The sequence below is a fragment of the Vulpes vulpes genome, chromosome 2 (genome assembly GCF_048418805.1).
Source record: "Vulpes vulpes isolate BD-2025 chromosome 2, VulVul3, whole genome shotgun sequence".
NCBI classification, from domain to species: Eukaryota; Metazoa; Chordata; class Mammalia; order Carnivora; family Canidae; genus Vulpes; species Vulpes vulpes.
In genome coordinates this window covers 19,459,051-19,529,769 of record NC_132781.1, presented here as the reverse complement: position 1 = coordinate 19,529,769, position 70,719 = coordinate 19,459,051, and the positions used below count along the sequence as shown (strand labels likewise).

Genomic DNA, 70,719 nt, shown 5'->3' with positions numbered 1-70,719 from the left:
GTCTGAGAAAGGCTGGGAGCAAGCGGTTTTACCCAGGCTGATTTCAGCTGGAAAACCAGCCTTCAGACAGGAGGGAGGAAAAATTATTAAAGGATTAAATCCCAAATAATCCTATAAGCCCCAGGAGGCTCAGAAAGCAATAAGCCACAGACTTAAAATCTGATCTGTGAAGTCACGGGGGCAGAATCAGCATCCGAATGCTGGGAGTGGGTTTCAAGTGTGCAAGGCGGTCAGACCTCTTCTAAAAAGTGGTCTCATTTTCGTTGCTCGGACAGCATTTTTCTTTTCTTGTTTTTTTTTTTTTCTCATCTTGTCATGGTTTTTAATAACAATGAGTGAGCTGTAGGAGTAGGGGAACTTTAGCTAAAATTGCATAAAAATAAAAATTTAATTAAAATACACAGGTCGTGAAATTCCATCCTTGTAAAGTGAGATGTCTTGGGACTCTGCCCCAGCAGATCTTGCTCCCGGGCCCCAGGTTCACCCTGGCTCCTCCTGGACCCCCGGACCCCTGAGGACAGCAGTGGGCCTCCCATTGCCGGATGAGCAGGGAGGTGCCTTCCGGCCCCTCCTCCACAACTCTCTCCTGGATGAAGGAGAACCCCAACTGGCCAAAGAGGCTGGGGGCTGGGGAGGGGTGGCCACGGGGCTGGAGTGGGGGCCAGGACTGGAGGTAGGCTTCCATGTGTGGGCTGTAGGGGGATTGAGCACCCTGAGCTTTAGGGGCAGAAAGTGTGGCTTTTACATTTTCCCAGGCAGAGACGAAAGAGCACAGGCCTGGCCACTGGAGCCTAGGAGTCATACATTCTAGTACCAGTGATGTCACAACTCACTGGACCACTTGAACAACTCATATCTTTGTGGGCCTCAGTTTCCCCATCTGTTAAATGAGTCCATTAGGCTAGATCAGGGATTTTCCAAAGTGTAGATTGAGAAGTCCTAAGGATTTCACAAAACGTCTCTGGGGTCTTCGAGGTGATGCCTTGATGCCTTCCCTGCCTACTTTTGTCTGTTTTGAAGATTGGGTTTCCTTTCTTTCTTTCTTTCTTTTTCTTTCTTTCTTTCTTTCTTTTTCTTTCTTTCTTTCTTTCTTTCTTTCTTTCTTTCTTTCTTTCTTTCTTTTCTTTCTTTCTTCTTTCTTCTTTTTTCTTCCTTTCTCTTTTTTAAAGAGTTATTTATTTTCTCATGAGAGACACAGAGAGAGAAGCAGAGACACAGGCAGAGGGAGAAGCAGGGTCCTCACAGGGAGCCCGATGCAGAACTCGATCCCAGATACTGGGATCATGACCCGAGCCAAAGGCAGGCCCCTGCCGCTGAGCCACCCAGGCATCCTTCTCTCTGTCTCATTTTCTTTCTTTCTTTCTTTCTTTCTTTCTTTCTTTCTTTCTTCTTTCTTTCTTTCTTTCTTCTTCCTTTTCTTTCTTTCTTTCTTTCTTTCTTTCTTTCTTTCTTCTTTCTTTCTTCTTTCTTTTCCTTTCTATATTTTATTTATTTATTTATTTGAGAGAGAGAGAGAGAGAAAGAGAAAGAGTACATGTGAGAGAAGTGGGGAGGCAGAGGGGGAGGGAGAGAGAATCTCAAGCAGACTCCCTGCTGAGTGCAGAGCCCCACACCAGGCTCAATCTCACGACCCAGAGATCATGACCTGAGCCTAAACCAAGAGTTGGAAGCTTAACTGACTCAGCCATCCAGCACTCCAGATTGGGTTTTCTTAAGATTAAGAAAGATTAAGAGTGCTCAGCCTGAAAATGTTTGAATACCTCTCAGGCCTCTTTTAGTTGGAACAGGATGTGATGTGCCCGTTAGGGCCCCGAGCCCGGCTTTCTTGGCCTGGCCGTGTGCTCCCTCCTCCTGCACCAGTGTGTGATGGACTCTCTCCCTCCTCAATCCCATCACCTTTTTTCTATCTTGGTTTCTGAGTCATGAGACTCTGAGAATTGAATGAAAGCTACCAATGCTCCCTCTGGAAAAATACACATAGAAAAAAATACATACATGCTATGAAAATATAATTATGTTAGCATCCAGATTCCCTTCGAGAAAGAAAATGCCTTCATCTGAGATTACCTGATGGGGCTGTGGGCCCCAGGTCAGGATATGAGAGGTGGGAGCAGAACAAAGGGACAACTGACTTGCTCTGCGTGAGAGAATGGCTCAGTCAGAATGGCTCAGTCCGTAAGCCTCTCACCATCCGGCAGGTGCCTCCCTCTTTCTGCTCTGGTTGGCCTAGACATGGAATCAGCCCTTCCCCATGACTTCAATACTGAAAAATGTGTTACAGACTTGGCTAAAGGTTTGAGGATCAGCAAAGTAGAGTAGATGGAAACCCTTTCTGTACTGTCTTTTGGTAGCAAGTGATGAAACATCAACTCAAATTTCTTAGGGGAAAAAAAAACTCAGGAAAAATGAAATATATTGGCTTACTTAACTGGGAAGTCGCCAGTGGAGCCAATGTCCCACTGAGTTACAAAACTCAGGGGAACACCATTAATGTGGCTGCTCTCACACTGGCTCAAGAGGATCCAGGACCCATCTCTTCTCATCTCCCTGTCTTTCTTGGTGTGGCTTCTCTTGGTATTGGCTTTATTCTTTTTCCTGTAGAGACACCCCTTCCATACAGTTGGGAAGATGGTCCTAATATCCCCAGGCGTACCAGGCCTACTAAGTCACCTCAGTATCTGGGGATGGGTTACTTTGATTGGATTGGGCCGGGCCTGGGTCAGGTGCTTACCCCTGGCTGGTGGGCTGGGATATTGTATTTAGCAACATTTTCAGAAATTTAAAATTGGGGAAAAGTAGTTCTCTGTTTTTGATTTTTTAAGATTTCTTTCTTTTTTTTTTATGATAGTCACACACAGAGAGAGAGAGAGAGAGAGAGAGAGAGAGGCAGAGACACAGGCAGAGGGAGAAGCAGGCTCCATGCATCGGGAGCCCGATGTGGGATTCGATCCCGGGTCTCCAGGATCACGCCCTGGGCCAAAGGCAGGCGCCAAACTGCTGTGCCAACCAGGGATCCCTTTCAGATTTCATTTTAAAAAGTAATCTCTATACCCAACGTGGGGCTCAAACCCCACAACCTTGAGATCAAGAGATCTACCAACTGAGGCAGCCAAGTGTCCCAGCAATTCTTTGTTTTTACTGGATGGCAGAGGGACACTGAGCAGATAAAACACACACATACACACATACACAAATATAGCAACATCAAAACAAGTATCTAATCTACCTTGCTGGTTTTTTTTTTTTTTTAAGATTTTATTTGCTTATTCATGAGAGACACAGACACAGAGGCAGAGACATAGGCAGGAGAAGCAGGATCCATGCAAGGAGCCTGATGCAGGCCTCTATCCCAGGTCTCCAGGATCATGCCCTGAGCCAAAGGCAGATGCTTAACCACTGAGCAACTCAGGTGTCCCTACCTTGCTGGTCCTTGAACCTTTACCCATAACACACTGTGTATGAATGATTATGTGTATTGAAGTCATGGAAGGAGGTTGATTTTTACCTCTGGGTCAGTCCAGAGTAGAACAAGGACAGTACCAGCAGGGTGATGAGATAACCCACAAACTGAACGAATTTGGAAGATGGTGAAGTCTTAACTGGGAAAGTCATAAGCAACATCCCAGTATCCCTGGAGGGGCTGGGAGGAGTCCATGTGGAACAGGGTAGGCATTGACTTTATTCAATCTCAAAGGATTGGGCATCTTTGATGGATACACCTGGATCATGCACACAAAATATTGCATACAATCCTGGGGATACAAGATGCCCTGAAACCCATCCAGTAGAGAGCCCCCTCTGGACCCTGCCACTTTCTGGCCTTTATTTTTTTCCTTTGTGCTCATTCACTTAAAAAAAATTATTTGAAAGAGAGAGAGAGAGAGAGAGCAGGCCTGTGAGCACCAGTTGTGTGTGGGGGTGTACAGAGTGTGGAGCCAGGCTGGGAGCTTGATCTTGGGACCCATTAGATCATGACCTGAACCGAAACCAAGAGTCAGATGCTCAATGACTGAGCCACCCAGGGTACCCGATTCATGCACTTTTTCTCATGAAGCAGATTCCAAGGCTGAGGCCCCAGCCTCACTTGGCTGCCTCTAACTCTGCTCTGTGATGTGATACCTATATTCCCATGAGAATTTTTTGGACTGTTCTCAAAGGACTACTGGTCAAGCCTGCCTTCTGCATTTCTACCAGTTTTCCTCCAGCTCAGGATGAGGTAGCAGTCCCAAGAGACTAAAAACGTCCTGCTACCCCACCCCTCCCGCCCCCACTGCCGAGAACCTGTCCTTCCTGATGACGTTATCCCTGGCTCTTGGGCGCCAGCGGGAAGGAGCAGCTGTGGGTGACCCGCTGCAGGCAGCTCCGAGCAGGAGAGCTGCCATGGCTTGGTCCTGGGCCTCGGGATTTACTGCTACCTGCTTTTTTTGGGATCTGACAACTGCAGAAAGGGTTGGAGACAGGATTTTGAATTTGTCCCAAGGAAATAATTCAAAAGACACAGGCAAGAAGGGGTCCATCGGTATGGTAGTGACACTAATGAACAAAATCCTGCAAGTCCAGTAATGCGAATAAGCAGCATTTTGCTCTGCATGTCACATTACTCCACCTGTCCCTCACAGTTACATCATGCGCTGGGTAGGCCCTTGGCCAGGTTTATACAAGTGAAGGGCAGAGCTAGACTTTAACCCTGAGCTCTTTCAACTACCTAAGATGTGGGAAACAAAGGCAAGAAATTAAATTTCCTTACTACTAGGGACATCTGGGTGGCTCAGCAGTTGAGTGTCTGCCTTTGACTCAGGGCATGATCCCGGAGTCCTAGGATCGAGTCCCACATTGGGCTTTCTGCATGGAGCCTGCTTCTCCCTCTGCCTGTGTCTCTGCCTCTCTCTCTCTCTGTCTCTCATGAATAAATAAACAAAATCTTAAAAAAAAATTTCCCTACTACTCACAGCCCACTGACAAGTCCTTGAAACAGGCAGAGTGACATTACTCTAGGGACTCAGCTGCCCCTATGTTAATAATTTGCTAAGGGCAGAAGGGAATCTTAGCCCGACCCCAGGATCCTGTAAGTCTACTTTAACATATAAAAATTCCTTTGGAGACTTCCTTTATTCCTCAAGATACATGTTAGTGATCCTCCCCCAAACATATGACCTACTGATATACATCTGAAGGGGTCTTGTGACTCAGGTTTTATTAGACAGTAATAAATGACCTTTTCCTAACAATAGTTACCTCCCTCAAGGTCCTAGAAACATTGCTTTTAAAATTCCTTAGAGACTCACGCTATCCCCACCTCCTTCCCAACTTTTATTTTTTTTTAAGATTTTATTTATTTATTCATGAGAGAGAGAGAGAGAGAGGCAGAGACACAGGCAGAGGAAGAAGCAGGCTCCATGCAGGGAGCCCGACGTGGGACTCGATCCCAGGACTGCAGGATCACAAACTGAGCCGAAGGCAGATGCTCAACCACTGAGCCACCCAGGGATCCCTCCTTTCCAACTTTAAAGTATGTGATGGGCCACTCCTCATGACCCTGGTACAGCTCTTTCTGCCCATGGATCCTGTCCCTGTGCTTTAATAAAACCACCTTTTTGCACCAAAGACATCTCAAGAATTCTTTCTTGGCTATTGAGTCTGGACCCCAACATCTTTCCTATATCACCTACTCCAATAGATTCCTTCCGTCTGGCTTTACCACTTGCTTCACACAATTTAGGTGAGCTAAGAGTGCCTTCGATTGATTGCCGTCTTATGTGGTGCCAGGCACTGTACCAGACATGCTGCACATGTGCTCACATCAAATCTTCTCTCAACCCTGTGAGACGGATGTTATTTTAAAGATGACAAAACAGGCTCAGAGTGGGTAAGCCATTTACCTGGAGTCACAGCTCTCTCTCTAGCACTTTCTGGAATCTCTGGCCTCAAGTTTCTGGATCGCTAGGAGGGCTGTGGGTAAAGGCTGAGAACAAAACGAAACAAGTAGAGCTAATCTGGTTCTCCTGGTCCGCTTAGCCTGGTGCTGAGCTTCCCCTCACGCTGCAGCTTGCATAGACCGACTGCTAGAGTGCTTACCATTACAATAGATTTCTACACCTCTAAACAACTCAGTTCTCCAGGGACACTGCAGGTGTCCCACAGATCTACCTCAGGTCTGACGCTGCTTATCTGGAGATAGCATCAGATCCCAAAGGTTAAGGGCTCAGCCTGCTGCTCCCACCCTCCACCCCCACTTCAGAACCCAATCCAGGTTGTCACCTGTGCTTCTGACTTATCGGCTATAGACCAGAAGTTCCCATGATCCCTTCCTTGGGTTCAATCGTTCTGCTAGAGTGACTCACAGAACTCAGGGGAAACATTTCATTTACTTGATTACCGGTTTGTTATAAAAGGATATATAACTTAGGAACAGCCAGATGGGAGAGGTGCATAGGGCATAATATGGGAGAAGAAGTATGGAGCTTCCCTGCCCTCTGAGTGAGCCACTTACCCTGAATCTTCTCATGTTCACCTAGCAGAAGCTCTTCAAACCCCATCCTCTTGGGTTTTTAGGGAGGCTTCATTACATGGGCATGATTGATTAAATCACTGGCTTTTGGTGACCAAACTCAATTTCCCACCTGCTCTCCTCCCTAGAGGTCAGGAGAGACCCCTCTCTGAAACTTCCAACCCTCTAATCACAGAGTCCATTCCTCTGGTGACCCAGGTGCTTCTCCAAAGCACCTCATTAACATAACAAAAGACATGATAACTCTTTAAGCTTAGGAAATTCTTTTTTTTAAATTTAAAGATTTTATTTATTGATTTATGAGAGACACAGAGAGAGTCAGAGACACAAGCAGAGGGAGAAGCAGGCTCCACGCAGGGAGCCAATGTGTGACTGGATCCCAGGTCTCCGGGATCACGCCCCGGGCCAAAGGGAGACACACTCAACCCCTGAGCCACCCAGGCGTCCTTAAGCTTAGGAAATTCTAAAGATTTTAGAAGCTCTGTGTCAGGAAGGGGACAAAGACCAAATATATATTTCTTATTAGAAATCACAGTATCAGGACGTCTGGGTGGCTCAGCTGGTTAAGCGTCTGCCTTTGGCTCAGGTCATGATCTCGGGATCCTGAGATCCAGCCCTGCATTGGGCTCCCTGCTCCGTGGGGAGCCTGCTTCTGTCTCCGTTTGCTACTCCTCCTGCTTTTGCTCTCTCTGTCAAAAAATAAACAGTATTAAAAAAAAAAAAAAGAAATCACAGTATCATCCCATGTTACAGTGTCATCATTTATTTATATATCTGTCCCTCTCCTTAGACTGGAAGTGCCTCAAAGTTGAGCCCAGCACTTGGACCAGTGCCTGGTACATGACAGGTGGCTTGTAAATGACTGTTGATTAAATGAATTAATCAGAGGAAGTGTGGGTAAGAGGAAGGATGGGGACAGGATCAGGGATTAGAGGGGGTCATGGCCCCTGTGCTGGTCAGTTTTGCTGCAATAATGTCCCATAATAAGCCATCCCCAAATAACCAGCATTCACATACTTCCTGGCTCACAGCTGGCTTTGCTGGGTCTCATCCATACTTGGCTCCAGGCTGAGGTTCAGGTGTGCTCCATGTGTTTCTTCGTTTTCTTGGGCAAGCTGCTATTTGGGACATGCCCTTTTTGTGGTGAACAGCAGGAGCAGGAGCAGAGTGTGCCCCTTTAGGTTGTGGCCCCTTTAGGAACTGGCACACTGTCACTTCTGCTCATATTCTATTGGCCAAAACTGGTGATATGTCCAAGCTCAATGCCCACTCTCCTGCCTAAAGATCATAGGGTGGATGAGCGCAAAGGGCTGAAGAACAATCTACTACAACCTTCCTTAAAACAAAGCCCAGAACCTTCTTTACGCCTACCCTGAGAATCTAGAAGTGTGCCTGCTGGTCCCAGAGTTATACTTGTGGCCTGCATACCACTTTCCCCTTGGGGTTTATGGCAGAAAGTAACAATTATTCCCATTATCCATTGCTCTTTTCCTCTTTTTAGTGAGAGAATACCCCAGATTTTATGTAGTTGAGCACATGGTGCCCACTGAAGGCCACACTTCCCAGCCTTCTTTGCAGCTAGATGTGGCCGTGTGACTAAGCTGTGGCCAATGGGATGAAGAGGAAAAGCTGCAGGCACCTTCTGATGTCAGCTGTATGAGGAGGCTGGTAGTTCTCCCCTCCCCGCTCCTCCATGCCTTGGTGAATCATAAATGGAAAATCAGTGTTGGCTGGAGAGTGTTCCAGGCCTTTGCCTGAAGCGGCCAAAATGCCAACTGGAGCCCAGGCCTACCATAGGTGACTCACTCCATGGGCCCTGTACCTTTTCACCCTCACCTTTCAGAATTTCCAACTGATACAACTTAGTGGCCACTTTATGGGGTTTCTTGCTCCCGAGCCATCAGCCTGTTTCTATCCAAGCAGCACCATCTTGTGCTGCCCTCTCTGGCCTGGACTCCTTAGCCACACTCCTGTTTCTTTCTTGGCCAAAACCAGCGAGGTTCTCTCTAGCCCCCTGAACCCCTCTTCTTAATTCTGGCTTCAGTTCACAGTGACTTGTGTCAGCCTTGAACCATGTCAAGACTCTGGTGATGAAAACAGCAGGTAACCTGTGACCCATATTTCCCAGAGTCCTGTGGGAATTTGACATTGGTAAATCCCAAAGTTTCACAATTCCTACGTGATCCAATAGCCTTTGCTTCCACAAGAAGGAAGGGAGGAAGGAAATACTGAATGAGCATGAACTATGTCCTAAGCATTTTCCCATTTGCTTTCTCATCTAGCTGCCAGGTAATATGGAGATGGTAGAGGTTCAGAGAGTTGAAGGTGCTTGGCCAACACCACACAGCCAGTAACTGGTGAGGTTGGGGTTTGAACTCAGGTCTCTCAGACTCTGAAGCTTGGGCTCTTCCCTTTGTGCAATCTCCAAACAAGAATGTGCCCAGACACTCAGGGGTGTTGAGGGGGAGTGTTTTGGTCAGAGATGTAAGAAGATAGAGGGATCAAATGGGAGTGGTGGGGGTGGGGGTGCAAATAATGGAGGAGTGAGATGATGGAGAAGGAAGGTGACAGACAGATGGGGAAGGGAGGTAATGGGAGGGTCAAAGGGTTCTGCTTTGACAAGGGACTTAGGATTCAAAGCATGGAGTCTTTTTCCACGCTCGCTTTGCTGGAAACTCCTCATATCCCCACATGCGATGAGCTCACCCTTTTGCTGGCACTGACTCGCCTCTCATCTTGGCCCTGCCTGGGACACACCAACATTTCTGCAGGAGGAATAAAGCAATAACAGGAATCTCATTTTTCTCCCTAAAATAATACTTCTTTATTTTGCCAGCAAGTGGGGAGCTGCTTCTGCCAGCAGTCCTGTGGGAAGCCTGTTCCCAATCCTGCAGGATTAATTTGATGCTGGCTTCCCAAGAGCCCCCAGCAAGCAAGGCAGCCCTAGGGTGACCCCAGCTCCTGGTGACACATCCCTGAAGTCTTCCTTGGCCCTGGAGGGTCACTCACCTCCATGACCTCATGCCAGGCTCTCCAGGGCAAAGGGACACCACTCTCAGCAGCGTGGGCCTCAGGCTTCAGTAGTTGGTGGTTTCTTCGGATTTCTGTAGGACCTAAGCAATTTCCTACAAGGAAAGGGTCATTGGAAAAACCATTTTGAACAGGAAGAATTTAATTTTTCTGCAAAAGGGTTTTTTTCCTCTTAAAAAAAAAAAAAAAAGAGTCCTCATTTACCTAAAGGTCTGAGTGCCTGGAAATTTCTTCCCTATGTGCGCATTATCTACTTCCTGGCTGTAGGGATGGAAGGACTCGCAGAATTTGGAGGATATTAAACAGATTCATAATGGACCCAGAAGTATAAACATGTCTCAAGTGCAGACAGAAATGCCACAAGCTCCTATTCGGTTTAATGTAAAACATACACCAGTTGTGTCTGTGTTCCCTTTTGACAAATAAACAAGGTGAGGAGATGGACTCGAAATCGTCCCCAGGGAGCCAGGTGCCTCCGTTCCTTGCAATTTCCAGGCTTCTTTTGCCCACAAACAACTCAGAAAAGAACGCTTAATGTAGCCTTGTGCACCACTGCCAAAAGGCAGAGCAAATGGGAGAGGCCCAGCCAAATGGTCTATAGTCCTTCCTACCCTTTGCTGGGATGCCCTGAGCGGCTGGGGGGCTCCAAACCCCTTGGGGCGTGTTACCAGCGGGATGGTCCAGGCAGCCGGTAAGGTGCAGGTGCGTCAGGAGACCTGAGTTCAAATGTTACCAGGTGTTGGGCAGGAGGGAGGGTAGAGGAAAGGATAGTCTACTCCTCCCCCAACAGCCAACAGGAGCTGGAAACCTGGGAGGCTTCCTAGGGCCCCCCTTCTGCTTCCCTCTGCCCCAGCTCACACACCAGGCAACCAACTGCACCCCTCTGCCCCCAGCTGGGTTTCCTCAGCTACAAAATGAGGAAACAGTCCCAGACCTGTGTATCTCACCTCAAGATGGTAAGTGCCTCATGAGTCAAGGTGGGTCAATGTCCTTGGTTAAGAGGTAAATGATCAGAGGGATGGCCATTTTCCCGTTTTATTTCAAAATCAGTATTTCCTACCACTGATTCTTTCGAACTCAGAGGTGGAGGGAGGGGTCATTGTCAGAAAGTCTAAACACGTCGAGGCAGGATCGTTGACTCAGGGGCCGAAATGACTAATTTGGCTCCATTACTAGTTCAGTGTGGGGAATAGCAGCCAAATCAATGAGCTGGCTGGACTGAGCAGAGGATTCAGTGAGAATGCGCTGCCTGGTGGCTCTGGCAGGGGCACGGCCCACATCTGGATGGGAAGGACGGTAGATTAGACATCAGGAGGAAGGACTGTGGAGCCAGGCTGCCTGGGTCTTGCCTTGTGTCATGGGGCAAAGTCCCTAACCCTCTGATGTCCCAGGTTCCTCATCTGCCAAATAGGAAATAACAGAAGGCCCCTCAAAGGCCCCCAAAGGGGAGGATGAAATGATATCATGTGTGTGAAGGAGGTCTCCAGAAGGTGCTCTACAAGTATTTGTTCTGACCTATGTCAGGGGAACTCTGGGCATTAATAGTGAAATGTTTCTAGAGAATAAAATAAATTCAGATGAGGAAACTGAGGCCCATAAATGGGACATGACCTGCTGAAGGTCATCCAAGTTCAATCACATTGGACAGGACATTTCCCAGGCCTTGTGATCATTGTAATAATCATGGGGTTAACCTTTATCCATCCTTTTCTCTGTTCTAGGCACAGTGATTAGCACATCTTGTGCTTTACCTGATTAAATCCACACCACCATTCTGTGAGGAATACATCAGTAGCCCCATTTCACAGGTGAAGAAATTGAGGCTCAGAGAGGGATAGGACTTTGCCTGAGCTCAAACAGCTGGTAGCTGGGATTAGTAGAGGTGGTTGTAGGTCTGGGGTCTCAGAGTCCATGTTCTTCTTCTTTTTTTAAGATTTATTTATTTATTTTAGAGAGAGAGAGAGCATATGAGCTGGGGGAGGGGTGAAGGGAGGGTGAAAGAATCCTTGAGCACACTCCTCTCTGAGCACAGAACCCAAGGTGTGGCTCGATCCCACGACCCTGAGATCATGACCTGAGCCCAAATCAGGAGCTGGCTGCCTAACTGACTGAGCCACCCAGGCACCCTGAGTCCATGTTCTTCTTCTCCAGAATGCTTGCCACCCCTTCAGCCAGACCCAGGCACATGGTTCTTGATTCTTGGTCCAGACTCTTGTCCTTTCTGTGTTGCTTCCCTGTGGCTTCTTCCTCTCCACTGCAGGCTCACCAGGGCTTGGGTCTCACCTGATGGGAGGTGGGGGGTGGGGTGTGGGGTGGGTGCATGGGACAGGTAGGCTTCCAGCCCAGCCTTGAGCCTGGATCTCCTCTCTGGGTGGACGTCACCACATCTCCAAGTGTCCTTGTCCAGCACTACATTTTTCACTGTGCTCAGTGAGTGCTGGGAGCATATCCCGCCCTCCAGGTTTTGGCCGGGCTCTTATCTAAGGCTCTAAGGATTATCTGTTTTCAGGCAATAAATTAGAAGCCTCGAGGCCTTTGGGGGATGTGCGAAGGAAGATGTTAGCAGCTCTGAGGCCTGAAGAGGCCTTGGACTTCACTCAAGAGTTCCTGGCATCCTGGCTCGTATGTCCCCGAGGGCATCTGATCTCCCACTTCTCTAACTAGCTGATGTGTAAATTATCCCCAAATATGTCCCAAGGAAAATAGAAGAGAGAGGAGCAGAGAATCAGAGGGTGAAAGTGAGGAAAGAAATACCAAAATTGGGACGCTTGGGTGGGTGAGTGGTTGCAAATCTGCTCAGGTTGTGATTCCGGGGTCCCAGGATTGAGTCCCACATTGGGCTCCCCTGGAGGAGACTGCTTCTCCCTCTGTCTGTGTCTCTACCTCTCTCTCTGACTCTCATGAATAAATAAATAAAATCTTTTAAAAAACCCCACCAAAATCTTTGGGAGCGAAGAATCCCTCCTACTTACTATGGCAGTACCTACCCCTTGATCAGGTAAAGGAGCCCCTGACCTGAGCGCTGGTTCCTTCAACCACACCCAGGTCCATGGGCTGAGCAGTTTGTGGGGCCAGGTGAACGTGCCCACCTTGAGCCGACAGCGCCCCTCGTACACCGTGCTGGGTGTCCCTGGAACCGGGGAGCCCTCTTCCAGGATCTGCATGAGCTTCTTCCCAGGACCCATTGTTCCCAGGTATGCCCCTGGTATGTGGACCTCTAGGTCCACAGCTGTTTGCAGTGTGTGTACACAGGTTAGGGCTTAGGGCTGGGTTATCTCACTGGTCTGCATGAACCCTTGCTGTGCAGGATGTAGCTGGCGGCGTGAAGAGAAGTGGGTACTGGGTGGCAGGCCAGGGGGCCGGAGGCTGCCTTCCCCATGCTGTGGTGTTTCATGCTGAACCCCAAGGAGTCCAGGAGCTCCAAATTCAGACCAGGTCTTCCAGGTTCTTATTGCAGAATATTTATCAAAGTTGAAGGGTACATCATATTTCGTGTAAGAGCCTGTTAGTGTTTAGCTCCCCAGTATTTAGACACACACAGGTGAGACTCCATCTGTACTCTCACCCTAGGCCCTGCATTGTTGGGGTGGCCCTGGATTCCCAGCCCAGCTCATGCCCCTCCCCCCCTCAACTGTTTCATCTCCACAGCAAACTTGTGAGCTGGGTCTGATCATCTCCACATATAAGTGAAGACTCCGAGGTGTGGAGGTCTGGGACACTTGAGAGCGCGTGCAAAGCTGGGCAGTGGCCCCTCCAACTCCACGTCTGACTCTTCCTCTTATCTGGGGCCCTTTCCCATGTGGGGAGCTTTAGGCGATGGTGCTGTGCTCCTCTGTGGGTGCCGGGGCCCAGTGGTTAGTTGGGTGGAAGGGGGCACCTGCAGGCTGGCGATATAATAGAGACACAGATTCACCCTCTAAACTGGGGTCAACCAAGAAGAGTGCCTGCTTAGAAGAAAGAAAAATGAGAGCCTTGTCGCCCTTCAGATTGGCAGTTCCTGGCAGCTCCTATTTCAAAACCTTAACCTCATCAAGTTCCCCCCACCGCCCCCCCAAAGGCTCCCCTCGCCCAGTTTAAGAGTTTTCCATTGTAGAGAAGGGAAGAAATGCGGCTCTAACCCTCTTTGTTCCATGATTTCATCTTCTCTCTGTTCCCAGGGGACTCCCAGCAAACAGTCGGAGGAGGGAAGGTGGGGCAGGGGAGGGTAGCCAACACTCTTTTCATGGTCTAGGGGTGTCCTCCCAGACCTGCAGCGGGGAAGTAGGTTTGAGCAGGAGAGAGGGGAGCAGGAAAGGATAATCTACCCCTCCCCCAACAGCCAACAGGAGCTGGAAACCTTCGAGGCTTCCTGAGGCCCCCCTCCCTCCCTGCCTCCCCACCCCAGCTCACACACTACTGATTTCACCTCCTTGACTCTGTCCCCAATGATCCATCACAAATACGCTCGCTGCCTAAGTGCAGGCGTCATCATTTCTCACCGGATTTTGCAACAGCTTGCCTAAGTGGTCTCCCAGATCCAGTGCTGTCTGCCCTGGGCCCTTCCTCCACCAGCTGCCCAAGTGAGCCACCTTGTCACTGCTCAGTGACTCTGCTCAGTGACTCCGCATCAGCTGCAGGATAACCTCGGAGCTCCTGTGCAATGCTCCCGGTCCTCCTGTCCTCTCCTCACTGTGCTATTCAGGCACCCTGCACCCCTTATGGTACTGTCCCTCACGTCTGAAATGTTGCTCCTGCTGCTTTTCACACACACACACACACACACACACTGGCTGCACCCACCCACCCATCCATAGGGGCTCATATAGCCCCATGCTTGTCCCTGTTATGTACACTTACTGCTTTTTTTTTTTTTTTTAATCATGCACTTATCTCTCACCCACTAAGCACCTTGAGGGGATAATTTTCTCCACATTTTTTAGACTTTGCCTTCCCAGGCCTTAGCAGAGGTCTTGGCCATCATCCTTACCCCCTGACTCAGGTGCTTCAGGGAAGCCAGGCAAGCTGTCTACTCCATAACCCTCCACCTCCTCATTTATGTTCACCCTCATCTCTTCTGCTGCCTGCCATGACCCTACTGTAGTGCCCTTCTTTTCTCCCTTTGAAAGAGGGGACATGAAGGCCACCTGGCTGGCTCAGTCAGTGGAGCATATGACTCTTGATCTGGGGGGTTGTAAGTTCGAGCCTTATGTTGGATTACTTAAAAAGAAAAAAGAATAATAATTTAAAAAGAGGGGAGATGAATGTGCACATGTCAACTTTTGCTCCCTTCCAAATCAAAGTCACACTAAAACAACAACAACAAAATGTGTATTTTTAAAGGCATAAGCCCACAAGAACAAAGAGACCAGGAGAGGAAACAACACACAACAGAGGAAAGCTCAATCTTACATCAGCTTGGGGGGGGGGGGGGGGTGGGGGGGGGAAGGAAGCTGAGAACCAATCTGATTCTCACCTCCTGGATTTTGGTCAGGGTGGTGGCGGCGGAGGGCGGGGATAGGAGGGAGGACAGGGACATTGGGAACCCCTGGAACCTCTGGGGATATGAATGGGTGATTGGTTGGCATCTGAGAAACGGTGTCAGATCCCTGCTGTACTCTGAACACCTGGTGGTGCAGGACTTCTCAGGGCCTTTCATAAACTGCTGTGCAGTGTATATTGAGACTGCCCAGAAAGGAGATTCACTAGGCAGCACATTATAAACATTTTGATCCTCAAAACATTTTATTTTCCACCCTTTAATGTCTTGAGGGACATAGCTTGTGCAATGCTGTTAAAACTTGCCTGTGGCTGGGGAGGGGATGGGAACACCTACCAGAGGTGAGGACAAGTCACTATTTGAGCAACCTCTTCATTCAGGTTAACTAAGTTCAATAATTCATTCATTCATCAATGTTTATTCAATGCCAGGCTGGGCATGCAGTGTACGAATAAGACACTGTTTCCACTCTCAGGGGGTTGACTTCCTAGTGGGGAAGTCATTCACTGATTGCTCCCATAGGGCCCCATTCAGGTAACAGAAGAATCTAGCCTTTCCCTTCCTCCTTCTAGAACCACCTTCTTCTAGAATACTCAGGGCAAGCACACTGCTACCTGGGCTCTGCGGTTCCTCTGCGTGCTCCATCCCTGAACCTGCCCAGTTCTGTCTGGAGCCTCCTCCACCAGGAGCTGCTGGTCCTCATGAGCCCCGCTAACGGAGCCAGTGTGTCTTTTTTTTTTTAAATTTTTTTTTTTAAGATTCTATTTTATTTATTCATAGAGACAGAGAGAGAGAGAGGCAGAGACACAGGCAGAGGGAGAAGCAGGCACCACACAGAGAGCCTGATGTGGGACTCGATCCCGGGTCTCCAGGATCACGCCCTGGGCTGCAGGCAGCGCTAAACCGCTGGGCCACCGGGGCTGCCCGCCAGTGTGTCTTTTACAGGGTTTCACTCTAGGCTTGAGATAATGTGGGGTTTCCAGAAAGGAAGCCACTTGAAATTGAAAGTCATCCATTGCTAGACCAGAGGTCAATAAATTTTATGTGTAAAGGGCCAAAGAGTAAACATATTGGGCTTTGTGGACAAAGGCAAAAGCAAGCGTGTTCGGTATATACTTCTATAACAACAGAGAAAGCAAATTTCCCCACATTTAAAATTAATGAAATGCAAAGCATAATAATAATTGAGTAGGGTGCCTGGGTGGCTCCGTCAGTTAAGTGTCTGCCTTCGGCTCAGATCATGATCCCAGGGTTTTGGGATCGAGCCCCACATAGGGCTCTCTGCTCAGTGGGGAGTCTGCTTCTCCCTCTTCCTCTCTCTCTGTGCTCTCTCTCTCTCAAATAAATAAAATCTTTAAAAATAACAATAACACTTGAGTAAATTTCCTTGTATACAGGTCTACTTGAGAGGAACGGAATTATTTTGAGGGAGAAGAGTAAAGCATTTTGCTTAATCAGTGTTCCAAGTCATAAAATTGATTGCAAATGGTCATCTGTAAAAATCATTTTTAGCTTGCAGGCCTTACAAAAACAGGTGGTAGGTGGGTTTGGCCTGTGGACCATGGATTGTGAGATCTGGCTTAGACATTCGTCAGCCATTCCCTGCTTCCCAAGCTAGCCCGATCTGTCATCAAATTGTCTTTTTCTGGTGTTTCTTTCCACTGGTTCTTCATCTACCCCTCCCCCACCCCACACTGTCTCTTTATTATGCAGAGCACTTAAATCTTGTTAAGCTACATGTTTCCTATCTAGGCCAGGGGTCAGCAAGCTACCATCAATGTACATACAGTCTGTGAGCTAAGAATACTTTCTTTCTTTTTTTTTTTTTTTAATATTTTATTTATTTATTCAAGACACGGAAAGAGAGGCAGAGACACAGGCAGAGAGAGGAGCAGCCTCCTCTCAGGAAGCCCCATGTGAGACTGGATCCTGAGACCCTGGGATCATGCCCTGAGCCAAAAGCAGATGCTCAACCTCCTGAGCCCCATATAAGGCACCCCATATAAGCTAAGAACACTTTCTTTTAAAACAGCTTTATTGAAGGCAGCCCGGGTGGCTCAGCAGTTTAGCGCTGCCTTCAGCCCAGGGCGTGATCCTAGACACCTGGGATAGAGTCCCACGTTAGGCTCCCTGCATGGAGCCTGCTTCTCCCTCTGCCTCTCTCTCTCTGTGTCTCTCACGAATAAATAAAATCTTTAAAAGAAACCCACCCAGCTTTATTGAGATGCCATTCATATACCATATAATTAACCCATTTAAAGTGTACACTTCAATGGTTGTTAATATATGCACAGATATGTACAGTCATCACCACAATCAATTTTAGGATATTTTCATCACCCCAGAAAGAAACTGTATCCTTTACCAGACATACCTCCCTAGTTCCCTAGTCACCTAGTCTTAAGCCGTTACTGGTCCACTTTCTGTCTTTTTAAAGATTTTATTTATTTATTCATGAGAGACAGAGAGAGAGAGGGAGAGGGAGAAGCAGGCTCCCTGTAGGGAGCCTGATGCAGAACTCGATCCCAGGCCCCCGGGATCACACCCTGAGGCAAGGTGGCTCAACAAGTGAGCCACCCAGGCACCCACTTTCTGTCTCTATTAAGAATGATTTATATATTTTTAAGTGGTTTTCTTAAAAAAGCAAAGAATAATATTTTGTAATGTGTGAAAATTATATGAAATTCAAATTTCAACATCCATAAGTAAAGTTTTATTGGCACACAACCACACCCATCATTACATATTGCTCAGTAGTTGCTCCAGAGACTCTGTGGTTTGCAAGCCAGAAGTATTCACTCTCGGGCCCTGTATAGAAGTTTTTCTGATCTTTAATCCAGACTTATACCCTGGGTGGGGATTAGGGAGGAGAGAGGGAGAAGCTTTTCTTTCCTTAGCCAATTGGACCCGTTAAAGCATGTCTCATCTGTAGACGAACTGATCTGCTCTGCAGGGCCAGTGGCCCTTAGACTGCCTGTGGGGAGCTTGGTTCCAATGCTGACCCCCAGGCCTCATTTCCTGAGGCTCTGCTTTAGATAGTCCCGGGGTAGGGACCAGGAAGTTCCCTTCAACCAGCACCCAATGCTTCTGAGACAGGTGGACCCCAGAGACACTGGGTCGTGAGAGAGAGAGAGAGAGAGAGAGAGAGAGAGAAAGAGAGAGAGAGAGAGAAAAAGAAAGAATGAGTGGGGGGCATAGGGAGAGGGACAAGCAGATTCCTTGCTGAGCAGGGAGCCCGGTGCGGTGCTCGATCCCAGGACCCTGAGATAGTGACCTGAGCCAAAATCAATACCTGTTTTTTAAACAACTCCTTTTTTTTTTTTTCCAAGATTTTATTTATTTATTCATGAGAGACACACACAGAGAGAGAAAGGCAGAAACACAGGCAAAGAGAGAAGCAGGCTCCATGCAGGGAACTGGATGGGTTCTTGATCCTGGGCCCCCAGGATCATGCCCTGGGCCGAAGGCAGGTGCTAAACCGCTGAGCCACCCAGGGATCCCCAAACAACTTCTTGATAGTGTGGTAGGTGCAAGAGGTTGAGCCCCCAGGCAGAAGGCTGGCTGTTGCAGGTAGACCAGCAAAACCAGCAAACCCAGGGACACACAGATGAGAGATTCCAGGGCCCTGCCTGCCATGGGCACAGCAGGCACTAGGAATGGGCATCCCAGGAGGTCCCCTGGAGGACTGAGCACTTGAAGTCCGTGTGGCCCTCATTTCTCTGGCTGAGAGGCTGGCTCTGTGGCACAAATGCTTGGCACATGGGGAAGAAAAGAGAAACACTAAGGTTAAAGTTCTCAGCAGCCTGTCAGGATCAAGTCTGAGAAGAGACAGGGGAGTTAAAGAAAATAAAGCTTCCCTTCTCCCCTTCTGAAGTTTGGAGTCTGATAGTTACGCCTCCTGAAGAGGTAGATGGTGGAGTTGGGACTGGAAGCCAGGTGTTTTGACTCCCAAACCACAGCTGATCTCCTGCACCTGCTGTCACTTGTGTTACAAATATCTGCCCCATGTCCCCTTCCTTAGTGGTTCGGAAGCCTCTGAGGGCAGGGTCTGGGCTGTGTTCAGCCTCAGAGGCTAAAGTCTGGCACATAGCAGGTGTTTTAGAGAAGTGTATCGATTTGGGCTAAAAGGGACTGGGCAGGGAGGGGATCTTGATGACTTTTGGTCTTCAGGCAGGAAGATTAGCTCAACCAATGCTCAATAGGGAGGTTACCACAGCTGAATTGAGAGCTAGGGATGAAGGTCTCTGCCTGGCTACTGTGCTTGTGTGGCCCTGCTTGTGCTTGGGCCTCTGTTCCCCAGAAGTAATAGTTCCCCAGAGGCTGGCTTTTGTCTCCAACATCTTGACTCTGTGGGTGGACCATGAGGGTGCACTGTGGGGAATGTGGAGTTGGGGTGAGGGACTTACAGAACAGATCTCTCGCCTCACTTTGCAATCCTGGTTTGAGGGGTGTTACCCCAAGAAGGAAGAGGAGGAGGGGAAGGGAATGAGTATAGACTGTGAATGGGTCATCTTTGCAGACTCATGGAGCTAGGCAGAGGGGACCTGATTTTATAGAGTAGGAAGAGAGAACAAGAAAGGTGAGATTACTGGACCCAAGGCCACAGAGCTCAAGTTGGCTAGCTAACTTAATTTAATTTTTAAAAATTGATTAATTAGTTAATTAATTTTTAAAGAGAAAGAAGCAGGTTCCCCACTGAACAGGGAACCTGACACTGGCCTTGATCCCAAGACCCTGGGATCAAGACCTAAGCTAAAGGTAGATACTTAACCAACGGAGCCACCCAGGCACCCGGACAGCCTACTTTAAAGAAGATCTCATGATTCCCAGGTCAGGGATTAATCTGTAACACCTCACAGTCCCACTAGGCTCTGACTCTATTCCTGGAATATGGTGGCAGAAAAGATTAACCCCAAGATGGCATTGGAAGTATCCACTGATGACCACACATCTACGCCAGGAAACCACCCACCAGCCTCAGCTACGAGAAGGCCAGTGAAGGGAAGGATGTTGCATTTCTCTGAGCACTTTCATTGCCTACGGACTGCTTTCTGTTAACACCTGCCTCTTTTCTTTCAGACCCCACATCTTTGGGTCTGGCTATAGATCACTGGGGTGATAGAGCACTGATGTGATGCTTTCAGGGTCCTGGGCTCTTTTTTATTTTTATTTTTTCAGATTTTATTTATTCATGAGCGACACAGAGAGAGAGGGAGAGAAACAGGCAGAGAGAGAAGCAGGCTCCCTGCAGGGAGCCTGATGCAGGACTTGATCTCAGGACTCAGGGATCATGACTTGAGCCAAAGGCAGATTCTCAACCACTGAGCCAGCCAGGTGCCCCCAGAATCCTGGGCTCTTAAACATACCCCAGCACTTTGTTTCATGAAGAGGAAGAGGCTCGGTAGCCCCAGACACTCCAGGGCTGGGGTCACCGTGTGTTGGGGCAGCCCTAGTTTCAGCTGTCCCGAGCTGGGGTCTCACACATCTGGCTTTGATGCCAGCTCTGCCCCTTGTGTGCTGCGTTTCCATGCCTAGTCACCCTGTGCCTCGGTATACTGAGCTGCAAAATGGGGATAATGGTTACAACTCCTTCGTGGTCTTACCATGACGATAAAGTGAAATGAGACACTGCATCTGGTCCAGAGGGAGCGTTTGATGAATGTTGACATTCTTTTTTTTCTTTCAGTTTTTTTGAGATATAATTGACACCTAGTACTGTTTAAGGTGTACAGCATAATGACTTGACTTACATATATTGTGAAATGATCACCACAATAAGTTTCATTAATGCCCATCATCTCATATAGATACAAAAAAAAAAGAAAGAAAAAATATTTTTGGGGCACTTGGGTGGTTCAGTCAGTTAAGCATCTGACTGTTGGTTTTGGGTGAGGTCACGATCTCAGGGTCCTGGGATCCAGTCCCATGTCAGGCTCCAAGCTCAGCGGGGAATCTGCTTCTCCCTCTCCCTCTGCCCCTCCCTCTGCCCACACAGCTCTCTCTTTCTCTCTCTCATAAATAAATAAGTCTTTAAAAAATATTTTTTTCCTTGTGATGAGAACTTCTAGGACCTACTCTCTTAGCCCCTTTCAAATATACCACACAAGAGTGTTAACTACAGGTATCATGTGCATTTTAACCTTCTTATTAGATTGACTAATATTTTTAGAAACAGCTCTGAATGGGAGTTCATGGGAGTAGATACCTCGTGGCGAGGTCTATATCAGCTCTGACCAACAGAAGCTGAACCACATGTAAACTACACTGTATCATAGTCACATTGAAAAAAGGGCAAAACTTGGGGATCCCTGGGTGGCTCAGCAGTTTGGCACCTGCCTTCGGCCCAGGGTGTGATCCTGGAGTCCCGGAATCGAGTCCCACATTGGGCTCCCAGCACAGAGCCTGCTTCTACCTCTGCCTGTGTCTCTGCCTCTCTCTCTCTCTGTGTCTCTCATGGATAAATAAATAAAATCTTAAAAAAAAAAAAAAGGGTAAAACTGAACTGGTGAAATTAACTTTAATACTATATTTTATTGAACCTGATATATGTAAAATATTAACATTTTGATGTGTAAACAATAAGATAATTAGTGAGATATTATGCATTATCTTCATACTTAATCTTTGAATTGGTGTGTATTTCACACAGTGCACCTTTTTTTAAAATTTTTTTAAAAATTTTTATTTATTTATGATAGTCACACACAGAGAGAGAGAGAGGCAGAGACACAGGCGGAGGGAGAAGCAGGCTCCATGCACTGGGAGTCCGATGTGGGATTCGATCCTGGGTCTCCAGAATCGTGCCCTGGGCCAAAGGCAGGCGCCAAACCGCTGCGCCACCCAGGGATCCCACAGTGCATCTTTTTTAAAAAAAGATTTTATTTATTCATTTGAGAGGGAGAGGACAAGCAGGGGGAGGGACAAAAGGAGGGGGAGAAGTAGACTCCCCACTGAGCAGGGAGCCCATTGTGGGGGCTCTAACCCAGGACCCTAAGATCATGACCTGAGCCGAAGGCAGACACTCAACTGACTGAGCCACCCAGGTGCCCCTACACAATGCATCTGGTTGCAGACTTAGCCATATTGCAAATGCTCAGGGATTGCCCCGTGGCCAACGGGACTGCACTGGACAGTGTGGCCCATTTGGTTCCCCCAGTTTCCTGCACCCTGACTGCCGTGTGCAGGCGTCCTGCCATGACACACCGTGCACTGACCTCTTGGCCTTCCCTGCACCAGCCTCCGCTTCCCTACTCGCATTTCCTGGCCTTACCTCCCAAATAAACCATTTGCCCTTGAAGCCTCTTTCCAGGGTCTGCTTCTGGGAGAATGTGGCCCCAAACAGGGGTGGGGGGATCTTTTTTACCCTCTCACAACTTCAGGGAAGCTGGGAAGAAAAGCCCCTTTTTCTTTAGAAGGGATGCTGGGGTCCAGAGAGGGCCAGACAGCTGCTGAGAGGCCCCTGTGGGCCTGTGGCAGAACCAGGTGCAGAAGACAAGGGTCCTGCCTGCTTGCTCCCACCCACCCTGGATGAAATATTTTTTAAACCAGGAGAACAGCATTCCCACGTTGGTGGTGGGGAAATGGGTTTGTTTCCTGCCTGTGCCCCACCTCAGTACCTTGCAGTGTAGAGTCCCGCTCTGCTGGCCTTGCCCCACAGAGATCCTGTGGAGGCTGCGGACACACCCTGTGACACCGTGAGGGCTGGTGGCAGCTGGAGGGGACATGGGCTCCCTCCAAGGGCATGATGGGAAGAATGCCCTTGGGTCCCCCAGCCTCATATATCCAGCAAGGGTCAGCAGACAAGATCTCCTGGAAGAAGGGGGGAGGAAGGAAAAAAAAATCTCCCATCTGTTGAATATTAACCTCTGAACCATTTAACCAAACATTGGCTTCTTTTGTCATTTGATAAGGTGTATCCAGCAAAGGGAGATGAGAAAATTGGGAGGTTATCCTTTTAAATGACATCAGCAGGGAGTTTGTTGCCGCCACAGAGCTCGGAGGGTCCCGTCTGAGCCATCACATCACCACCAGCACACTCAAGGATCTGAGTCTGCCTCTGCCTGGACGTTCAGGCATTCACAGGGATAAAAAAAAAAAAAAAAAAAAGCAAGAGGGATTTGAAAAGAAAGCCCATGCACGGCAGGCTGTCTGCCCTGGGCCAGGGCTGTGGGGAGGGTGATTATGGAGGAAGGAATGGTTTGTGTCACCATCACATGGAAATGTCCGACGGCTTTTCTGCAGAGACAACACCTCTCAGTCTTCCAGAGACTGTGTGTGCAGACTTCCGGAGCTGTCGGAGACCTCCAAGGCCATCTTGCCCGGCCCGGCCCCCTTGAGTCGAGTTTCTTGGTAGGATGGGCCAACAAACAGTCTAGACAGATAGGGACCTCCAGGGCTGGCCAGCTGGCTTCTGTTGGCAGACCTGACCTGTCGAGAGGACATCAGGCCTGGGACAGAACGGGGGGAGCCCAGGTTTTGGCTGCCGTCCCTGGTCCAGCTCTCCCTCCTGGCCCTCTCCTGACCTCCAACTGATGGCAGCAGGTTACCTCTCCAGGACCCTCCCGGGCCTCCTGGGAGGTGAACTGAGTCCTGGAGGGAGTCAGGAACCTGTTATAAATGCCTTGTATGACCTTGAACTAGGTCCTTCTCTGTGGGCCTCAGTTTCGCCATGGGTCAAAGGCGCTGGAGAGATGGTCTCCAAGATCCTGTCATCTCTGCCATGAGGTGTTTCATAGCGTTCCTTCAATAGGGAGGAAGTGGGCACTTTCTGCTTCTGCCGATAACCCCACCCATGCGTCAGAAGTCTTTTCTGCCATCTTTTCAAGACCTGTCTCTCCCTGAAGCTTCACTCTGTTTCTCAGACCCTCCCTCTTTGGTTGCCAGAACTGATGGGGGTCTCACCTTCTAACCAGCCTTCTTCCTCCCCTGGACTCTCTAGTCTTGTATCTCATGTCACTTCTTTGGAGAAAGAGAAAGGCAATCCACTCTCCCTAAGCCCCGACAAAACCCAGGCTCCAGGCTGGGTTTTATTTATTTATTCATGAGAGACACCGAGGGAGAGAGAGAGGCAGAGACACGGGCAGAGGGAGAAGCAGGCTCCACACAGGGAGCCTGATGTGGGACCCGATCCCAAGTCTCCAGGATCATACCCTGGGCTGAAGGCGGCGCTAAACCGCTGAGCCACCCGGGCTGCCCATACTTGGCTTTTTCATACACGTTAGCTCATTTAACCTTCGCAACCCCTCAGAACCATGGATGAGTCTCATTTCAGATGAGGAAACTGAGGCTCAGAAACCATGGCTTGGCCAAGCTCCTGCACTAGGAAGAGGTGAGCCAGGATTCAGATGAGATTGGTTTGATTCTAAAGGCCAGATTCTTTCTGCTGCATCATACAGCCCCTGCCCGGTGTCACTTTGCCACCCAGATTCTTCCTGGGCGAGATTCCTTCCTGGGTGAGGCTCCAGGCTCCTTGAGGGCAGAACGATAGAGTGGGCCAAGCATGGAATCTTCCTCTAAAGACTGCCTCCAAATAGACAGGGGAAGAGGGAGGTAAGTAATAAATCTCCGAAACTGGTCAAGACGTGAAAATAACGGACTTGAGCCCAAGGCTCCACTGCATGTGACCTCTCACCAATTCCATTTTCCATCTCAGGCCAGGCCCACTTTCGCTGACCAGCTTGGCTCACCAGAGACAACTCTGTAATGAGTCCCATATGACAGCCCCAATGGCATAAGGCAAGGTGCCACTACCTCCAACACAGGGTGGGTATGTGACCTTTGGTACATCCCTCCAATTCTTAGAACTTGGCTTCCACATCTACATGATGCGCATAATCATGCACCCGTCTCAATAGGCAGTGATCACGAAGAGACGCCATTGGTTCTGACGTAAAAAATGCTCTTTTTCCTACTCTGTCATGGTGCCTTTCCCAAGGGTCACCTGGAGTCCCAGCCTGGCTGACATTTATTGGATGTATACGAGTCACCACCAGCCTTGGGACAGCCTTTTAAAGTTTACCCAATATTTCCACACTCTGTACTCTTTCATTCTCCCAACAGATCTTTCAGAAGGCAGGACTGTCCTTGCTCTTGGCCTTAGTTTACAGTCAAGGAAACTGAGGCCCATCTTTTATGGTTCCCAGTGGGGCCGAGGGGTTTGGGCGCTTTTCACCGACAGCTGTCTTCTTGTCATTTGGAGAGAACAGGCCTGGAAGGGTAGCTCAGCAACCAGCTGTGGCCCAGATGTGGAGGCCTTGCTGGCCACAAAGGAGGTGGGTGGGTGGGAACATCCTGCCATTTCCTCCCTCGAAGACAAATGGCTCAGGGGCCACTGGAGGCTCCGGGGGCTGTGGCTGGATTAGGCCGCTCCCCGGAGCCTCTGTGAGGCAGGAGCTGTGCTCAGCTTGAGAACAGCTCCTACATGTGAGGTGGCCACTGGGAGGAAGCGGTCCGAGGGCCTGGGATCCGTAAGTTGCCTTCCTTCTCCTCATAGCACAACTCTCTAAGTAAGTTTGCTTAGAATAAAGGGTCTCTAAGTAAGTTTGCCCAAGTAAGGATCTAAGTAAAGGGTCATAAAGGCCCTCGTGCTGCTGTGGGCCAAAGCAGGCATGTCGGGGAGGGAGCCATCTTGGCCAGCGTGTTGTTTGTTTAGTTGGTTTTTGTGGGGAGGGGCAGCATTTTGAGCTCTTTCTTCTGGCTGTAGAATGAACAGACGGGGAGACACACCTTCACTCACAGAGTGAACACACACATGAGGTATACACCCCCCCCACACACATGTGCACACATGCATGCATGCATAACATGCACGTGTGTGTACACACACGCACACTCATCCACACCTCCCAAGAGCAAAAATGAGCTCCCTTGAGCCCTCAGAGCCCCCTCAAGCCCCTCAAGGGAGGAGGGAAGGAAGCTGGGTGTCATATATCTTTTCTTTCCAAACAGGCAGTGTCCTCTCTGCCCAAAGTGGGGGTGGGGACGGGTCGGCAACGAGGAGCGGGTCTGGAGAAGGAGCCCCTCTGGCCCATATTTCACAGACACCCCAGACAGAGCCTGCTGTCAGGAGCGCTTCTAATTTCCTCCCCTGACTGCTGGCCCAGATCCCCCCAACAAAGAGGGGCATTGTGTCCTCCTCCCTACCCCTGGCATCTGCTCCACAGAGATCGGTCGGGGGATGCACGGAGGGGATTTGGGGGATGAAGGCGCCACATCCCCCACAAGGGCCACAAATTTTTGAGCAGAAAGAGCCTGGAGCGGACTGCGGGGTCCTCCAGACCCTCCGTGCCCTCTCCCCAACCCCCAAGCTCTGGAATAGCTTCTCCTCAGGTCTTCAGGGAAGAGGTGGGTGAGGAAGGCATTTACGAGGTAGTGGCTGAGGATGAGAAGGCATTTGGAGGGACTGGGGTCTCCCTACTCTCTCCCGGAAGAAATGCGGCCTTAAGCCCTTAGTGTCTCCTTCTGGGGGGCACTTGCAGGCTTGTGGGGGCCTTCAGGGCAGGCTGCCGGGAAGAGGCAGTTGTACCTGGTGTTCCCTGCTCCTGATCATTCAGAGGCTGGACATTCTGGGAAGGGAACGGGGGTCCTGGGAGGCAGTGCTGAGGCACGACAAGATGAAGGGAGAGTGGCGGGCGAGAGGGGGCCATGGGGTCAAGAGCCACTGCAAGACTTCCAAGAATGCAGGCGAGCAGTGCTCTGGGTGTCCACTTTCTGATTCCCTCCTGCGGACACCTCCCAAGAGGCTAGTCTTCTCCAGATGCCAGGCCACTGGGTCAAGTCTTGGCGGGGGGGCCTCCCGCAGGAAGTATGTGTGTGTTGGCTGGGGAGATGCTTTAATAGCTGAATTGCTGTCCTAGGGTGCACTTGGGGGTGTTGTTTGTGATCACAGCATGGAAGTGGACAAGGCTTTGCTCTGGACCAACACATCAGAGGCAAATACGGACCCAGCATCCTCCATGTCCTTGACCTCTGTCACTATGCCCCAGGGCCTCTCAGCGGTGCTTCTCATCTGGACAGCTTGGTGCTTCAAAAACATTTTGCCCAAAGTGTCTATTTATCTGTCATACTCAAGGCAGAGCATGATTAGAATGTTCTGCTTTTTATGAGTCAGGAGATTGGCCCAGAGAGGGTAACTGGCTGGCTTAAAGTCACACAGCAAACAAGTAGGGGAGCCGATACTGAGACTCAAGTCTCCCTCTCTCTACTTTGTACTTTGTTGTTGCCGGGTTGTAGCCTTCCTGTAGAAGGAGAAGAAAACTCTGTCCAGAATGTAGAATATGTGTGTATGTGTGTATGAGAGAGAGACAGAGACAAAGAGAGCTAAGAGACAGAGAGAGACCGAGAGGACTTTGCTGAGGGCCACTCTGCACCAGGCCCTGTGCTAGGCACTCTGCACATTGGACCCCACTGTCCTGGGGACACGCTACTTCTGTCTCCACTCACCATGCAAGGACTTTACACGTAATTGGCACTCAAGAAATATTTTCATGGAATGAATGAATGAGTTTATGGCTGAATGAATGAAGCTAATCCTCCCATCAACCTGTGAATAAGACACGATCTCTACTTCATAAAAACATTTTTAAGCAGAAGTTTTCAAGCACCACCACTTCTGCAGGCCCCTGGGATGAGAAGACTAGGCCCAGAGAAGTTAAGTGACTCGGTGAAAGCCACACAGCCAGGTAGTGGCAGAGCCAGGGTGGGAGCTTCGGTGTGTCAGTCTCTGAGGCCGAGGGTGAGATGGCTTGGGGGGATGGAGGAGGCAGGTGGTAAGGAGTAAGGGATTCCTCCTCCAGCAATGCAGAGAGCAGTAAGGGCCAACAATGTGACGGGAGCATGGTCCCACCAGGCAGAGGCCCCACTCAGACGCAGGTCTACTCCTCTCTAGCCAGGTGTGCCGGGTACTTTAGACGGGGTCTGTGTTCCTGGAAAACTGGTTTTAAATCACTCTTGAAAACACAAATAAAACCATCCTTTACAGGCACTGGGGAAGCCTGCAGCTGATGGAAGGCTGTAGCTCATTTTCTTCTACACCATGAGGGATTCTTGAGAGACTCTGAATTTGCCCTACTGGATTTTCTCAAAGCGCGGTAAATCCATGGGATGGTGGAGAAATCCCACTGCAGGGCTCGGGCTGAGATGAGCACAGCTCTTCGTGGGGGCTCTCAGGCCCAGCTGGGCCTGTTCCCTTCCCAATAATACTGGAGTGAAGCCCAGCCACAGGCCCCAGCTCTGGGGACGGGCTGGAGTCCTGAGCCAGCAGCTCCGGCTAGGAAATTAATAAAGAAAGAGAAGCTCTTGCAGCCAGGCCCACGGTGAGAGACGAGTTAGGTCATGTCTCTTTCTGTTCAATCGGATATTAGTCTCAACCCTGATGTCACCTTCAAGCTATTAAACATCACCCTCAGAAATGAGCGTGAACTCACAAGGTTCTTATCAGGCATGCCTCTGAGCTTGCTGTTGTCAGAGGCCGAGCCGTGGTACTGCTTCTTTGCCAATTGCAGGTCAAGGGGGAGAAGTTCATTTAGACTTCAGATAAGGCTTGGAGCTGAGAGTCGGGGAGTGGGTGTCAGAGAATCTTGGTCCTTTGGCCAGAATCAGAGATAGCTCCCTTAGGTCACAGAAACAAGGTAGGTGTCCAGTGTCCCTCTTTTGGCCTGGCATGCTGGACCTGGTGGGCTCAAAAGACTGGGACTCCATTAAGCCAGCCAGTCTAACTCACTTCTGGGCCACAGCTTCTCCTACGTGGGCCATGTGGCCAGCAATGGTCATCCGTGAGCTGAGAAGCTAGGTGACACCATTAGTTTAACAATTCCCTCTTCCATCCTTCCATCTATGCGTCCATGCACTCACTTGTCCACCATGCAATAACGATCTACTGAGCATTTATTATGTGCTGGGCATCATGCTAGCAGCTGGAAGTAAAAACTGTCAGAGAAACACATCATCTTTTCCTCTCCCCAGCTTGGAAATCAGACCACAAATGAATAAGCAAACAACAAATCTAAGAATTATAAATTGTGGCAATGGCCACCAAGGAAGAAACACAAGCGGGAAGACAGAGATAAAAGGATAGTAGTGTCCGGGGATGATGTAGCAGTAGAGAAGGGTGTGGAGAGGCTATGGAGAAAAGTGTCAAGATATTTTTGAAGGTGTCTATTCAGGGTTTACAGCAAATGGGACTGAGAGGGTGCAACCAGCGAGAGAAGGAACATGGTTACAGCCCAGTGCTGTGGTGACCAGGAGATGACATGATTGGCAATAGCTGCATTGGTAACTATAAGGGATTAGCTGGCACAGGGCCTCTGCCTGGCTGGAGAATATATAGCTTTCAAGGGAAGGAAAGAAAGCCACCCACCATGAGCTCTGTTGGCTACTGGAACTATGGTGATTTAGGGGAACAGATAGGAAAGCATGGATCCCTTCCGGACACCCGTTCTTTTCTTTGAATAGATAAGCCCTCAGAAATGCAGGCATCCCTCCCAAGGCCCGGGCTGAGGCAGGTAGATTTCTGAAGCCCTGAGCCCCACTGAGTCCCTTTCACTGGGAAATGGATCTCCTACTCGCTTTGCTTCCTTTCTGCCTCTCTCTGAAGGGCAGCTACACACTTGCTTGTCCTTGATATTCTCTCAAGGATGGCGAAAACCATTACCGAGAAGTTACTGTATGGGAATTCTTGGCTGTTTGGATTCCTACCAAGTGACCATCTCTGTCACAGTCACTGGTTCACATCAGGGAGTCGCCAGTGGGTGGCCTTGCTTCTCTTGTACAGCTTTGTACCCAAGACAAAGCAGAGGATTTTTACTCACTTGAGGAGCAGCCACCCCAGCTACTGTTGACTGGTCAATCAAATGCCAATGCTAAAATGTGGGAGGAGCACAGGGAGTGTTCAAAAGAAACCAGAAAACACTTGATTGATGTGTGCATGTACCTCCAGTTTCTCTATAAGACTCTCCTCAACAAACTTCTTAACTGTGTTTATTGGAGAAATTTAAATTCTTACATTTGAGCCTTTTTTTCCTACTGATTTTGGAAATTAATGTTCATATTGCTGTCTGATGTTGAAAATTAGTTGGGCTATATTTATACATTAAAATGTGCTGTGTTCCTTTCCAGTAGTCCCTTTAGTGCTCCTAGATGCTTAAGTCCTTAGGAAAGGAATTAACAAGGAATGCAGGAGAGAAATCATACATTGGGCCAGTGTGTGTACACAGAAGAGTGAGCAGCTTGGTGTTGCTGGAGCACAGAATTTGTGGCAGAGGTGGTGGGACAAGGTGGTGGAAGTAGGCAGGGGTCAGAGCATGGGAACCTTGGAGGCTGGGAAGAGTTTGAACTTTGTAGACGATGGGACGCCATTGATAGATTTTAAATCTAGGGTGACAAAGTTGGATTTTGTGTGTGTGGGTGATTGTTCTAGGGGATGGACTTTGAGAAGTCTCGGATCAGAAGGAGGGAGAGCTATTGAGGGCTTTAATTCAGGTGAAAGATGTTGACAGTCTGGACAAAAGCAATGGTGGTGAGAAGACAAAGAATGCTATAGGGATGAGGAATACTGACACGGAAGTGAAATGAGCAAGACCCAGTAATTGACTGGCTCTGCAAAGCAAAATGGTGTCAACAACACATCCTGGGTCTCTGGTATGAGTGAATGAGTAGGTTATGGTGTCACCAATTAAAATGAAGGATTCAGAATACAGAATATGGAATTCAGAGTATCAGGGTAACGGAGATTGTCCCTTAAATATTTTGAGTTTGAGATGCCTGTAGTCACCCAGGTGGTGTGAGTAGTAGGGTGTGGAATATAAAAACTTAAGCTCCCATATCCTGGTAGATCTATGAGCTTAGAATTCTGCTGCCAGAATGCCTGGGTTCAAATCCCAGCTTTGGTCAGTTCTCAAAAGGTGGTGCAGAAGTAACAAATGATCCCCACATCTAATGGCTTAAGACAAACTTTTATGTCTTCTCTGATATATGTCTTCACTTCCATAGACTGGAAGAATCTGCAAGCCAGAAACAGATGGTTTGGCACTAATTCTTTTCAAGCCAGGGAATCATCCCTGATGCCCCAGTTTTCTTCCCTTGAAAAACCAATCCATCACCTGTCGTGCTTAATTTACGTTCTAAATATTCCTTAAACGTGCAATCTCCTCTCCAGCTGCTCTGCTGTTGAGGCCTCATCCTCTCTTCTAGATTTTTTGTGATACTCCCCTGTTCCCGCCACATGGATCCATCTCTAAGGAGCTCCGGGAACCCTTTATGCACAGCTACCACTCCGAGTCTGAGCCCCGACAGGGGCTCTTGCCCAAGGGCTGCACCTGGGTCAGAGTCTCCTACTGCTGACATCATGTCTTGGGGGCCAGACATCTGGGACACAGCGCAGAAAAGAGATGCAACCCCGGGACCAGAGTCAGACTTCCTTGTCCACCAGCTTCCCCATGGCGAAGCATTGTGATAAGAATGTTTCCTTCAATCTGGGTCCATGGGTCCATTCATTTATTTGACAAATACTTGTTGAGTCCCTGATATATATATATATAGATCTATCTATCTATCTATCTATCTATCTATCTATCTATCTGTCTATCTATATATATATATCAGAACTTCCAGGTTATTCTTTGACAACGTTCGCTCCAAGCTGAATGTTGTGCATCGGCTTCGGCTTTGTTCCACATCTTTCTCATTCTGGATCCCAGGCTCATGGTGGAACCCCCATCTCAGCTTTGTGCAGAGGGAAAAGAGCAATAACAGACACAGTGACTCTAAAACTTCTGCTAACCGGGCACCTGGCTCTTCTGCTCACATTCTATTGGCCAAAGCCAGACACCTGGACAAGCCTGGGGTCAACGAAGTGGGGAAGTACACTCCTCCTAAGGGAGGTACAGCATATGGCAGTGATCAGGGAGCTGTATTCCCCTAACGAAGAAGGGAGGAAATAATTGGGCCCAATCATATGCTCTACCACAACAACTAACCAGCTATAAAACCTTGGTGGTTTATTCAACTGCTCTCTGCTTTGGTCACCTCATCAGTGAAAGAGGAATACTTGGTATGACCTCTTGGGATTGTTATGTTAAGCACTTAGAATAGTGTCCAACACTGTACAGAGTAAGCACTATATAAATGTAGGTGGAGAAAAGAGGGAGTTCCTTCTCAAATGGGTGCAGAGTTTCCATTTGGGAAGATGAAAAAATCTGGAGAGGGATAGTGACAATGGTTGTGCAACATTGGGACAGTACTTAATGACACAGAACTGTGTGCTTGAAAATGGTTAAGATTTTATGTTATGCATATTTTACCCCAATAAGAAAATGTAGGTAGATGGGATTATCTGGGTAGAGTGTGAAGAGTAGGGAAGGTGGTAGGCAGAAGGAGGAAAGCTCAAGAACCAGCAGTGGGTGCAAGAGCATGAGAGACAGAGAAGGAACATTCTGGATAGACAAGGAAAAGCAGGAGATGTTGATATCCTCTGAAGCCAGGGAAGTAGGGTGAGAACGGAGTATTGGAGTGCTTGAGGGTGTCTATTTTGCTTGTCTTTGAACCTGAATCTCTATGGCCCCTTGATTCTGTGGGTCTGCCCTCCTCCACCAGCTCCTGATGATGTCATTTCTGGTCAATGCCCATGCTGGGCCCAGACTGCTTCAAGGGTGAATCTTGGCCTGGTCTCCTCTCTTGGATCCCTCTCTCCCTTCTCCATAGCCAGTTCTATTTTGTCCATGGTTAACATCTTGGTGAGATAAATCTTTTTAAATTAAAAAGGCACAGGACTGAGGACATTTCTTCTTGTGGCATTTTTATTACTATTGGTGTCTATTGTTTTACCTTGAGAAACAAAACCTCCAAATTCTGAATTTAAAAATTAGAGGGGGTGCCCAGGTGCCTCAGTTTGGCCACTGAGTGGCCAATTCTTGATTTCAGCTCAGGTTGTGATCTCAAGGTCGTAAGATCAAGCCCTGAGCCAGGCTCTGCACTTGGCTCAGAGTCTGCTTGAGATTCTCTCTCTCTCCCTCTCTCTTTGCTTCTCCCTCCCCCTTCAAATCAGGGGTGGTTAGTTTATGGTCAAGATTCCTTTATTAAAAAGAATTCATCTTTTGTCTACAGAACTTCGATTATTTGATATGCCACAGGTTGGGGAAACTGATAGCTAAAATTTTATAAGAGGCAATGAAAACAATGCAGTTGCCTAGAAACAACATATTTTTTACAATGATGACATCTGCCCCCCCCATTCTGAAGAACCTAAAAGGGGATCCCTTGGTCTAAGTGATTTCTTCTCTTTTTTCTTTGTTTTCAGACACAGTCCCGGTGACCATCACACGAACACCAGAGGGTTGCATATAGAATGTGGTTCTTAGCTCTGCAAAGAAAAAGGCCTTGGAAACTTGCTTTTTATTGATTTTATTTCTCCAAGAGTTTTCTTACTAAGTGACTTAATCTTGCACAGTTAACTTGATGTAATCTTAAGAAAATATATGAAATACGCTTTAGAAAAAAAATTACACATGCTCTAACCAGCCATCTCATTTGGCAATCATTTTCCAGAGCGTTTGTCCTTTCGGGATGGGGGAGGTGGGGTTCTTTTTACAATGTGAATGATTAAATCTATACACAAGAGCTCCAAACTCTTCCTGACCTCTGTGCAACACCAGCTGGTGTTGGGAAACAGAGCACTGAGGCAGGCGGGGGTCTCTCTCCAAGGCTCTGGTCACCCCAGGCTATTTGGCCATCTTTCCCGGAGTGTCACCCCAGAAGATCTGGGCGGTCCATGTACATAAACTTAGCAGCTCCTCCTGTCATAACAGCAAGTGTGGAACACATTGGAAGGGCTCAGATGCATCCCACGGAGAAAGAGAGTTTTTTTTTTTTTGTCCTCATTTGCAGAGAGAGTCCCTTGAAAACACAGGATACTTCCACTCCAGGGTTCCACATTTCTAGGCGCTCATTCACTGGGCTTAGTATGATTTCTTCATCCTTGGAACACAGGGGACACTTTCCAGCCCTCAGCTCAATAATGTGAGCATCTGGATAGGTTTTCAATCCCAAAACTGTGGATTTAAAGGAACAGCTGGTCCATTGCTCGGGGGCGCGGCTCAGCAGACCCAGCTATATCCCTGAAGTGACTTCGAAAAGAAGAGGTCCGTTCTCAGCCACCCAGTCAAGCCAGTGTGAATGGGTCCATATAGGGACCCTGGCTGTTTTTCCCACAGTCTTCCTCCAGCCAGGGTTATAAACTTGCCCACTCAGCCAACAACTTTGGAAGATAAGGACTGGGTTTCTGATTGGCAGCAGCTGAGGACCTTCCGTCCTCAATCCTCCTCATACTAGTTCTCCCTGGGGTCTTGGGACAACGGAAGGCTCCCCAGAGCCTCAGATACAGAGCTGAGAAAGGAAGGGTGGTCTAGGGGTGTGGGTCATCTCCTTCCTTTGGAGCACTTGCTTCCACAGGTCACTAGCTGGTCCCAAGAGTCCTCTCCCAAAAGGCCAGGTGGTGTCTAGACCTGGAGGGGGGCTGGCTGGTGTGGGAGGAAGGTGGTAGCAGGAAGGGTGGGTGGCAGCCGAGAGACCCCAAGCAGCAGTGTGCCTGGAGCTGTTCCCCAGATTCACTTGGGTCCAGTCTGGCTGCTGTATGATGCTATGAGAGCTACGGGAAGCAGACGCCTTGGGGAAGAGACTGCTAAGACAGAGCAAAGCTGGATAGAACTTTCTGGGAAACTTCACGGCTCCCAGAGATGCCAGACTGCTTTGTGTTGAAGAGTCATTGAGAGATGTGGAGAGGCTGCTCTGGGGGGTAGGGATGGGAGAAGGTAAAGGCGGGATTGGGGTGAGGATTGGGATGAGGGGAGCTGGGTAGGGGTCTCAGTCAGTCTTTCTTTCTCCGTGGAGAATCTCACTCTGAACTTGGGGAGGCAGCAGAGTCCCCATCCTCGGGGTCCTGTCCACTGGGGGAGATAGGCTGACCCCCTTTCACGCGCTTCCACTTCATCCTTCGGTTCTGAAACCACACTTTGACCTGATGGAGGAATTAGAGGAACCCAGTCACTTCAACTGCATATATATATATATTATATATATATTTTAAGATTTTGTTTATTTATTCATGAGAGAGAGAGAGAGAGAGAGAGAGAGAGAGAGAGAGAGGCAGAGACACAGGCAGAGGGAGAAACAGGCTCCATGCAGGGAGCGTGATGTGGGATTTGATCCCAGGACTCCAGGATCATGCCCTGGGCCAAAGGCAGGTGCTAAACGACTGAGCCACCCAGGCAGTCCCTACCTCCCCATACTGATGCTCAAGACAGCAGGTTGCAGTTCCAGGGGGCCCAGCTTGAACCCCTGCGTGTGCTGCCTTGCTTCTCTAAAGGCACCGGGCATTGAGACAGAAGGGAGGACATATCAATCTGCCCAGAGGCCTGTCTTGAGTCTCCTTGTCTTTGCATCAGAAAGCCTGACAGTTTGGGGGCAGGGTCTAAAAGTCACTGGGCCTTTGGCCCCTCTCGCTTTCACATGCCCCATTCTTCCTGTGCCAACACCTCCTCCCTCTAGCTTCTAGAACCCGGGGGTCTGGGAGCAGACAATCACCAGCCTCATCCTTAGGCACATTTAAAATGCTCTTGGCAGTTTAGATAGCTCTGGTCTGTGTATTTTCTCATCTGAGCTTCAGCATTACTTGCAGGGTGGGGTCATGACCCTGTTTTACAGATGGAGACCCAGAGAGGTTAGGAGACATGTCCCAGAGGTCACAGGGCTAGGAAGTGATAGAGGCAGGATCTGAATCTTAGTTTTGTAGACTGAGTACTCTGGCAGAGTGCCGCATCAAAGCTATCAAATATTATTATTTTAAGATTTTATTTATTCATGAGAGACACAGAGAGAGGCAGAGACACAGGCAGAGGAAGAAGCAGGCTCCATGCAGGGAGCCTGATGTGAGGCTTGATCCATCGATCAATCCCAGGTCTCTAGGATCAGGCCCTGGGCTGAAGGCGGTGCTAAACCGCTGAGCCACCCGGGCTGCCCTTAAGTTTTATTTTTAAAGCACCCAACGTGGAGCTTGAATTCATGACCCCAAGATCAAGAGTCACCTGTTCCACTGACTGAGGCAGCCAGGCACCCCTATGAATCTGCCTTTTAAACGAGGGCCTAGGTGATTCCAGCATACACCCAAGTTTGAGGGTAACCAGATTAGAGGTTCCAACCCTGGCTGCATGTGAGAACCACCTAGGGGACCTTTGAAAAATTCTGATGCCCAGACTCCATCCCAGACCAATGAAAACAATCCCTCGGGGTGGAGCCCAGACATCATAGTTATTAAACTCCCCACTGCGTGATTCTCAGGTAGAGCCACAGTGGAGAACCACTGCCCTGGGCAGAGGGAGAAGACACAAGAGAAGGTTCAGGGAAGGGAAGGGACTGAGAGAGCAGAGGAAAGGAAGGATGGCCAGAAGAGGAGGCCCCCTTGGGCCGCACCTGCCGCTCGGAGAGGTCCAGGTTCACAGCGATCTCGTATCTCCGGAGCCGGGTCAGGTAGTTATGGTGGGCGAACTCGGCCTCCAGCTCCCGCAGCTGCTCCTTGGTGAAGGCGGTTCTCTCCTTGCGAGCCTTGCTGCCGCCCTCAGGCTTCCCCCGGCTCTCCTGGTTGTCTGGGGAGAAAACATCCCAAACAGGAAGATGTGAGCGGCAGACATTCCCTCTTTTTTTGTCCTTAAGAGTCAGGGCAGCCTTTTCTTGTTTCTCTCGGTTTTTAAAAGGATGTTGAGAAGGAACCCACCCTGTCCCTTGATCATTCTTTCTGGTGCTTTAACCCCTATGAACGGGGAGTCTTCTGGCTCCCAACCTCAGGTGCATCCACCCCCCCCAAACTTTTCTTATCCCCAAAGCATGAGAATCTACTCTTGGTTGTTTAATGATTTCTATGATCCAGCCCTGCTCCCCCAGTTTGATATTAATAGTGGCTATAAACATATGGGGCAAGAGATTCTAAAACAGAGGCTCTGTGTCCTCAGTGACATCACCATTACCTGAGAACTGTCAGAAATGCATAGTTTAGGGCCCCATCCCAGACCTAGGGAATCAGAAACTCTGGGGGTGGGGCCCCAGCTATGGATTTTACCAAGCCTTCAAAGGTGATTGTGACTTACAGTCAAGTTTACAAACCACTGCTCTTAAGGCCTCACTTCTCAGAGGGTGCCGAGGCCCCAGCAGCAGGGCCAGGAAGTTGGTCAGACTTGCAGGATCTTGGGCCCTACCCATGACCTGCTGAATCAGAATCACATTTTAGCCAGATCCCCAGGGGAGCTGTGTGCACATGTAAGCTGAGAAGTGCTGCCTTAAGCTTCTTTCCCCTTTTGATACCGGGAGGGGCCAAGTCTGGAAAGTTCTGCGCTTGAGTTAGACACAGCAGGGGCTCAATCATAACTGCTAACAGGGGTGCAGGGAGCAAGCACCTTACATGTATCAGCCACTTAATCCTTCCAATAACTCAGCCAGGGGAGTTCTTGTATCAGCCTCACTGTAGAGACCAGAAAACTAAACAGAGACTTTTAAAGCAAGTTGTTCAAGTTCCTCCAGTTCATCCAGCGGGTGACTGGCGGAGGCAGAAAGCAAACCCAAAGCAGTGTGACTCACATATGTTTCAAGTAAAATCCACGGTGGGTTTACAAACTGTAGAGTGCTGTGCCAATGACAGAGACTGTGCTGTTTGCTGAGCAAGAGCAAGTTGAGAGGCGGCTCTGCCTCCACTTCAGGGGTGGGGTCGGGGTGGGGAGGGACGCCGGAAGGAGACCAAGACACCCACACAATTAACAATGCGCGCCACGTGTCCGCGGAATGGCTACAGGAACCGCTTTTCCTGCAGGGCTCTAAAATTTGGAAGCCTTTCGTTTCATTGTCCTTTTACAGGCCTGGGGCCTGGTGGCTCAGAGTTAGGTGATTTACTGAGGGCGGTGTGCCCATCCTCTGTCCCCTTAAGGACCCCATCCCAGCCTGTGTGTGTGTCTCTCTCGAGGGGAGTCTCTGTTGTCTCGGGCTGGCCCCGGGATGGGGGGCGCTGGGCGGGGGCTTTTAGACGGAGTGGGGGAGGACAGGGAAGACGCTCCCACTCCCCCCAACCCACCCCTAAGCAGACTCGGGGCGGAGCGGGTGGGGAGGTGGAGACCCCTCGTCAGCCCGCGGGTTCCCTTCTCCGCAGTTGCTTCTCTTTGCTTTTCACTCAGTCCCCCTGGCTTTCAGTTTTCGGGCCCTGGGTCCCCGCGCCCCGCCGCCCGGGAGCCGGGGAGAGAGGCCGGAGCGGCGGCTCCTGGCGCGGGGAAGGGCGCACGGAAAAAACGATCGGGGCGCAGAGGCGCTGTCACCCGGGGGCTCCCCGATGCCCGGCAGCCGGGTCGGGGTCGGCCGCCCGAAGGGCGCGCGGGGCGGGGGCAGGAAGGGGGCGCCCCGTTGCCGTGCGGCTGGCTGGGAGAAGGCCGGCCCAGACCCCCGCCCCCCCAAAGCCAGAGCGGGAGCGTGGGCTGCAGGGAAGGACGCGCAGCCCCGGGCCGGGGATCCCCAGGAGTGCGCGGGCCCGGGGCGGGGGTGGGGGGGTGGGGTGGGGGTGGCCAGCCTTCCCGGAGCACATCGCGGCCGGCGGAGATCCGGTTCGTCCCCAGGGCTCAGGGTGCTTCCTGGCCGATCCCTCTCACGACCCAGGGAGGGTAAAACCAAGATGACGGGCGCCCAGGTGTGAGGCCGCGATCTCCTGCTGCGGACCTTTGAGCAAGTCACTTAACCTCTCTGGGCTTCAGTGGCCCCATCAAAAAATTGGGGAAAATAAAGCACCTGCCTCCCGGGATTATTGGGAAGACTGGACCAGCTTTTAGGTGTGGAAAATGCTTTTAAAACTTTGAAGCTCTCTTTTTTTTTTTTTTTTTTTAAACTTTGAAGCTCTTAAATAAAAAAGCATTCTTCCAATTCTTCGACTCCGGGAAATGTCATCTGAGGGACTGGGATAGATAGTAACAGCTGTGGTGTCTTGAAGGCACCTCTGTACTCAGAGGCATTTAATCCTTTCCACAAAGCACTCCTAGGAGGAGGTACCATTATTGTCCTCTTTAGCATCGTCTTGTGGATTTGTGCGATAATTTGATTAATAGAGCTCTCTTTCTCCCCCCAGGGATAAAACTTTTCTCACTTGCTACTGTACCTGGCACAGTACTTGCTAAATGTTTGCTAAATCCTACTTAGCGTTAAGAGGAGGAAGCAGCCTCAGAGAGGTCCAGGAACTTGCCTGATGTGCCCAGCAGTTCGGGATGGTGGTGATGCAGAACTGAGATCGGGACCCAGATTCATCTGGCTAGAGGTGTGGTGGTCAGTGCTGGCCTTGGGGTTCTCCATCTGCATCTGCAGGCTCAGGGCCGACCCCGCACATGGTAGCTCTGCCTGTCTCCACACCCAGGGCTCCTGGGGGCCCTGACTTGGGTTGATGCCCACACCCACATTCCCCTACTCCCAGACCTGCTTAGGTGCACACGAGTGCCTATAAAATCCCAGAAAAGAGCAGTCCCCCAAAAGTCCTGCACATTACCCACAGGATAGTTTGATCCCAATAGAGTACACCTCTGTTGGGGTGCCTCCTTCCTATTCCGGGCCTTGGTTTCCCTATGTGTAGGAGCAGGAGACTGGCTGGGTCTTCCTCCCCACCCCCCCCCCACCTGGGGGAGCTGGTGTCAGAGTCCTTTCCCAGTATGCAGCCCTGACATCCTCTTCTCTCCCTACTCTCTCTTCTGTTAAGAACTCCTGGTCTTGAACCTGAGGCCTCTCCAGTTGCAGGTATTCTTGTCTGGGCCTCTAGTTCTTCAGTCAGATCTGGGGTCTTGCTGTGTGCTCTGTCCCCAGGCCCTCCTCAGCCTTCCCTAGGTCCTCAACTCAAAGGTCAGGGCTATGCCAGAGCGTTTCTGTCTCCCTCTGATGTACAAAGCTGAGTGGTGGAATTGTGTCTGAGGAGTGCTTGGAGAATCTGGGCCCTAGCAGTCTCCAAGGACGTCTCTGACTTTGGGCAAGTGTCTGGAGTTCTCTGACCTTCAATTTCCTCCTCTGCAAAATAAGAATAGCTGCATGCACTGTGATCAGAAGGCTGCAGAGAGGTCAAATGCCATGGGTAATGTGTCTTAACCCCGAGCAGAGTGCCTGGAGCACCATACAGAGAGGTTCTCCTGGAGATGGAATTGCAGAGGTTGATTCACTGTGGAGGTTAGAGACGATGCCTGCCAAGGTACCACATCTCCAGAGCTGTGTGAAAGGGGTGTCTTTTCAATGTCTGGCCTTTTAACTGTTCTCCCTTCTCTACTACTCTGCATCTCTGCTCTGATCTGTGCGCCTGGCCACTCTTATGTCAGCCTTCCAGTGGGGGCATGATTCCAGGCACAGTAACTGGCATTGACCAGAGTCACATCTCAGCCGTCCTGGTCCTGCTTCTCTTTCAGGGGCAGGGGTGCCTCTTCCAGAACTGCCGAAGGAGGAGGCTGGTGCTCAGTGGGCTGCCCGCCCCCCCTGGGGCTCAGGAGGAGCAGCCCCGCCCTGCCTCAGCCCCTGCATGACCCTTGACCCTCGGAGCCAGAGCCAGCCAGCAGGGCTGGGATGGAACTGTCGTGCCCAGAGAAATGCAAACAGGATGTATGTGTGATTGCGGTTTCCACTGTGAGCTTTTACACCATCCAAGGTAAATTATTTCATAAATAGCTGTCAGTTTTGGCAGGCCTTCCTCAAGTTAGCAGACAGCTTTATCAGAGCTACAAGGAAGTTCAGACAGACGCTGGGGAACACGCCTTTTTGGAGGCCTGTATCCTTACTCCCTAATTGTCACAGCCGTCTTACATAAATTTCTATCCAAGACCAGATAGAAAGCCACATGCTGTACATTCAAATAACACTTCCCAGATGACAATGGATCTCTTTTCCCCAGAGATAAACGTCTTTAGGGGTTTCATATATTACAGAATCATAGAATAGTAATGCTGGAAGGGGCTTAGAACTGATCTCTGGTCACCTTTCCACTTTACAGGGGAGCCCAGAGTAGGTGAGAGAGGGCCTCAAGACAGCCCTGGACTGCAAACCCAGATTGCCATGATGGGAGGCTATTCCCACATCTTAGGCTTTTTCCTGTTGTGTCCTCTAAAGTGTACTGTAGGGTGGGTAAGGTACACATCAGCCCATTCAACAGAGGAGGAAATGAAGACCCAGAGATGAAAAGGCTTCCTGGAATTCCCTGGGACCAGTCTGGGGCTACAGCTATTATGTCACACTACCCTGGGGTTGGGGGTGAGCATAGAGGCTGTGCTCACCAGAGGGGTGTGTCCATGTGTGTGTCCAGGGCGGGGAAGTGAAGGGGATACCTGGGGGATAATGTTAGCAGGTGAGACCTTGGCAAACCCTCTGAAAACTGTGTCTGTGGGTTCCTAGATTGTCACGGTGCCAGCCTTTGGCATCTTTCTTAGTTCTGATACTTTCAACTTCAGGAGGAGTCAAAGTCCATCAAAATAGACAGGACCCAGATGGAACCAGCCCAAGACCAGTTTGGGCGTTTGCACCTAGGACCTCCCTGGCTTCCTTTCACACTGGGCCCTTTCCGTGTCTGCTAGATGCCTGAAGAGCACTGGGAGGGCTCCCAGCCTCTTTGAGGAACCCAGCAGTGGGGCTGGGGAATTCAAAGTATGTTTTCTGGGAGAGAAGTAGATTCTTCTGGAATGGAAATGGCTGGTGCTACAGTAGTCTTTGCTGAGGTCCCCTGTGGGGTGGGGCAGTGAGGCCCTGCAGTATGGAGGGAGAAGGGACTGGATGGGCAATTAAATGGGGTGTGAGGGAGCTTGGAAGAGGGGAGCAGAAAGGTGAAGGTGGAGGGAGGCAGGGAAATGAAGGTGGGGAGCCACAGCGAGCCTCTGAAATGGGCTAGGGGGAGGCATGGGCAGCTCTGGGCTTTGTTTGTGTTTATATGTTCCAGATGTAGCCCTCAGCTGTCACCAAAGGAAGTGTGGGCCGCAGGACCAGCCCCCACTGCTCACACTGTTCCTCCACCACTGTGTTCAAGGAAAACAGGGAAAACGTGAAATAGGAAAGGCTGGGGTGGGGGGTGGAGGGTGGGAGAGGAATCCTGGCCAGAGGCCAGGGAAGCCCAGCTCAGTGAACAGAAAGGTTGGGGGGGGGGGTGCACGGGGGCGGGGGGGGGGGGGAGGAGGGAGGGGGAGGGGGAGCATGGAAAGGGGCTGCCTCCCAGAGCCCGCAGGGGCCTCAAGTCCTGTCCTCAAAATGAAAGAGCTGCTCTGCCTCTGGGATCATCCCCACTTCCCTGGGCCCAGATGCCCTGACTTACTCAAAAGAAGAAAGGTGAGTCGGGTGGGACTCCTAAGCCCCTAGCCTGGCAGGGCGGCAAGCAAGGGCTAAGGCTGCCTCCCCACTGACATTCTTACAGTCCAAGGGCTCTCTGGACCCTTAGGTCTTAGATGCTGGTCAGAATGTTACTGCTTTGGTGGATACTGACTTTCTGCAAAACTTTCAGACTGTATCTGGATGGGGCCTGAGCGGGTTCAGACACAGGTTTTGTGCTGATCCCTCTGAGTCAGACAGTGGTCAAGGCCCCAGTTTTTGCCTGACAGTAAGGGGCAGGAGCCCTAAGCAGGAGGCAGGAAGAATGTGGATTTCCTGTCTCTCCGTCCACACTGGTCACTCTGGCTCCCTAAGACTTCTTCCTCACTGGGGGCTCTGGGGTTGGAATTGGAATGAGAGGGGCTCCAGTGGCCGGCCATGTGCCCTGCAAACCACACCCTGACCAGCACTGCCCTGACCCCAGACCAGTGAGCCTGCAGAGACAGGCAGGCCCAGCTGGTGGCAGGCTTCAAAGGCTCCCTCTGACCTCGGGTCACTGTCTTGCCACGTTTTGAGCACAGGCCACCTGGGATGCAGCCAGGATCAGGCAAGACTTTGAAGAGAGGAGTGCTCATGTGTGGGTTTGGGAACAATGGATTGAGGGGCTGGCTGTATCTTTACGTCTATGATCTCATCTTGTCCCATAGCAACTCCTGTGAGGTAGGCATCGTGATCTGCATTTTTCAGAGACAGGAACTCTGAAGGGGAGAACTCTCTGAGCTCACACAGCCTGGGAAGCTGTGGATCTGGGACTTGGTCCAGATCTGCCCAGTTAGTGCACTTAACAGTTGCCCCTGAACCCTGCTCCCCTCTCACCTCACTAGGCTGCAGCCCAGCAAGGAGGGTGGGCATGGATATGAGATCACCCAGCATAGTATGCAGTGTCACTCTGGTTACCCAAGTGACACTGAAGTTGTCCATTTATTTAATGATCATCTCCTTTCCTTCTTCCTCTGTCAAATAGCCCACTTCTTTAGATACATTCCTATAGTGGGCTTTCTCTGTGTGTATAAGAATGCAGGGATCTGTTTGTAGCCAGAAACAATGCTCTGTGTGGGAAAGCCCTAGTGGCTGAAGGGACCCAGAGCCAGGAAAGCTCTGAGGTCATGCACTCCTCTGAGATGCTGCTTTCACTAAAGGAGTTTTTGACTGGAGCATTGATACCACCTCTAGAACCTTGTCCTTGTCCCTAGAACTCTTGTTTATGGGCTGAATTGCCTCCCCCATTAACATGTTGAAGTCTAACCCTAGTGTCTCAGAATGTGACTGTATTGGAGATAGTATCTTCAAAGAGATGATTGAGTTAAAACGCAGCCCTGATCCAATCTGACTGGTGTCTTTATAAGAAGAGGAGATTAGGACACATAAGGAGACACTGGGGATGCCCACACACAGAGGAAAGACCAAGTGAGGACATGGCAAGAAGAGGACAAGCCAAAGAGAGAAGCCTCCAGAGAAACAAAACCTGCTGTCATCTTGATCTTTGACTTCTAGTTTCCAGAACTGTGAGGAAATAAATGTCTGCTGTTTAAGCCACCTAGTCTATGGTATTTTGTTATGGTAACCTCGGTGGATTAAGACACTCTCCTATCCCCCCCGCGGCCCCCCCGCTGCCAAATCTTCATAGCCAGTGCTCACCACTAAGGAGAAGGAGTGAGTCCAGGAGGGGTGCTTGGCAAGGCTGATGCTAGTCCACAGGAAACCTCTCTGCAAATTAGAAAAATGTGCCCTTTCCTCTAGACCGGAAAAACAGCCACGTGTCCCTATGACAGCTGGGCCCTCTGGCTGCCTGGCCATAGCAGCCCCCCTAACTGTCCTGCCATGGTGGGTCCACCTCATTGCTCAGCCACAGCAGCCATGGTGGCTCTGGTACTTGGGAGCTGACCTGAGTACCCCGTGGGGGATCATGTAGTCAGCCCAGCCTGCATATGTGACTGTTTATGTGTCTTTCTGACCCCAGCACTAGCCCTGATCTGGGCTGGTTTTATGATTGAAATCGGGCTGTCTGCACACTTTCATGAGTGAGACTATAAAAGTCCTGATGCATTTTACAGAAGTACATCACACATGGTGGGAACCCTCAGGCCAGGTAGTGGAGCCCCTCTCAGAAAGAAGGGGAGAAGATAAATGAATGAATGCCAGGCTGTAATGGAGGCTATTGATCAGACATTGAATGCGCTCCTCCGGGGGAGCTCTGGTGGCTCAGCGGTTTAGCGCCACCTTCAGCCCTGGGCGTGATCCTGGAGACCTAGGATCAAGTCCCACGTCAGGCTCCTTGCATGGAGTCTGCTGCTTCTCCCTCTGCCTGTGTCTCTGCTTCTCTCTCAATCTGTGTGTGTCTCTCATGAATAAATAAATAAAATCTTAAAAAAAAAAAAAGAATGAGCTCCTCCTAGGGTAAATGTTCCATTAAGTGTGATGGAGATTGCAGAGTGAATCAGAGACCATTCTGGCCCTCCAGACACTTCAGTTTTCAGGAGAAAGGCAGCCATATGCTGTAACTCTGGATGAAAGGCAACTGGGTTTGATGTGGAGATGGAGGCACAAATAAGGCATGATCTGTGTGTCAGGAGAGGGAGGATCCTTGGACACGCACCAAACTAGAAACAGAAGGAAATTATCCCAACCTAATAAGGGCCATATATGGGCAGCCTGGGGGGCTCAGCAGTTTAGTGCCACCTTCAGCCCAGGATCAGGCCCTGGAGACCCGGGATCGAGTCTCAAGTCATGGAGCCTGCTTCTCCCTCTGCCTCTCTCTCTCTCTCTGTGTATCTCTCATGAATAAATAAATAAAATATATTTTTTAAAATAAAGGCCATATATGAAAATCCCACAGCCAGCATCGTACTCCATGATGAAAAACTGAAAGCTTTTCCTCTAAGACCAGGAACAAGCAAAGATGCTCACTGTTGCTACTTCTATTCAACATAATACTGTAGGTCCTAGCCAGAGCAATCAGGTGAAAAAAACACAAAATAAAATAAATAAAAGGTGTCTAAATCGAAAACGAAGAAGTAAAATAATTTCTGTTTGCAAATGACATGATCTTGTACATGGAAACCCCTAAAGATTCCACAAAAAAACCTTTCGGAGCTTGTGAATGAATTCACCAAAGTTGCAGGATACAACCTCAGCACACAAAGACCAGCGTGTTTTTATCCATGAACAATGAACAATCTGAAAGGGAAATTAAGGAAACAATTTACATTGACAACGGCATCAAAAAGAAAAAAAAAAACACTTAGGAATAGTTTATCTAAGGAGGTAAAAGATTTGTACACTAAAAACTACAAAACAGGGCTCAGTGGGTTAAGCGTCTGCCTTCAGCTTGGGTCATGATCTCAGGGTCCTGGGATCGAGCCCTGTGTTAGACTCCCTGCTCAGTAGGAACTCTGCTTCTCCCTCTCCAACTGCCTCTTCCCCCACTCATGTTCTCTCTCTCTTTCTCTCTCAAATAAATAAATAAAATCTTAAAAAAAAAAAACACTACAAGACATTTTGAAAGAAATGAAAGAAGACACAAAGAAATGAAAAAATATCCTATGTTTATAGATCAAAAGACTTAATATTGTTGAAATGTCCTTACTGTTCAAAGTGATCTACAGATTCAGTGCAATTTCTATCAGAATCCCAACAGCGTTTTTTGAGAAAACAGAAAAAAATCATCCTAAAATTCATATGGAATCTCAAAGGATTCTGAGCAGCCAAAACAATCTTGAGGAAGAGAAACAAAGATGGAGGTCTCACACTTTCTGGCTTAAAACATATTACAAAGCTACAATAATCACAACAGTATGGTATTGGCATAAAGTGAGACATATAGAACGATGAAACAGAATACTTATGAAGTAAACCTTCATATATATGGTCAAATGATCTTCAACAAAGGTGTTGAAGCTACACACTGGGGAAAGGACAACCTCCAACAAATGATGTGGGGAAAACTGGATATCTACATGCAATACAATGAAGTTGGACCGTCATGTTACAGCATATAAAAAGTTAACTCAAAATAGTTTAAAGAGGCACCTAAGGGGCTTAGCTGGTTAAACATCTGACTAGATTTCAGCTCAGGCCATGATCTCAGGGTTGTGAGATCAAGCCTTGAGTTGGTCTATGAGCTGAATGTGGAGCCTGCTAATCCTGTCTCTCCCTCTGCTTCTCCTCCCAGCACACACATTCTCTCTCTAGAATAAAATAGTTTAAAGACCTAAACATAAGATCTAAAACTATAGGGCAGCCTGGGTGGATCAGCGGTTTAGCGCCGCCTTCAACCCAGGGTGTGATCCTGGAGACCCGGGATCGAGTCCCACGTCAGGCTCCCTGCGTGGAGCCTGCTTCTCCCTCTGCGTGTGTCTGTATTTCTCTCTCTCTCTCTCTCTGCCTCTCATGAATAAATAAATAAAGTCTTTAAAAAATATGTAAAACTATAAAACTCCTAGAAGAAAATGTGGGGAAAAAAATCTTCATGATAGGGATGCCTCGGTGGTTCAGCGGTTGAGCATCTGCCTTCAGCTCAGGATGTGATCCTGGGTCCAGGGGTTGAGTCCCACATCAGGCTCCCTGTGGGGAGCCTGCTTCTCTCTCTGCCTATGTCTTTGCCTCTTTCTGTGTCTCTCATGAATAAATAAAATCTTAAAAATAAAAAAAAAGCTTCATGACATTAGGTTTAGCAATGATTTCATGAATATAACACTAGAAGCACAGGCAACAAAAGCAAAAACAGAGAAATGGGGCTACATCAAACTTAAAGACATCTATGCAGCAAAGGGACCAATTAGCAGAATGCAAAGGCAACCCACAAAGTGGGAGAAAATATTTGCAAACTACACACTAATAAGGGATTAATATCTAGAATATATAAGAACTCCTACAAGTTAACAACAAAAGTCAAACAATCCAACTAAAAAGTGGGCAAGGACTTGAATAGACATTTCTCCAAAGAAGATCTACAACTGGCCAACAAGCATATGCAAAGATGCTCAACATCACCAAGCATTAGGGAAATGCAAATCAAAACATGATATCATTTCATATCTGTTCTGAAGGGTAGCATCAAAGAACCCTCCCCCCCCAAAAAAAAACCACCAGAAAAGAACACGAATTGGTGAGGGTGTAGAGGAACTTCATATTAAAAGGCAAAATAAGATGGGTTGCCTTTGACCTAAAGCTACTTTGTGTTCTGTTTAGATTTATTCCTCATCCGATATAATGATACGGTCACATATTAACCCTGTTCCCCTGGTCACCACCCCTGTGAAGCTTGAGGAAGACTGGCAACCTAACCTAAAAGTCTAACTTTTAGAAACAGAAAGTAGAACACTATTTGTCAGGCCTGGGCAGAGGAAAAAATGTGAGTTATTTTCCAATGGGTAGGGTTTCGGTTTTATAAGATGAAAAAGATCTAGAGACTTGTTCTGGGACAATGTGCATATCATTAACAGTACTGTACAGTCCACTTAGAAGTGATCATGATTTGAGGCACCCAGCTGGCTCAGTCGGAGGAGCATGTGACTCTTGATCTCGGGGTCATGAGTTCAAGCCCCGTGTGGGGTATAGAGATTACTTAAATAAATAAAACTTAAAAAAATATATTTTATTTATTTATTTATTTGAGAGAGAGAGCACAGAGGGAGATGAGAGGAAGAAGCAGACTCCCCGTTGAGCAGCGAGCCAGATGCGGGGCTCAGTTCTAGGACCCTGAGATCATGACCTGAGCCGAAGGCAGAAGCTTAACTGTCTGAGCCACCCAGGCACCTCTAAATAAAACTTTTTAAAAGTATTTTTTAAAACCCGATCATGATGGTAAATTTTGTTGTGTCTTTTTTATCATAATTTTTATTTATTTATTTACTTTTCTCAAAGATTTTAAGTAATCACTACACCCAATGTGGGGCTCAAACTCAACCCCTAGATCAAGAGTGCCATGCTCCACCGACTGAGCCAGCGAGATGCCGATGCCCCTGGTCATAATTTTAAAAAAAGGAGATTTCAAATATAAGATTCCTCAGGATAAGAAATCTCAGAACAAAAAAAAAAAAGAAATCTCAGAAGAGCTCCTTTATGACATTAGGAGATATTTATTTAGAAGATCAGCACAGGTTCTAGTGGCTACTGAGACTTGAAACTTCCTCATTACAGCTTTCACTGACATGATGCTACGTACACGTAGAGCCATTAATTTTAAAAAAGAGAGGAGAGATTCTTGGAGGGGGTGGCTTGTGAAAATAAGGACTTCAATAGGCAGGAGAGTGGTGGGAGGGAAGGAAGCCTGAAGCAAGGGAAAGTGCTTTGGCAAATGGGGTTGGGTGGAGAAAAAGGGTGTGTGTTTGCAAAAGGCAAGCCGAACTGGTGTGGCGGGGCAGGGGTGGAGGTGGGAAGGGTGGCCTGCAGGCGAACAGGTGGGAGAAAGGGGCTGATCTGTGGAGGGTTTATAAACCTCAGGAGAAACTGGGGGTGCGTGTGGTTGCACAAGGGCAGGTGGGGATCATGTTTTGCAGGGGAGAAATCAGTGAAGGCTCAGCTCTGGGGGGCACGTGTGTTGGAGGCGAAAGAGACAGGACAAAGCGAGTCTGAGGAAGGGAAAACGTGAGAGCACCAGCGAGCAGGGCTGAGCCCCAGCACGGGGGGCTTTCCCAGGGGGGCGATCGGATTCACCTACAGCCAGGCAGATCACGCGCGACCTTCCCTTGAACCCCACCAGGAAATCACCGCGAAATCTCTTATTCCCATAAATTAAAGACAACCACGGTAGCAAGACAGATCGACAGGTTGGGGGCAAACAGCAGTGGCCTCGCAGCTGTCCCAGCCAGCAGGGGTCTTTAACACCCATGGGCCCCGGGGCTGGGAGTGTTTGCGGTAAGATAACATCACACTGGTCTCCTAAATCAGCTCTGTGCCGTGGACCAACAGAAGGTCTCTGAGCGGGAGCCAGGGACCCCCACTTTCCTATTCATTTATTTGAGCAAATCAGCTCCACTTCTAGTGGGAATGACAGGGGAGCTGCTGGGGCTGGCAGAAGGAGAGGGGGGAAGAGAGAACTTTCCTCTCTGAAACAAACTTCTAGTAACTTTCTGTTACTGGAGCCTCCTCGGCCAACCACGATGGGACCCTTTTGCCAGGCACATCTCACCCTCCAACCTCTCCAGAAGATCTCTGGGCTCCAAGTTCCTACCTGATGACAAATAACTGGATTTTTGGGACCAATGATAACTGCAAGAAGTTATACTCCAGATTCAGGAATTCCTGAGTCAATGGATTTGAAATACTCAGTTCCACCGACCACTCCCCTTCCCCTGGTTGGTTCTGGAAATATCAGTCTAGTAACATTCACAGTTGCCATTTATTGAGCTCATATGCCAGGCACAGTGCTAATTTCATGGATCACTGCGTTTAATCTTCACAGTGACTCTGTATGGAAGGTGCTTTTGTTATGATCCCATTTTGCAACTGGGAAAATGAAGGCTCCAGGAAATTGAGAAGTTTTCTTTTTTTTTTTTTTTAAGAAGTTTTCTAAAGTTACCCAGCCCACAGTCATGATGCCGACATGCCAACCTGTTGGCCTGCCCGCGAAGAACTATGAAAAACACCTTTCTGATCGATGGCTGGTTAACATTCAGAGTCAGCTGAGCAAGGGCCCAGGTGAGAAATGGGACACACTCACGCTGGGTGCAAAATGCAAGTGGTGTCAAAACCCTCAGTCACCAAGAGAAGTAACATTTTAACACATTGCTTTAAAAAAATCAAAATTGATGCCAAAAATTCTGTGATGAACAAGATAGCAAAATGTTACATAGAGAATCTAAGCGTGACTCAACTGATGGAGTGGGTTGGGTTTTTTTTTTTTTTTTCCCCCATGGGTTTGTTTCTTGTGAGCTGGACTCCAGATTCCTAGAGTTGGTTGTGGGCCTTCTCTACTTTTCTCTTTCTTCCAGCTCTTACCCAGCTCATCTTTCCTGCCTCCTCCCCCTCCAGTTAAATTACAAGGGAAGACTCAAGCATCTAGCTCGGACACAGAGATTCCCATGCTAGATGGGGAGTAGGTCTGGAATCCCAGAGAATGAATGAAACTCAGCTTGCCCTGCCCTGCCTGTCTGCTGCCATTACTGCTTCTTGAGGAGGCCCGGGACGGGGGTGGAGCCCAGGGCTGCTCCTGGATAAGAATCCCCCACACCCCCTACACCCCCACCCCCCCACCCCCACTGGTGGCTGACCCTATGAAGAGTTGCAGGACATTCAGTGCAGGGTGTTCCTGTGCTCTTGGGATGGCAGCTGCTTGGCACTGGGGCTCACTCCCTAATGCAGCGCCACAGGCCACTGACCCAAAGGAAAGATGGCACATGTGGGTCTTGCTGGAACAGAATGATTTTGCCTAAGCCCAGCCCTTTGCCTGTGCCTTCTAGTGCCTTGGCTCCCAGTTCCCTGGGAAGTGGCTGGATGCTGCGGAAGGGGATTTGGGCAGAGGTGGAGGAGCAAGGGGGGCAGGCGCCACAGTGGGGAGAGATCTTCAATTAGGCGCAGAGCCAAGTCACTGAGAGCAAGGAGAAGCAGAAAGTGCCCCATCTCCCCACGTCTCCAGCCAAGGCTAGGAATACTTGAGGATTTCACCAGCTGGGGACTTAAAGGGTCCTCCTATCAGGCAGCCAAGAAGGCTGTGGCCATCCACTGTAAGCATCTTTAAGCATGGAGACCAAACATTTCAAAATGAGGATTATGCTTGAAATCTGCTGAAAGGTGGGGGATTTGGGATCTGACGTCCAGGGTTTGAGCTCCATTCCAAGATTAACCAACTGTCCTGATTTGCTCCAGGGCTGAGGGGTTTCCTGGGACACTGGACTTTCAGTGCTAAACTCAGAAAAGTCCTGGGCAAATCCCGATGAGCAGGACACTACCTCGACCTCAAAAGGTCCTCCTCAAAAGTCTCTGCCTCTCCTTTTCCATGCATATAGGACAGAGATACTGGTAAGACCTGCGGTATTTACTTTGCACACCGGTGGGACGTAAAAAAGCTAATGTGTGTTTCCTGCAGCACTGTGAACCTCCCAGATGGTAGTACATCCACTGCCACACAGGCATCCGCAGGCCTCACAGCCTGAGCCCCCTGGGAGAGAGGCCTCCATATACATCTCACCGCCCTCCCCCCTCCACGGGGCGGGGGAGGGGGGGCTTGGCCAGTGCTTGGCAAAAAGAAGATGCTCAGGAAATCTGTGCTACGTTGAAAAGCAAATCACAGAGTGTTCTCATTGGTTGCTTGGCACTCTCATTTCCTGCCTGCCTCTGGTTAGCCCTGTGAGAAAAGTCTTCTCTAGGTGCAGACAGACAGACAGGCTACTCTGGAGGTAGCTGTCAGGAGGACACAGTGGGCCAAGGGGACAGCAGGAATGGACACTGCCTTGTTCTGGGCAAGGAGGGGACAAGGAATCAGACAGAAGGTGAATAGGTAGAGAGAAGAAGTCATGGGGAGATGAGGAAATGAGAAGTCACCACCACAGGGAGGAGATGGACATAGCTAGGATCTTTTCTTTTTTTTTTAAGATTTTATTTATGTATTTATTTATTTATTTATTTATTTATTTATGAGAGACACATTGAGAGAGAGAGAGAGAGAGTCAGAGACACAGGCAGAGAGAGAAGCAGGCTCCATGCAGGGAACCTGACATGGGACTCTATCCGGGGTCTCCAGGATCAGGCCCTAGGCTAAAGGCAGCGCTAAACCGCTGAGCCACCCGGGCTGCCCCATAGCTAGGATCTTAATGAGCAGGCCTGCTCCATCCTCTTGGGCTCCAACACGGAGTGGGGCTCCACCTGCTTTCTGAGGTGCAGTGCTAGTCCTTGGCTGCCAGCCTCCCTGACTTTGCCAAGGCTGGTGATCCCTCAGGAGGACCCCTCGGGGGATGCCTTCCCTGGGGGTCGCCCAGACTTTAGCACACTGAGCTGCCCTCTTGGCCCAGAAATGGGCACAGTGATACTCGTGGGCAATCTGTCCCAAATCTCCACACTCCATCTCTTCCTCACCCCTTGCCTCTCCCATCCCAGCCCTAGGCCTGCTTCTCAGCCTCTAGGCTCCTGGAGACAGAGGGTCCCAGCCTTGGTCCTAGTGCTCCAAGCTCCCATCTCAGCTCACTCTCCTGTGAGCAAACCCTTTGGCTCTGGGACCATTTGCAGCCTGCCAGGGCAGGGTGGGGAGAAGCATGACCCAGAGGCTGCCCAGATTCAGGAAAGCTCCTCTCTAGTCCGTGCCGGCCTGCACTGAGGCTCCATCACACATGTCCTCTCAATCTCTGTGGATCTTATTTCATTCACTTGCTGGCATAACCTGTCTGGGGTCCGGGAGTTCTGGGAGGCACAGATACAACCAGAGAATCCTAGAACTCTGAATAGAAGAAACCCCAAAGGTAGCTTCTGCCTTTGCGTAGATTAGATCATGTTTGCAATTCAGGGTTAGGGCAGCTAGGCTCAGAGAGGGCAAGCAACCTAACCAAGGAGCTCAGCTGCTCCTCAGCCACATACCTGAACTCTCCTTTTTCCGTCTGGATGACTTCTTCTCCATCTCACTGGCAGTGCTCCCGAGGACCTCGTAGTCCTCGCCCGGGCCTCCCGTGGTGTCCACCAGGCCTGGGCTGCTGGCCCCCATGCCCCTGGAGCCCCCAGCTGGGCCCGGGTTGAGCCTGCGCCGGGCCTCTGAGACAGGGAAGTTCCAGTCGGGGGGCTGTGGGAAAGCGGGGTGCTGCTCAGTGAAGATGCGCTCCTCCCGGGGAAGGCTGTGTGGGGTGGCTGCCAGGCAGGAGGCCGAGAAGTCGGGGTATGCTGCTGTCGCTGTCGCCGGGAAGTCTGGTTTCTGGTGGAAGGAGAACGGTGTTGGCGGGTAATGGGGCAGCCCTGAGGCCCCACTGCCTTCAGAGTGGGGGTTTCGAAGGCAGCCCCAGCCTGGGGCTGGGGGGTGGGGGCTCCTCATGCAGCTGCTGGCCACAGGATCCATCTGCCGTCTGCCGCTGAGCCTCCGTCTTTTCAAAGTTTTGATTCTTACACTTTTTATATTCAAAATTTTAAAAATGAAAAAAAAAAAAGATAAATAAGAGGGGAAGATGTTCAGTAGAAAATTCACCCCAGGAACCAAAACAAAAACCAAAACTAAAGTCTCTCCTTGGAGTATGCACACATGTGGCCAGCTACACGTATGTGTGTGCGCACACCTATGTCAGACTTCACTCCTGGCTTCCTGCCCCCCCGACACACGAGCCTGCCTATTGGGGTCCCCTGTACATGTATTTGTCTCCGATGACACTAAACATTTTCACTGTCGTAGCCCAGATGCACCAGCTGATGAGTGCTTGCCCTGGAGCCCGCAGCAAATGCCTGCAGAGGGCTGGACTGGGGCTGTGAGACACACTTTTAAATCCTGTGGTGGGGAGAGAGTGACAAATTTCTGAAGTGAAACGTGAGAGAGGAGAGGGAGGGGTTAACCAGCACACACACGATCCCCTCCAACCAAAACCCGAGCAGGCAACTATTAATCATCAGAAACCTTATATGCACATCTAATGGGATTTGCAGATGGAGACTTTTAAAGAAACATTGTCTGTATTTCTTTTTTTAATTTTAAGGAGAGAGAGAGAGTGCAGCACACACACACGCACACCACTTCTTTAATGGGCCTCCTGTACACTATGAAGTTATTTTATTGCACTGTTAACAAAATTCCCCAAGTCTTGGATTTGGAAAAAGCCTTAAGTCAGATCCAGAATCCATCAAGTGCCAAATTCCAGGGAGTGAAGCGGGGAATAAGTGCAAGAGACAAGTTTGCTGATTGCATTTGATTTAAAGGCCCTTCTACTGCTGCTTGCAAAAAGGAAGGTGGATTAAAAGAAATCTTTTTTTGCAAGTCTCAGCGGCCCACTAGGGTCTGCAGCATAAAGAAAGACACACTCCAGAAAAAAATTATTTCTCTCTGCCCAAAGTGACATTCTCACTTTCTCAGTAACTTAAAAAAACAATCAGATTCTTCCTTCCGTTCTTTAACCCCGACTTACATGCCAATTAGCCACACTCTTCTCTAGGGGGCTTTCAGGTCATTTTTCTCCACGGCAAAGGGAAGGCTCTTAGAGAAAGCTCTTGAAGTTTCCCTAGGCCCTCTAACTTTTACCCACACCTGCTTCCCCTACCCCAGCCCCAGAGGCCACGGCTTCTGTGGAATCTGGGGCATGGAAACAAGAATCAGAGATTCTCATTCCTGGAGGAGTTCTCTTTGGCAAACTATCGTGTGGCCTTCCTGGCCGGTGCCTGTCACAAGAGGGCCAACTGCCATTTCAATCGGTCAATCCGTCCATCTACTTGATCCCCGTGCCCTGCTGGTCTCTCAGGAGGGTTAATATAATTTCTGGGAGGATGACATTCCAAGCACACAGGCCAGAGGTCCCCTCCCACTGAATATTTCCACGGCCCACAGCAGCAGGATCAGAGCCGACATGCGCATGGACATAACCGTGTGCTGGCTGGTTCCAAAGACGCCAGGAGGGCCCATGGGCCTCCGCCCGGCAGCCTGGAGGCCGCACACACTTCATGGAATTGGCAAAGAGTTTCTGGAATGGGCAGGGTATCGTAGGCCAGGAGAGGAGATGGGATCACTGCCACCAACCAGACTCATCTCTCTGCTTTGCCTGGGACTTAGCTATTGCACACACATTTCTCCTCCGAAATGACTTTCCTATTATGGGTAAATTAAGAATTACGTTCTATGTTTCACAAATGAAAAATGAGGCTTAGCTCAGAATGACACAGCTCCGAAAGGGCAGAACCAGGAGCTGCCCTCGGGCATCCCGTCTATGGCAGCTTGACACAGAGGAAGGAGCACGGATTGTGGGGTTCGACAGGTGCGAGTTCAGATCCTCGGCCTGCCACTTCCCAGCTGCGTGTCCTGAGACAAGTCACGGCATCTCTTTGAGCTTCTGTTGCCTCCTCTGGGACGATCGTCCTTGCTGACCTTCACCCAGTGACCTCAGCACCTCACACATATCCTCCCGAGGGATCCCCACAAAAGCACTGTGAGGCAGGTGCTTTTCTCATCAGCCCCACGTTTCAAAAGAGGACTCAGAAGCACAGACAGGCTGTGTGACCTACCCGGGGACACACAGCCGGGAGGTGGAGGTCCCAGGCTTCAAACCCCGGGCAGCCCAGCCCTGCTGCATCAGAACTCTCACCCCACAAACATCTGAGAATCTCAGTGAGTCATTTCTGGGAAGTGGAGCTCTGAGTAGGTAATAGATAAACACCTCCCCTCCTTGCCTATCTCAGTCTCCCTAACTGGAGGATTCCAAAAAGAAGCCTACGGAGGGAGGAGCGCTGAGGAAATTCTACAGCACAGCCTTCCTTGTGCGGTCCCTAGAGGGGCTCCAGGCTGTGGGGGCTCTAGAAGGACCCACAGGAGGCTGGGAGGAAGCCCTGGCCTGTCAGCTTCCCCAGGCAAACCTTCCCGGGGGCCTGGCCCCGGCGGCTGTAACCGGACTCCTGCTCCGGCCTCCGCAGCTGGCCCTGGGGAGGCCCAGCGCGGGGAGGCCCAGGGCGGTCCCTGGCCCCTGGAAGGGGCGGGCCGAGGGGTCAGGGGGGCAGCGGGAGGCGCGGCGGGGGTGCGGTGCGCTCCTCGGGCCGGCACCCCCTGCACCCCCTGCACCCCCCTGCACCCCGGCGCCCGCGCAGCTGCCCGCGTCTGTCAGCCGCCCTGCGGGGCGCGGCCGGGGGCCCGCTGGCCTCTACATCTTCCTGACAGGCCCCTCTTCGGAGGCCAGGAAAAAACAACAGTCCCTCCCCTCGCGGCAGCCCATTTGTTAGATGAAGGCCGGGCACCGGCACCTTTAACCTCCTCAAAGTCAGCATTTCCCCCTCCCGGCCCCGCGGGCCCCCAGACAGAGATGGATGGAGGCGGCTGTTTGTGGAAGAAAGCCCCGTGGCTGCGCCGCCAAGGGGAGCAGGGCTTGCAGGAAGGGAGGGGACCCCGCTTCTGGTTGTTGTTGGGGTGGCAGGAGGAGGAAGAGGAAGAGCGTGCGTCAGGAGGATGGTCGGCGGGCCACACCTGAGCCATCCCAAGGAACTTTCGGAATTTCCCCCATTGTGCGCGACAGGCAGGCGCGTCCTTGGCGCCACAGACCTGCTTCCGTGCGTGCTGCTTGGCCACCCCACCCACCTGGGCCTGGAGCTGCAGGGCCACCGAGGGGAGCTTGGGGCCTGGGGGCAGAAGACTGGGCACAAGATGGGGGGGTCTCAGGCAAGTCACATCCCTCTTCTGAGCCTCAGTTTCCTCACCGGCAAGAGGGAGATGACAGTTTCAGCCTCTTGTGGCTGTTGGGGGATAAATGAACTGATGCCTGTGACAAGACTTGGCTGACAGTCACGGGTGGTGCACGTGAGGATCATTATGCTTTGTCTTTCCTTACTTGGCTGGAACACTGGGCAGGTCACACCTCCTTGGAGGATGAAGATGGTCCAGCCTAGCCCCTCAATACCATTTTCTTTCTTCTTTCCTCCTCCTCCTCCTTCTCCCCTCCTCCTCCAACTCCCCCACTACTTCTTCGTCTTCGTATTCGTCTTTGTCTTCGTCTTCGTCTTCTTCTTCTTCTCCTTTTAAAGATTTATTTTAGGGCAGCCCTAGTGGTGCAGTGGTTTAGCACCACCTGCAGCCCCGGGGGTGTGATCCTGGAGACCCTGGATGAGTCCCACATTGGGCTCCCTGCATGGAGCCTGCTTCTCCCTCTGCCCGTGTCTCTGCCTCTGTGTGTGTGTGTGTGTGTGTGTGTCTCTATGAATGAATAAATAAAATCTTTAAAAAAAATAAAAATAAATAAAGATTTATTTTATTTATTTTGAGAGAGAGAGAAAGAGAACAAGAGGAGGGGCAGAGGAAGAAGGAGAGAAAGCCTAAGCAGACTCCCCACTGAGTGTGGAGCCCAACAATGGGTTCAATCCCAGGACCTTGAGAATATGACCTGAACCAGAACCAAGAGTCAGATGTTCAACTGACTGGGCCACCCAGGAGCCCCTCAGTACCTTGTTCTATGGCAACACAACAGAGGATCATGAACTTGGGCTTGGGATCCAGGAGAGTATGGGTTCAAATCCCAACTCAGCCATGAATAAACGGAATGGCTTTGAGCAACTCACTTTATCTTGAGCCTCATCTGTAAAGTGGGAATAAACTTTTCCACTTCTTTCTCCATTAAGTTACTGAGAGAAATGTTTGAGGTGATCTAGGAAAGTTCTCGCCATATACTGGTTTACGGTGCTTAGTGTTAGTATCTGGATGATGATGATGATGATGATGATGGTGATGATGGTGATGATCCTGTGATTGATGTCTTAAAGACAACTGGAAAAGGCCTTGAGAAATATTTATTTGCCACCCTGGGGGACAAGATGAAGCCATTAGCATTTACTCACATAGTAGAATATGTGGATACCCAAGATGCCTATTCCTAAGCAAGACCTCAAGGGATGGGACAGGAAACTGACAAGTTTTGAATGTGGCAGAAATCATTCTGACTAAAGATGTTTGCTCCTGGGCCTGAGATATATCTGGAATGTATATGCCCTTTGCTTCTCAGAAGGTTTTTTGGTTTTTAAGATTTTAGTTATTTTATTTGAGAGAGAGAGAGAACAGGAGTGGGGGGGGAGGGGCAGAGGGAGGGAGAGAGAGAGAGAAAGAGAGAAAAAAAAAGTCATGCAGACTCCCCATTGAGTGCAGAGCCAACCTTGATATCATGACCTGAGCCAAAATCAAGAGTTGGATGCTTACTGACTGAGCCACCCAGGCACCCCCACTTCTCAGAAGATTTGAGGCAGCAGGGTTACTATCACCCTATGGGACTTTTGTGAGGTTCAAATAACAGGATGGTTGGGAGAGAAGTGAATAAACCAGAGTATAGTTCTCATGACTGTCACAGATGCCCCTGTGAAGCCTGCAAGGTGAGACCAAGACATTCCACCCTAGGGAACCAACAATGAGGTCTTTCCCTACGTCCCAGAAAATGCTGAGTTTAATAGGCTAGGTACCTCAGATGAAAGTTTTCTCTTGTGTGCATATCTTTTCAACTTTTGGTGCTGACCATCACTTGTCTGCTACCAAGATTATGGGCATATGACTGGAAAACACAATAGTACACACAGTGGCCTGCCTCTGGGCCCTCCTTTTGAAGGTGAGGTGACCTCAGTTTCCCTAGCTGAAAAGTGGAAGCTCACCGAATAGATGATGTACAGACATACAGAAGGTACTCAGGAAACAGCATTTTCTGGGCTTCTGGGCTTCTGGGCCTGAAGGATTTAGGGGCCTGTTGACTCGCACAGGTGCAGGATGGTGCCCCTGGCAGAGAGGGGACGGGGGAACTTGTGTCACTTAGGAGTGGAGGCAGCTTTATCAAAATAACAAAAGATGAAATGCACAGAGTCTATCATTCTCTCCAAGAACAGGAGTCAGAGGTGGCAGTCCAGGCTGGGATGGCCATTCTTCAGAGTTATCAGGGGCACACGCACTGTCACTCTTTCTACCTCATGCCCCAGAGGGCCTCCTCACCCACCTGGCAGTTCGTGCTCAACTGTCATGTTGGCATTTAAAGTGGTGGAAAGGAGGAAGGACAAATGAGAGTTCATCTCTCTGCCCCACTCAGAGAGGTTTTCTGGAAATCCTGGTCAACAGTTGCTCTTTAGCCTCATTGGCTGGCGCTTGTCACTTGGCTACCTATAGTTTCAAGGGAGGCTGGCTCCCCCAACCCTTGTCTCTCCTTCCCCGGCGGAGCCCCTCCTTCCTCAGAGAAAGGTGTGAAGGTGGAGCAGCTAAGATAAAATACAGGGTGCCCAGTGAAGTATGTTCCATGCAATGTTTGGGACATGCATACGCTAAAAATTATTTGTTGATTATCTAAAATTCAAATTTAACAGGGCGCCCCCTTTCCGCCCCACCCAAATCTGACAATCCCAATCTTTTTACATTTTATCTTTTTTTTTTTTTTTTTTAAGATTTTGTTTATTTATTCATGAGAGACACAGAGACAGAGGCAGAGGCACAGGCAGAGGGAGAAGCAGGCTCCATGCAGGGAGCCCGACGTGGGACTTGATCCTGGGTCCCCGGGATCACACCCTGGGCCAAAGGCAGCGCCAAACCACTGCACCACCCGGACTACCCTGGCAACCTCAATCTAAGGCAAAACTCATCTTTGGGCCGGAGAGGGCTCTGGCCTTACCTTCTAAGCCAAGATGTTTGCATTTTGACAGAAGGCTCTCTGGAAGGATTCCATCAGGGAGCGTGCCGGGGGAGGTACTGCAGGCAGGCAGTAGGTCTCTGCCTTTGGCTGGGCCCCTCTGACTTCTGGAGGAGCCTAGGGTCCCCCAGGATGGTCTCCTTGGAGGCCTTTCCGGTGAGACAAAGCAGAAAGGAGGAGGGAGGGCATCCAGGTGGAGGGAGTGAGGACAAAGGTGAGTGCCCCTGGGCAGGAAGTGCTGAAAGAGAGAAGGAGGGAGGCCTCAGTGCTGGGCTGGGCGCCAGCCCTGGAGACTCCAGAGCCGCCCACTTCCCGGGGTGCACTTTTCCAGCCCTTGCCTATGAGGCAGCAGTGCCATTATTTTTTTGGTGGGGGGGACCAGCTAACCAGATAGGACAGCAAACTGGGGATTTATGTGGTGTGGGAAGAGCTCGGATTTCCCTCACTGTTTATCCAGCAGTATTTTTTAAAACAGAAATCAGCACGCCGGTAACCACAGCTGTGAGTTACTGGCTCTGGCTGAGAGGGCTGGGGGGGGGGGCGGGGGGGGGGCTCCTTCATAGTGCTTTGCTCTGCATGGACCTGGAAGTTGCTGAAGGCATGTGCCTTTCCCCAGCCAGGGGCTAGGTGGGAAGGTGGCGTAGGGCAGGTCCCTGATGGCTCCCCCTGCCCTGGGATGAAGGCCAGCATCCCTGGGGCAGCTGGGATGGGTGAGGCCTAAAGCCTCACAGATCTGTACAGTTCTAGAGGTCACGAACCCACTTGGAGCCAGGCAGGCAGCCATAAGCTAGGGGGAAGGGGGAGGGGTGCAGTGAGAGATGGAGGGGTCTCAAGAGCTACTTGGTACTGTCCGTTTTGCCTTGCAAGAATGTAGGCCTATTTTTGCCATTAAAAAAAAAAGCCGTGATTCTAGACTTTTACAAGTAATCTCTCAATTTTTAAATGTTGCTAATGAATTTAAAACCCTACTGGTCAATTAAGAAAGGCCTTTGGGCACAATTTAGTTCTCGAACTGCCAAATGTCTGGCCTTCTCCAAGTCTGCCTGCTTCCCATTTTACAGATGATAAAGCTGAGGTCCAGAGAGGCCTAGGGGCTCCCCCAAGGCTGTACTGCTTGCCCCGGGGGTAAACCACAGGGCCAGGAAACCTGCCCAGTGCTCTTCGCTCAAGCTAGCAGTCTTGCTGGCCGAGCCCACAGTCATCCCAGGCAGTTCTCAAGTGCTTCCTGACCATCTCTCATTTGTACAGACATGCCATTGACAAACACATCCATAACCGACTCGATTCTGGCAATGACCCCAAGGGAGTGAGTCCAGCATTAATTTTATTTTATTTTATTTTATTTTATTTTATTTTATTTTATTTTATTTTATTTTATTTATTTTATTTTACAGGTGAGGAGGCCAAGGCCAGAGGGACTAGGGGGCCTGGCCGAGTGACAGTGTCAGGAAAGGCTGGAGCCAGAGCCTCCAATTCCAGATCTACAATTTTCCACCCCCACACTCTGTCATCCTTGTGGGATATGGCCCGAGATGGATAATAAACTCCTCCTACAAGGAACAGAAAATGGATGGGGTACTTGGGTAAACTGAATATTCTTCGTAACTTAAAGTTAATTGAAAATCCATAGGTTATCAATTTTCCAAGCAAGAGAATAGGAGGTATTTCAAAGAGCAATTATACGAGGCATGGTTTAATCTTTCTTTGATGATTCTGACGGAATGTAATGCCTCAGGGCATCGTTATGAACACCAATAATTACTGCGTAGGGCTGGGAGACAAGCTCTCATCCATCCCCCCTGGCTGTTTGGGGCGGAGAGCACATGTCTGCTCTGTGCTGCTCGCTCTGTCTTTGTCTCTTTCAGGGCGGTGTGGTGGCAAGAGCCGTGTCCCAGCAGGGATCTTGCCAACCCTCTCCGTCTTCTCCTGTAAAATGGGGCTAATGCCAACTTCCTTCTGTACTTACCATACAAGCTTCTACCTAACAAAGGGCCTCCGATCTCCGGTATCAGAGCGGGAAGGAGCTTCCCATCCTAATGTGTACTAGCTTTATTTTACCTCCAAGGAGGCTGAGGCCCAGAGAGGTTATGGTCTCGCCCAAGGTCACTGCTTCAATCTGGGTTTTCAGCTTCCTAGACTTTCCAGAACACCATACCGAGGCCAAAGAGACCTATGAGAAGTGAAAGATTAGCATGGTGACAGATGCAAACAGGGACACCCAGGAGCTATCTGGCCACAGAGAGCTGAGGGCCAGAGCGCCCCAGGCCTCAGGAGAGGGGCTGTTCAAGTCCAGAGAGGTGGTGAACCCACCATGAGGTTTATGGTTTCATGAATGTCGAAGCATTTTAAAATGTGGTAATTTCGAGTGTGCAGCCTCCCAGGGCCTCTCTCCTTTTAATTGAAGAAATAAACAATCCCCCCTAAGGCATGCTCGGCCACGGAGAAAGGCAGGTGCAGTGTTCAGGAGGGGAGCAGCGCAGCCTGGCAGGACTCTGTTGCGGAGAAGTAACATGTCCGAGGAGATGGAGAGCAAGTCGGCTTCGCCTGAGCCCCAGGACAGGCAGGTCGCAAGGGGTACGCGACACCTCGAAGCACGCGGACACATGCACACACCTCCTGCCTGGGCCCCGAGTCTCCCTATCTGAAGCCCAGATATTCGGACTGTATGTCACACAAAATCAAATGGCAGAAAGGCTCAGGGCACCAGTGCCCGCACGTGTGTCTGTGACAGAAGCTCTCAGGGATGCTGCTGCGAGTACTTACCCCTGTGGCAGCGCCCCTGTCATCTGGGGCAGGTGCACACACAGCACAGCCACAGATGCTCGATCAAGGTCCTCCCAACCACACACACACACAGATAGACGTGCTAGGACGCACACCAGGACAGAAGTGTCCCCACATCCTTCTCCCTCTACACAAAGGGATGTTCACCATTACCAGGGGCCGTGGGGTACAGTTTTATCAGTCCAAATTCTGACAGTGGGACACAGAGATGAGCTCTGAAACTCTGAGGCATACAGGCTCTCTGGCCTCTCACACGTGCAAGCACACACACGCGTGCACACACTGATGCACGTCCTCAGCTTGGGTATTACATACTGCAACAGTATTTGTCCGCTTAACTCACTATCACAGCTCCCACATTTGGTGCCCAGTCAATGTCCCAGTTCTTGGACGTTCAAAGCTTCTCACTTCCCGGTCAAAGGGTCTTGCCTTATGGCCTCTGGAGGAGTTTTCCCCCACACTGAGAGGAAGAGGAAGAAAACCGGGTTCCAGAATTTAAGGCTGAAACATTTTAGCGCTAGAAACAAAATGATGGGCCCTGAGGCGCCATCTGGTGGTCCGAGGCAGAATGGCAGCACATTCTGCAATGAGCCGGGGCCCAAGCTTCAACCTCTTCCAGAGTGTGAGGACCTGCTCCTGACCCTAGGATGGTCAAGCTTCTACGGCCCCTGTGGCCTCATACCTGCATGAAGACGTGGAGGGTGGGGAGAGAACTACCTGCAGGTTAGCGAACCCCTCTCCTCCAACACAGCCTCAGACTTCTGTCTGCCCCAGCTTCTATTTTCTGGATTTTAAATGGAAGACATGTGAAAGCCAGTGGGCTGGACTGACTGTCCTCACTACAGCCCTGCGACGTCCCTGCCAGTGAGACCCAGTGGTACAGCTGCAAGGCAGATGCTATGAGAGCCTGCCTTCACCTTGTTCATGCCCACATAGAAGAAAGCTCCTACAGCAATACCTACCATAAAGATGCATCTCTAATATGGAAAAAGGAATTCCTGTCCTACCAAATTCAAGGACTAAGTTTGAGAATGAAACATGATAATGTATTTTTCTGGTTTAAAATACTGCAATGTGACCCAAGGAGCTTGGGTTTCTTAAGTAGACCATCAAAGAGTGGCCACATCTTCCCCCCCGAATCTCGAGGTGATGACTGCCAGGGCAGACCCTTGGACTGGAGGAAGTCCTAGTCTTCCCTGGGTACAGGGTTGGCTTGGCCAAGGAACCCCTGATCAATGCGGATGGTTTGAGATTCTCTGATTCATCATTCCTTGATTCCGCAGCCCCTCACTGGGAGCCTTCCTCACTGTAGGCAACAGGTGAATGAGCAGCAGTGTGGCTTGCGTGGAGTCTGGGGGGCAGGCGTGGCCCGGGCTGTAGGGAGCTCCTGGAGGGCTGTCGGGATGGGCGAGGCATGATCAGATCTCCATGTTGGAAAAATATCGTAGTATTCCAAGGATGGAATGTTAGCAAGTTGGAATTCCAAGGATTCTGTGTTAGCAAGTTGATAATGGCTGTCATGTTGCCGAAAGCCACATGTGCTGAGTTCCGTGTGTCAGGGTGTAGGTGTCTCAGGACCCAACCAGATTCAGAGTCTGAAAGGCTCCAGCCGCGGGTTTCCTCCAGGCAGTGCTGGCTTCGGAAGGTCCCAGAGGGGGTGGCTGGAGCAGGGATGGGAAGGAGGGGTAGGACTCAGGAGGCCCAGGGGAGGGAGGAAAGTCTGTGAGCTTTAAGTGGTGGGGCTGTGTGTTGGGAGAGATGGGAAAGAACAAAGCCAGAAGGCTCACGGGGCAGCCTGAAGTCCAGGCAGAGGGGAACAGGAACAAAACCAGAAGGGAAGGTTCAGTGTCCCCGAGAGCCAGAGTGCAGAATGGAGAATTTGGATAAGGAGTCCGGAGGGCAGTGGAAGGGGCTGGGGTTTGTGGGGTGTGGGGGATGAGTGTTTGCACAAGAGTGCTGGGCTGCCCCGGCGGGGACAGGGGAAGCAGGGCCTCCAGGTCAAGAAGGCCATTGGGGAATCAGGGAGAGAAGTGGCCTGGGGTGGGCTGCTGCAGATGGGGAGCAGAAGGCAGCGGGGGGACGCCAGGGACCCCAAGGACTCTGACAGAGCCTTGAAGCATGCGGTCTTTTCATGCTTTCTGGCGAAGTGGCTCCAGGTTCAACAGGTCTCTAGGATCTGGCACTGGAATGCTCTTGGGCGGGCAGAAAGCTCGTAGAATTATTCTCTAGGTCTTATATAACTTCAGGGGTTAGGGGGCACCTGTATTTGGACCAGAGAAGTCCAGCCTGCTCTGAACCTTCCAGTAACAGAACAGTCATTGAACTAGCAGAGCAGCCAAATCCCAGGCAGACAGAGGACAAAGTCAATTCCCATGCTGCCCTCCCTACTACCCCCCCCCCCCCCCCGCCCCAGCATGAGATGGAAGCAGCTGGTAGGTGCTCCTCGGGCCTCTAACATGTCTTGCTTTTCTTTTTTCACTATCTCCCTCCCCCCTTCTTTCTTTCTTGACTTGGAAATCAGCAAAGAAAGTTCAAACCTGGGGCGCCTGGGTGGCACAGTTGGTGAAACGTCCAATTCTTGATTTCAGCTCAGGTCATGATCTCAGGGTCGGGGGATCAGGCTTCACACTCGGCAAGCGGTGTCTGCTTGAGATTCTCTCTCCCTCTGGCCATCCCTTCTCTCTCTCTTTCAAATAAATAAATCCTAAAGAAGAAAAGAAAGTTCAAAGCCTAGCTTTGCCTATCACGGGCTGTGTGACCAGGGTCAGGCTCTGCAAGTGCCCCCTGACTCCCGGGAGCCCGCTGCCTGGGGCTGGAGGACACGCTGAAGGCTACCAGGCTGCACAACCCAAGAGGGCTGTTACCACTCTCCAGCTGGCTTTACCTCCCTTGTTTAAAAGCCATTTCTCCTGATAGAGACCTTCTTCCTGGTGCTTCTGTGCTCACCCTTGCCTCAGAGGGGTCAGGCTGCAGTGAAAGGTCAAGGTGAAAGGCTATATAATAGGTGAGCTGCTCCTGCTTCCCTGGGGTGGAGGGGCAGATTCCCAGACAGCTCCCGGGAGGCTCTGAGGCCCCTGGGCAGCCAAGGCAGAGGCTGTCGCCAGGTGTGGCAGGAAGTGTTTGAGGTGACCAGGGCATCTGCAACTACTTTCTTCCACCAGAGGAGGACATTGTGGCCACTGCTTCTGGGTCCCAGGCCACATTAAGTCCCTCTGGTTCCCCACCGCTGTCCATGTACTGCAAGAGGCCTGGGTCATCTGTCCCTCCCCTGGAGAAGAGTTTGCACTTTGAGTCCCTCCTTGACTGGGGGAGGCTGGTGGAAGTCAATGCCTGGGGCTCCTCACTGACACATCCCAACCATTCATCCTGATTGTCCTCCAGTGGAGGCCACTTCTGAGGGACCTCACCTTCCTGCCCCATTATGTTCTTCTTTGAACAAAGCCCTGTTTCTAATCATTAGGTTTGATGGCTTAGGCAGTGGGGAGGACCCCGAACACCTGCCAATTCCTCCTTAGGGGAGAAAGAAGACAGCCAGAACAACGACTGGCAGGGTTGAAGTTGCTGGAAGGGAACCTCAGCTCTACTGACCACCAACCCAAACCCCCAACTTTCGTGGACTCTGGTTTGATATTCTTATTTACCAAAGAAGCTGCATATACTTGCATTTAATTTCTTCCCTCATACTGGGCACCTACGATGTCTCTTAGTTTTGGATCAGAGGCCACCAGTGTCCGCAGGGTGCCCAACCTTGGCCACTCAGTTACTCGGGGTGGACTTCTAGAGGGTGGATGTGTCCCTTCCCTTGGGTTTTCTGAAATGGCAGAGGACAATCCCTCCTCTCCTCTGCGCATACTGCCTGCAGGGACTCAGGATCCGGGATGCCCTAACCCTGTGATTTCAACAGAGGCACCCAGAAATCCTCAGCCTTTCCATCACCGACTGGGACCAGAACCTGGGAGCCAGGCGCCGGGAAAGGCACCTCCCGTTTGCTGCAGCTGGCTTGATGCGCCCAGGGGCCGCGGGCGGCGCTGTCCAGGGCACTTCCAGTTTCTGGAGGCAGGAGAAACCCCCTGGCGGTGTTTGGCCCCCACGTGCCCAGAGACTGGCTCCAGGGTGGCCGCCGAGAGGGGAGCCCTAGGTCCCGCAGGTCCGGGCTCCAGGCAAAGCCACCTTTAGGGCGAGTCGGCAGACTCCGGGCCCCTCGGCCGCGCACGGCCCCTGGCCGCCCTCTGTTGGCCGAGCTCAGAACTGCAGCCCCGCCGGACCTCGGTCTGCGGCAAACCCCGCAGAAATCAGCAAGCGTCACCGGTCGGTCGCGGAAGGAGGACCCACCTGGACCATTGCTCCTTTCTAGGGCATGACCTGGGGCAAGCTAACTGACCTCTCAGAGCCCTACCTGCGAAGTGGGAATAATAGTTTCACCTCTTCAGGGTCAGCCTGAGAATTACACAGAACATATGGAAAGTGCCTAGCCCCCAATGGGTGATTTTTAATCACCTGTTAAGAATAATGTCCACCTTGTATTGGTTGTAAGAGAGATGAGGCCCCAGAATAATTCTTAAAAAGGTCAAAAAGTAAACAAATGTTGATGTAAGGCAGCTGGTGTGTTACTAATACTTCCTGAGGCGGTGGGCCCTCTGGGGGCTGTTAGGAGCCATCCTCTGTTTTGTTATGGACACTGGTCTGTTCTTGTTTTTCTTCCTCTTATTTACTGCTTATTTGGAGACTTGAGGAGGGCACGATTCCAACGGGATAGGATACAAATGCATCTACCCTCCCAGGGAGGGTCTGAAGACCAGCCCTCCCTGATTTTAAGGAAGGGCAACAGTCTGCTGCTAATGATTTGGATTTGGCTTTTAATGGGCCATCAAGAAAGAGGAGTAAAGGAGCTTTTTTCTGTGGAGAGCCAAGAGGGTGTGGGGTGGGACCTCTGGGGAAAATGAGTAAATAAGGAGATGCTGGTGGGGTGCTGGACTGAGGGACAGATATGGGCAGGTGGCTCATGAGGCACCTTCCTGAGTTAGGTATGGCTGGTGAGTGGACAGTGAGAAGGACCAGTGAGGACATTTTTGCCAGAGTCATCACCAGCCAGTATCCACGGCTGAGACTGTCCCATGCACTGCCAGTGCCCAGGGACCTGCCATTGTGTTGTCCAGTCTGCGTCCATGTTGGGAGATTGGCTCTATTCTCACCCATTCCCTGGACCCCTAGAGCCCTAAAGCAAGCTGTGGGTGTGGGAAGGAGTCCCCACACTTGTACTTGGGACGAGGTCTCTGGGGAACACAGGGAATCCTCTAATTCAAGGGCTCAGTCCCAGGAAGGAAGGGTCATGCCTTCATCTGAACTGCTCCCACCCCAGGGAAGAGCTAGAGGGTGATGAGGAGGAGCAGCTGGGTGAGGCTGAGAACTCTCTCAGGAGGAGGGAAGAGAGGGGAGAAAAGAGGAGGAAGGTGGAGAGAGAGAGGGGTGGAGGTATGTCAATCCTCAGAGTGTGGGGACACGTCGGGCAATTTTGCTGCTCCTCTATCATTAGCCTAGCTCTGCTGAAGTGGGCACATGGTTCAGAGTTGGGCCCCACCAGAGTGGCCTTCCTGCCCCTCCTCTGTGCTGCTCAGAGAATTTGCCCAGAGAGACTTCCCTCCAGAGAAGAAAATGGCTGGCTTGTGGGGAAAGACTCTGCAGAGGGAGGAAGCACAAGCCTGCTGCCCTGAGTATTAATATGATTTAGGAGATACACAGGTCACCGTCTCATGACCAAAAGCCATCCTGAAATGAAGGTTTGCAGCTATTTCTAGGCAGAACCATAAGATGAGATAAAATAGCTCAACTCCTGACCATTAAGTCATGAAGGCCATGGCCATCGTAAATCTCAGTCTCTGCGGCCCTCTCTGTCTTGCGTGGAAGCACAGCCCAGCCAGTGCCAGCTGCTTTGATGGGCCCTGATCCATCCTGGCAGGGCCTCGGAGGATTGGGCAGATTTCAGTACCAAGGAAGGCACTTGAAAGCCATCCTGCACATTGATTATTATTTTTTTGTGGGTGATCTAGAAATCTTCCTGACCTTTACCAGCTCAAATCCTCCACAACTCACATAAGACAAGCTGGCCCTTTAGCTGGATTAGAGCATGAGCCACAACAGCTCCCTGGCAAGGTTGTTTGTGAGGGTGAAATGAAATAATCATGGAGTGTATCCTGGTACAAAGCATGCCTTGTGTCCTCTCCTTTCTGTCTCTCTCTTTTTTAAGATTTTATTAATTTGACAGAGAGAGTGCACAAGTAGCAGAGTGGCAGGCAGAGGGAGAGGGAGAAGCAGGCTTCCCGCTGAGCAGAGAGCCCAATATGGGGAGCTGGACCTCTGGAATCATGACCTGAGCTGAAGGCAGAAGCTTAACCAACTAGTCACCCCAGCACCCCGCCTTGTGTCCTTTTCTTACAACCTTTCAAAGTGGCTCAAGTTCTGTTCCTTTTCCTGTATGTCTTTCCCCTATTGTCTCTCCGGCCAATTCCTACCCGTGCAAAAGGGCCTCCTCCCTGGGGGGGTTGAGGAAGGGGTTTTCTGACTCACCCAAGTACAGCTGAGCTCCTGCTTCTTTCCATGATGGCATTTAGGACCCTTTGGTATGGTGGCTTTAAGATTTAGAGGCAAGATGACTCTGAAGAATGAAAATGGCTCTGAGGAACCATCTGAGGAGCTAGGAAAGGGAGATGGAGCTTGAGAAGGTAGTAGTTAGGGGGTGTTTTCACACTGAGAGATTTGGGATTAGGGGAGATGGGATGATTGGGTTGGGATTATAGTCCTTTTCCTGGCTAGCCCTAGGGGAAGCTCTTGCCTGACACCTCCCAGACACTGGGTCTGCAATTTCATGGACGGCCACCAGGTGTCAGTCGTGTCCCCAAAGCAGCTGCCTTGAGAGAGGGAGTCCAGGAAACAGCAATCATTGCTTTTGAAAAAAAAAAAAAAATCAGTGCTGGTCCAATCCCGTGTTAATATGGTTAGACCTGCAGTTGTCGCTTCTACTGCCCTAACACACCTTGTGATGATATTCGCTGGCACCCTGCTGGGAGTAATAATAGTCCTATGTCATGGGGTTACTGGGAGGATTAAATGACTTAATACAACTTCAAGTGCTGAATCAGTGCCTGGCACATGGTGAGGGCTACATGAACATTAATTAGCTCTTACTGTTATTAGAAAAGGCCCCAACTACTCACTTATTGTTCACTTGCAGCAGATGCTAGGTTCAGAGTATTGTTCTTTTTAAGATTAGACATAAAGAGATGGGTGGAAAGTGCTACTTAAAATAGACCTCTCATCTAAGTAGACACGGCTGGTTCCATGGGTAGGGACCTGTGCAGGCATACAGGGCCCCACCCTAGAAGGGCCTCACACTTAGTTTAAAGCTCTGCTGTTGCCATCTTGATTTTTTTAAAAGATTCATTTATTTATTTGAGTGAGAGAGTGTGTGTACACAAGCAGGGAGGGAGGAGTGGAGGGGCAGAGGGGAAGCAGATTCCCTGCTGAGCTCAGAGCCCCCAGGAGTATGCAGGGCGGGGCTTGATCTCACAACCCTGAGATCATGACCTGGAGCAGAAACCACACGAGTCTGTTGCTCGACCGACTGAGTCACCCAAGTACACCTTGGTATTTTTTATAATGAAAAAGGAACCCTGCGCTTTCATTTCGTACTTGGACCCGCAAATAATGTAGCAGTTCCTGTGAGCAGATTCCTCTGGATGTTGAAGGTCCCTTGCCTTCCTCCTCCTCTGCTCATGCCAGCTCCCTTTTGTCATCACAGGCAGGGCCCCCCCATGTGAGGAATTTGCCCCAGCCTCCTCCCCCACCAACATTTTAGTTAAAAAGTTCAAGCATATAGCAATGTCCAAAGAATTTTAGAGTCAACATCGTACACCTGCTACCTACATGGACCTACCATGAACGCTTCCTGTACTTGCTTCCTTGCATATCTATGGTGAGGCTTTTGCCACCTTACCTGCACTCACTCTGGGCTGTTCTCAGGTACTGGACTCACATCTCTTGCTGACAGCTCTCACACTTCTGGCCCTGCTCTCTGGCCCAAGAAAGGCCTCCCGGGCTCCAGGATCAGATGGTGGCCTGCAGGAAGGGGTGCTGTGGATGAGAAGAGAAGGCTGCTGGAGGTTCTGGAGAACCTGCTGGGGAAAGGCGGGGGCCAAGGTTCTACCAACCCTGTGGAATGGAGGTGCAGAACAGATTAGGCTAATTCTAGAATGCCAAGGGAGGTGTCACTCTAGAGTTTGTGGACTGAGATTCCTGCTTGT

At 50.1% G+C, this 70,719-nt stretch overlaps 1 protein-coding gene across 2 annotated transcripts; it reads right to left on the bottom strand.

The window, feature by feature from the left end:
* Positions 1-33,394: 33,394 nt before the first annotated feature.
* On the bottom strand, positions 33,395-59,862 carry MEOX1 (mesenchyme homeobox 1). Of its 2 annotated transcripts, XM_025986899.2 has the most exons (4): positions 59,621-59,862; positions 52,908-53,425; positions 36,474-36,646; positions 33,395-35,022 (listed from the first exon to the last, which is right to left on the bottom strand). In XM_025986899.2, exons 1-4 carry the CDS (start codon positions 59,641-59,643, stop codon positions 34,900-34,902), a joined length of 837 nt encoding a protein of 278 aa, XP_025842684.1. In that variant the 5' UTR covers positions 59,644-59,862; the 3' UTR covers positions 33,395-34,899. The 2 variants fall into 2 exon arrangements, with proteins under 2 accessions (XP_025842684.1, XP_025842685.1); XM_025986900.2 differs by lacking the exon at positions 59,621-59,862 and having other exon boundaries at positions 52,908-53,817.
* Between the last annotated feature and the right edge of the window lie 10,857 nt (positions 59,863-70,719).

Excerpts from the sequence above, each read along its gene's own strand:
- MEOX1 (XM_025986899.2), bottom strand. The coding sequence starts at position 59,643 with ATGCAAACATCTTGGCTTAGAAG. Across the intron at positions 36,647-52,907 it reads ACGGAAAAAGGAGAGTTCAG|ACAACCAGGAGAGCCGGGGG; the intron begins GTATGTGGCTGA and ends TTTTCTCCCCAG. Across the intron at positions 35,023-36,473 it reads TGGACCTCTCCGAGCGGCAG|GTCAAAGTGTGGTTTCAGAA; the intron begins GTGCGGCCCAAG and ends TTCCTCCATCAG.